We start from the raw sequence: 70,733 nt of genomic DNA on the forward strand, positions 1-70,733 counted from the left end.
GGACCTGAGTTTTAGCCCTGGCTTTACTTTTATCCTATGTTACCTTGAGTCTGAGGGAAAACCCCTGAATTTGACCTGAATTACAGTCCTGGGGCTCCTACTCATCACCACGTGTGTGAATTTGGGGAGAAATATTTTCAAAGCAAATACGGAATGGTTCATATGGAATGGTTAGGAAGGATCTCATGGGCTGACCCTCTGAACAGATTATTTGGCAAAGAGGACCAGAAATGGAATTATAAAGGGGATGGACAAACAAGTCCACTGAGAAGGAAAAGAGGGAATGATGTGGATGCCCAGAGAACTTAACTCTCAACTTAGATTAAGGAAAAAAATGTATAGAAGTAAATGCATATTACCATGATCCTGCGATAATGATATCAGAAACTCTAAAACTTAGAATGAGCTAAGATTAGTAATGAATAAACAAAAAAGAGAACAGAAGGGTGTTGTTTTTTTTTTTTTAAAGCTGTGTTAGGGACAAGAGAAAAATCAAAGAAGGGGTAAGATCATAGTTCTGAAAGGATGGGACAGTCACAAGGGAGGACTGAGACAACTAAGAACGACTCGGCATGGTCAGCCCTTATTGGGTTTCTGGTTTCTCTACTGATGACCAATGATCTTCAGACTTGGAAGGATAGAACAAAAATACCTGACAGGGGGATGAAACTCCGGATAGGTGGGGAGATGAATTCACGTTACCAAGCTAAGAAGGACAACATCCTGGAGCATAGAAAGAATTGACAGGTATGATTGCCAACCTGCTGGCTGTGGTCTTTGAAAGATCCCTGAGGAGTAGAGAAGAACAGAGTCCCAATTTTTAAAGAGAAAAGAAGGCAGAGTTTGTTCATTTTATATCTATGAGTTTGACTTGGAGTACTGGCAAAATTCTAGACAACATGAAAAGCATCGATTCTGCACATTAGAAAAAGGAAGCAGTAATCAATAAGAGCTAGTATGGGCTAGTTAAGAACAGATCATGCCAAGCTAACTTCATTTCCTTTTTTGACAGGACTCCTGGACTGATAGATCATGTGAATGCTGTAGACATATAATGTGCTATCTGGATGTCAACAAGGCATTTGACAAAGTCTCTCATGTAATGCTTTTGGACACTATGGAGAGATTATGTGATGGTAAAGTGAGGTGGAATAGAAAAGTGAGGTGGAATTGAAAGATCCAACCCCAAAGGGCATTCATCAGTGGACTGACGTCAACTTGGAGAAAGTCATCTATTAGGGTGCCCCAGGGATAGATCCTTAATTCTATTCTATCAAGCATGTCTTCATTCAAATCATTAATGAAGGGGTTGGTCAGATTTACAGATGACAAAAAGCTGAATGGGATAGTTAACCCCCTGGAGGATAGTCATGAACTGAAAAGATCTTGGCATGAGAGGATGGACTAAATCTAATGAGATGAAATGTAATAGGGGTAAATGTAAATTCCTCAGTTGGGTTCAGATAATCTGCCTCACATGTATAGAATGGGGAAGGTGGGGAGAGCAGGGCTAGACAACAATTCTTATGAAAACCATTTGGGTGTTTTTGGAAATCTATAGGCTCAACGTAAATGTGCCAGTCAGAAAAGCCAATGCAATAATCCTAGGTTGTTTTAATAGTATTTACGATGAGGGAGGTCACAGTCCTGCTATTCTCTGTCTTGGTCAGACCCCATCTGGAACATTGTGTTCTGGGATCCAATTTAGGAGGGAAATTGACCATAGGAAGGGCAGCTCAGATGTGAAAATAGCTGAACTTGGCCAGACACAATGATTAGTCTAAGGACTTAGGGCAATTTACAGAGGTAGACTCCAGGTCAATGTAAAGAATAACCTTCTAACACATAGAGATATAAGAGGTAAAATTGGATGGCTTGGGCAATAGTGGGTTCTCTTTCATCGGAGGTTTTTGAGTGCTATAAGTCAGATTTGATGGTTTTTGAAATCTTTTCCAAAACAGATTCTGAGAGTCCCTCGATTGCTATGTAATTTCCACTCTTTGAGACTCAATTTTCCCATATTTAAAATGAGCGGAGTTGGAATAGATGATCTCTGAGGTCCCTTCTTCTTCTCACACTCTGTATCTTCCGTTCAAATGCTTTTCCTAGCTCTAACATTGTTTGTTCATTAATTAAACACCGCCTGCACGCAAAGTCCTTTGGGATACCAAGACAGATCTGACGGAGACACTGCTTCCAAGGTCATTGTAACCTAATGGAGTGAAGGACAGATATCTAAATGACTGTGATACAGGGGAGGATGAGATAGCGGAAAAGCAAGGTCCAGGTAAAGAGCTATCTGAGAGGATTTGAAGAACGAGAGAATGATGGCAAGTAGTGTAGACCAGGGATAGCAAACACACCCTGGCGGGCATCCCACAACGCTCTTGAAGCAGATAAAAATGTCATTGGGAGATACTGAACAAAATAAAACAAAAATATAGCCAAACATCGATAATATTACATTTAGAAGCTAAGTCAATATGTAGGGATCCTTATGTACAAATGTGGCCTTGGTTTCTATTTGAGTTCGACACATTGGTCTAGACAGTCATTGCTAGGAGTTTGGCAGTGAAGGGGAGGAGAGAGGATGATAGTTTAAAAGAGATGGGTAATGATAGCTGATATCAGTCTACGTAGCACCAGGGCTGTCCCCTGTCTACTGCATGTGAGGTTTTTCCTCCCTACCCTCCTCCCTTATCACCACTTCCTCCAAGCTATCCCAGGCTTAAGTTACCCTGAAGGCTCACATCTTCTCAAAAGAATGACTCAGGAGCCCTCTTGGATATGTTTACTTTTGCCAGCCAGCCAGTGTACCTAGTTAAAAACCAAAGGCTCTTCGCCAAAGAGCTTAAGAAAAGTAGCGATAAAACATTTCCCCTATAAATCCGGGGCATACTCTGTCAAAGTCGTGGGAAGGGGGAAGGAGGGACACACCTAAGGAATGCGTGTCGGATCATCCGCAGGGAGCGGGTGTAGCCGGGCAAATGCGCAGAGGGGCCGTTGATCCCTCCAGTGCACCAGGGCTGCTGATGGCATCAGGCTGCTCTCGGTGAGCTGGCTTCCTGCGGATCTCCTGCGCTCAGGTCCCATGGTCCTTGATATTCACTGCCGTGGGGGATTCCGTTGGCCTTGAGGCTGCAGGGCCGCTCCGCTTCCATCTTCTGGCTTCAACTGACGCGTTCCATCAGAGAAGGAAGAGAGCTGGGTTCCCAATCCCACCCTACACGGGAGCGGTTCCACCCTGCTTTTGTTTCTCTTCAAGCCTCTAGAGCAACTTCTCCCTCCACTCTCTCAGCTTAGGACTTTGCCTCATATTAGACACACACACACACACACACACACACACACACACACACACACACAGAGCCATTCGTGGAGAGCTCTCGCTCCTCTTCTCTTTCTCACCTGATCTCACTCAGATATCTTTTCCCTCTGTCTCCTTCAAGGCAAACACTTCGATAGGCATACATGATTGCATTCCATCTCATCTTTTCTCTGTCATCCCCTCTTTCTTTAATCTTTAATCTTCCCTCTCCACCAGCAACTAGGTGGTGCTATGGTGCATAGAGCGTTAGGCCTGGCATCAGTAAGACTAATCATCTTCCTGAGTTCAGATCTGACCTCAGACACTTACTAGCTGTGAGACCCAGGGTAAGTCACTTAACCCTGTTGGCCTTAGTTTCCTCATCTGTAAAATGAGCTGGAGAAGAAAATGGCGAACCAGTCCAGTGTCTTTTCCAAGAAAACCCCAAATGGATCACGAAGAGTCGGACAACACCGAAAACAACTCAACAACAGTATCCACTGGTTTATGCCACGCTGCCTACAAACAAATCTATGTCTTCTCCTGCGCTTAAAAAATCCTCACTTAATCCTACCACCTTTGGTAGATGTGTTCCTGCAGCTCTCCTTCTCTCCGTGTCTATGCTGAGAGTCCCTCGATTGCCATGTAATTTCCACTCTTTGAGACTCAATTTGAGAAAGCCAACTATGTACAATGCCTCTCCTTCTTTATCCTCTTCTCAAACCTCTGCAGTCTGGCTTTTAAACTCCTCATTCAATGGAAACTACCTCCTTTATTTTTTTCTCGAATTTCAGCCTTGATTTTGGTTCCAGATTCAATTTTGGGCCGATCGTATTAAAAGCAATGATGTCAGCGTCAACATCTGCACATAATCTTTGCCCTTGGTAGTCTCCAGGATGGCCAAACCCACCTCCTGAGCCTCTGGCTCTGCAGCTTCCAGATGCCAGACCCCACAGGCACCAGCTTGAAGCTTCCCCAGCCCAATCCATCCAGCTGGATGGGGCAGACATACACCTCCAATTCTGACATGTCTGTTTCATCATTCCAAGGCTTGACATTTAGAAGGATGGAAGATTTAGCAATAAGCCCTGGCTTCTTGGTCTCCTCTGCATATTTGCTGAAGCTGCTCTTACGGAGGCTGTGCCGGCCTCTTCCTTGTCTTCTTCCTCATCATCACTGCCAAACGGGTTGATATCAACATGATGTTCTGCTAGTGTGGCAGCTTTCTAGGCAACTGGTATGGTGGGCGCCTCCACCTTCTGCATAGGGGGCACATGCTGCGTCTGAGGAACCAGAGAGAGGTGGCAGGCCCAGTGAGCTGCAGGTCCTGAATTATACTCGAAGGTCCTGGGTTTCTACTTCCAGGCTGGCAATTCTGATGACCAGCTCTCTGTGGTCCCCACTGGGGCTGCTTGAGAAGCTAATGTATGCACTCTGGCAGGAGAAGCCAGACATAGGACCATTCATTCATCTGCTTGCAGAGTTTCCTCTTTGCACCACCATACTTGAATTTGTCAAACCAGATTTTCTCACGCACTGGGAAGCTGGTTGCCGTCTTTATTTGATGAGAAGGGGGCACTGTTCCTGCTGGCCAGTCCAGGATCCAATTAGACAAACAGGGGTTTGGAAAAGGCTGAAACTTTTCTTTCTAAACTTGCTGATGATCTTTTCATTGCCAAATCTAATGGCCTTTTCTTATTCCTCATCTTTTTGGACCTCTCTGTAGCTTTCATCACTGTTAATCACTTTCTCCTTGTGACAGTGCTCCCTCCTGGTGTCTTCTACTACCTGCTGCTTCTCAGGGGCCTTTGCTGGATCTTCATGGATGTCAAGCCTACTAAATGTGGCTTGTGTCCTTGAACCTCTTCTCTTTTTTACTCTATACTGTCTTGCTTGGTGATCTCATCAGCTCTCAAGGCTTCAGTTATCATCTTTATGTAGACAATTCTCAGGTCTATATATTTAGCCCTAGTCTCCTGAGTTCCAGTCCTGTTATCACCGGTTGACTTTTGGATCTCTCCAAATGGATGCCCTGTAGATATCTCAAACTCAACATGTCTAAAACAGAACTCTCCCTCCCAGTTACGTGGGCTCGCAAGCTAGATAGCATTCTCAGCACCTCACTTTCATTCTCCCCACATATCCAGCCTATTGACAAATCTTGTCATTTCCATGCTCATAACACCTCTGCGATATGTTTCCTTCTATGCTCTCACCGAGCTAGGACCCTGGTTCAGAAACTCATCGTCTTTCACTTGCTGTAATAGTTGGACGATTATAACAGCTTCCTATTTGTTTCCCTTCTTCTGGTCTCTCCCCACTCCAATCTGTCCTTCACGTGGCAATGTGAGTGATTTTCCTAAAGGTGGATCTGACCTTGTCTCTCCCTTTACTCAGTAAATCCCAGGAATTCCCTTCTCCCCTTTAGGGTCGATTATAAGGCCCTTTGTTTGACATTTAAAGCTCTTTATAACTGGTCCCTTCCTCCCCTTCCAGTCTTATACTTGACTCTCTTCCTTACACTTTCTATATAATTCCGTCTATTTGCTGTTGCTAGAACACAGCATCCCACCTCCCATTTCTCTGCCTTTGAACAGTCTGTCCCAGGAGTGGAGAATGCTCTCGATCCTCACCTTCACCTCCCTGATTTCTCTCAAGACAGCTCAAATTCTCCCTTTTGTAGGAAGCCTTTCCCGGTGTGTCCCCTTCCCCTCTCCAGCTGCTAATGCCTCCCCCTCTGAGATTACCTTTCACCTAGTCTGTATATCTTGAATATACCTAGTTAGTTATAATCTGTTAACAACAGGACTTAATGCCCCCTTCATTAGAAGGTAAGCTCTTTGAGGGCAGGGCCTGGTTTTTCCTTTCTTTGTGTGACCTGCACCTAGTCCAGTTCCTGGCACATGGTAGGCATTTAACAAAGACTCGTTGATTGACAACAACAAAAAAAAACACGGACTCTCTGAGTCTGAAATCCCGGTGCCCCAACTTTTCTTGCCCTAAGATTTTTTTTTTTAATGAATTTTCCATGCAAATGAAGGAGAAAAGGCAAAGAAGGAAACATCTTAGGTGAAGCAACTTCAAAGACGAAGTCTACCTCCATCTCTTTTCCTTCTAATGCCTGCCTTTATTGTGTCTATAATGCCAGGATTATACCCTTTGAGCCCTACCCTCCACATGGCACTTTACTGTGGTATGCTGGTAAATGTTTTAACAACTATTTGTCTGGGGGAAAAAAATGTACCCATGATGCACATTTAGGTTTAATTTACATTTTTTTTTTTTTTTTGAGTTGGAGAGGGGGAGGCGAGGCAATCAGGGTTAGGTGACTTGCCCAGGGTCACACAGCTATAAGTGTCAAGTATCTGAGGCTGAATTTGAACTCAGGTCCTCCTGATTTCGGGACTGGTGCTCTATCCAGTGCTCCACCTAACTGCCCCTTTAATTTGCATTAACATTTTCTCTATCACTTTCTTAAGTCTAGATAATCATCAAAACATTAAACCAAGCCCTAATTTATAGTCTGCCAATTTCCAAGATGGAAATGCTCACTCTGAAAATTTAACAATCCACTTGGTTCAAGCTGGCTGCAACACACCCTGACTTTTAAGACTTGAAATGTACTTTATATATGTCATTTAATTTAAGCCTTTACATTAATCCTGTGAGTTAGATACTACAGATGTTATTCCTATTTTACAGATGAGGAAACAGAGGGGCGAAGTGTCTTGCCTGTGATTACCCAGCTTCTAAATACAAATGGCAGAATTGGAACCCAGGTCTTTCTGCCTCCAGGTCTAGCACCATTTTCTATGACAGGGGTTCTTTATCTTGTTTGTATCACAAACCCCTTTGAGTGGGGAACCTTTCTGAGTCTATGGAACCTAGATGAACTTTTCTCAGAAAAATATTTTGAAATGCATAAAATAAAATATGTAGGATTACAAAGGAAGCTAACTATGTGGAAATATAGTTATAGAAATATTTTAAAAAGAAGCAGACCAAGGTCAAGCACTCCAGGTCCCGCCTATGGCATAGTGCCTCTTGAGGGTGACCTCATTCAGGAAAGTCAGGGAGAGTTCATTCAGCACAATTAAAGCTTCAGCATGGTTGTAGGCTGAGGGGAAGGAAGCAGTATTGAGGAAGATATTGAATGGGTACAGGACAGGAGATGATTGAGGGAACAAGGCCACAGAAGAAACTGGGGGAATGGGGTAAAGGTGCAAAAGTTAGAGCTAGGGAGGGTGAATAGGGAAAGGAAGGGAAAAGACTGAATCCCAGAATGGTTCAATGACATCTTCTAAATTTTCTGGCCTGGGACAAAGTTCTAGTGTCACCACCCTAGTGATGTCCTTTCCTGCCAGTGATCACCCAGCTTTTATTTGGACAACCTTCTCTGAAGGGAAACCTATTGCTTCCTGAGACTGCCCATCCCACTTTGGGCAACCCTAGTGGTTAGAAAGTTTTTCCTAACATCAGGTCAAGTCAGCAAGCATTTATTAAGGGCTTACTATGTGCCAGGCACTTTATTGAGCACTGGGGATACAAAGAAAGGCAAAGGACAGTCTCTGCTCTCAAGGAGCTCTCAATCTAATGAGGGGAGACCACGTGCAAATAACTATGCACAAACAAGCTGCGTGCATGAGAATCTGGAGTTAATCAACAGTGGGAAGGCATGAGCATGAAGGGACAACAGGAAAGGCTTCTTGTAAAAGGTGGGATTTTAGCTAGAATTTAAAGGAAGCCAGGAAAGCCAAAAGGTGAAGAATTCTAGGTATGGGAAACTGTTGAGGTTCAGGGGACCATATATGTTGAGGTTTAGAGATTTAGGGGTACTGGGATCCTGAAATAGCGACACATGGGTTCTGCCCAAATGAATTTGACCCAAGCCTTCTTTCAGCCAAAGATAAAGTTTATTAAAGACCCGCCATATTGGCCAGACTCTTAAGGAATCTGAATATTTGTGAGCTATTGGCTAGATTTTAAGAATCTGAACCCTTGGCTAGACTCTTTACAGAATCTGAGCACCTTAATGGAGACCAGATGGACCTTATATACAGGAAGACTGTGGGAGGGATCTAGGAGTGGCCGAGTAATTTGGGGTGACTGGAAGAAAGGTCTGGGAAGAGGGTCTAGGGAGGATTTTGATGGGAGTGGTTAGTAGGCTGGGGTGACTGGAGGAGGGGTCTAGGGAAAATCTTGATGGGAGTGACTGGGAGGTGGAGAATGGGGTCTAGATATGATCAAGGGTGGAAGTGGGGGGGCCCTGTCAGGACGTAATAGACAGTGAAGGGCTGGGCTCGGTTAAGGGTAACAGAGAATTGGGAGATTGGTCATAGGTGATAAGGAAAAGCTAGTTGATAGGATTATAGCCTCAGGTGACCACCAGAGACTTCCTTGATCAAGTAGGAATTATAGGAGAGTCCAAGGTGGGGTTTTTCTAGGGCCATGGACAAATGGCACCCCAAACCTTTTTGGGGTGAGGGGCAAAGGTCTCAAGCCTGTACCCTGTCAGAACTGCCAGTGAGAATACCTAAGTTGCGAACAACAAGGAATCTATTAGCCCTGGATCACAGAGTATTTGGGGGGTGCAGTAAGGTGAATGCCAAATAGGATTAGATGTTTGATCCTGGAGGTGATGGGGAACGTCTGGAGTTTATTGGATGAGAGGAGGGGTGACATGATCAAACCTGCACTTTGGGAAGATTGCTTTGGTGACTGAGCTTAGCAGTGTACTGGAGTGGAAAGTCTTTTGGCAGCTGGACCAACCAAAGGCTTTTGTAGCAGTCCAGGTGTGAGGTGATGAGGGAATGCGCCAGGGTAGTGGCTGTGTCAGAGGAGGGAAGGGTTAAATTGACAGGGTTTGACAACAAATTAGAAATAGAGGGCGAGAGATCCTTTGAGGATGACATTTAAATTATGAACCTGGACGCCTGAGGGGATGGTATGCTCTAGAGTAAAAAGAAAGTAAGGAAGAGGGTTTGGGGCTGGTGGTGTAGATAATGAGCTCAGTTTTGGACATGTTGAGTCCAAGATGTTGTTGGGACATGTCCAGATCAAGAGATCCAAGCACTGGAGATGCCAGCCTGGAAGTTAGGAGAGAGGTCAGGACTGGATAAACTAATCTGAGAATCATCAGCATAGAGATGATACTTGAACCAAGGAAACTGATGAGATCACCCATTGAAATAGTATAGAGGGAGAAGAGAAGAGGGCCCAGGACAGAGCCCTGTGGGACACCTACCATTAGCAGTGACTTGATGAAGATCTAGCAAAGGAAACTGAGAAGGACTGGTCAGATAGGTAGAAGAACCAGGATAGAGATAACATCACAAAAACCTAGAAGGGGGAATCAAGGAGAAGGTGATCTTGCGAGTGTCAGAGGTTGCAGAGAGGCCAAGAAAGATGAGGACTGAGAAAAGGCTATTAGATTTGGCAATTAATACGATCAGTGGTAACTTTGGTTTACAGCCATTTTTTTTTATAGGTATTTGGAGGGGATTGGGGGAGAGCTCAAGCAAGTCACTGCTTTTACTCCTCCATCTTGGCTCCACCCCAGTGGTAACTTTGGAAAGAGCAATTTTGGTTGAATGTTGAGGTCAGAAGCCATACTGTAGAGCTTTGAGAAGTGAGAGAAAACGAAATGGCGGCACCTACTACAGACAGGCTTCTCAAGGAGTTTAGCCATGAAAAGGAGAGATATGGGATGATCGCTAGTGGGAATGCCCTATTTGGTAACTACCTTTTCTTCTGAGGCTTGGCATAGCTCTTTGCATTGTTTTGATGCATTTGTCCTATAATATTGTTTGTTTTAGTTATTTCTGTGACATGTTGTGCTATTTCTGTTGTAGCCTTGGCTGTCCGTACTGCCTTAGCAAAGAGCAGGATGTGTTTCAGGGCACTTGATGTCTTAGCCTCTATATGATCATGAAGTTGATAAAGGGCAGAGACTGGGTTTTATCTGAATTTTATGTCTTTCCTGATGCTTTTCTCAGTGCCCTGCATACATTAGGTGCTTATCAATCAATCCATAAGCCATTTATTTAGCACCTACTATATGCCAGGTACTTTGACAGATTCTGGGGATACTAAGAGAAAAGTGAAACTGCCCTTGCTTTCTAAGAGTTGACACTTTAGGGGCAGCTAAGTGGTGCAATGGATAGAGCACCGGCCCTGGAGTCAGGAGGACCTGAGTTCAAATCTGGTCTCAGACTTGACACTTACTAGCTGTGTGACCCTGGGCAAGTCACTTAACCTCAATTGCCTTGCAAAAAAAAAAAAGACACTTTATCAGAGGACACAATATGGACATATGTAAGAATACACACATGTCAATATATACACGATGTATATAAGTATACACATTGACACTTAAGTATACACACTAACCATTTGCTGAATTGAGTTGTTTCCCTGGTTGACTCCATCTGTCTGTGTCTCCTCCCTGGCTGCCAGCAAGGTGGAGGCTGTTGCCATGGAGAAGGAGCTCATCGAAGACTATCGGTTTGGGCGGCAGCAGCTGGCAGAGATGTGTGGCTACGCTTGTGCTGTGGCTGTGACCAAGGTAAAGTCCTTGCCTGTGCCTTCCTCCTCCTTCCCCCTGGGAACCTGGAAAGGCTCATACTCCTGGGTCATGGGGTAGCTTCTCCCTTTCTATCAGTTCTTGGCCAGGTTCTGCCTCTGATCAGGGGGTGATAGCCATGGGAATCCAGGTCTTGGAGAGACCTGGAATAATAGCATGGGCGTACACAGCAAGTGTGGTTAGGAGTAGGCTACCCCTCACCATGCCCTGGGCTTCCTGGGTATAAGCAGAGCATCAGTTGCCATGAGAGATGGGCTAGGGGTGGATAGGTGCTTAGGTCCTTCATCTCTGGGCTGTCCCCCCATGTCAGGGAGGAAGCTGCTATATGCTGATGATTCTCAGATTAGTTTATCCAGTCCTGACCTCTCTCCTAACTTTCAGGGTTTCCCCTCCCTAATGGGGCCCCGTGTGGCCCCCTGTCCTCTTTAACCACCTCCTCTTCTTCCCAGGATAGGTCCTTAAAATAACCTCCTTTCCCTTCCCTGCTCCAAAAGCTTTAGGTTGAGAAGGCTAAGCCCTTCTGCTGCGGGGCATCCATTCCCTTCTCTCCACCCAGCAGGAGTTTCTGGGGTCAGAAGAGCCAAGGACAGGCCTTGCTCAGAGGGAGTGGGGCAATGAGGAGAGATTGAAAAACTGCTTCCTCTTCAGGCTGGAGAGATCCTGGCTAGGTGGGGACATGACGAAGACTGAGGACTATGCTAGCAGGAAGGAGGTTCACAAGGAACCAGGAGCTTTCCCTCTAAACCTTGGGCATATGAAAGCTGTGCCCAGAAGGGGCTGAAGGAGGAGAACTCAGTCATAACTAGGGGAGTCCCACATCTTTTGTCAGGGAGCACAGAGTTGAGAGGGGCCTGACCCTGACCTGGGAATCAGAAGATGTGGGTTCTAATCCTGGCTCTGCCACAGGCTTGCTATATGACCATGAGGAAGTAATTTCTCCCCTCTGTACCTTGATTTTCTCCACAAAACTCTCTGATCTATAAGGTCTCTTTAAGCCCTGACATTCTGTGTTCTAAGGGCCCTTCCAGTTCTGACACTCTGTGTTCTAAGGGCCCTTCCGGCTCTGACATTCTGTGTTCTAAGGGCCACCCAGCTCTGGCATCCTATGTTCTAAGGGCCCTCCCAGCTCTGACATTCTGTGTTCTAAGGGCCACCCAGCTCTGACATTCTGTATTCTAAGGACCCTCCCAGCTCTGACATTCTGTGTTCTAGGGTTCCTCCCAGCTCTGACATTCTGTTCTAAGGGCCCCTCAGCTCTGACATTCTGTGTTCTATTCTGTTCTAGTATATTCTAATGACTTTTGCACCTTGCCCATGTTCTAAGGGAGAAGCGTGTCCAAGAGCCTGTTCTGGTTGCCTCTGCCAGCTACACGGGCTTTTGGGAGCCAGACTCCTTGATTGATGGCCCTTGGGTATGGAAAAAAGACCAGATTCCACAAGGCCCGGCAAACAAGTTTAAGATAAATAAACGTTCACTGAGGCTTGAATTGAAAAGGCAAGGCCTGTTCCTTTTGTAGCTTGGCAGGAGGCCCTTACCCACAGCTAGGAGAGAATAATAGCATGGGCGTACACAGCAAGTGTGGTTAGGAGTAGGCTACCCCTCACCATGCCCTGGGCTTCCTGGGTATAAGCAGAGCATCAGTTGCCATGAGAGATGGGCTAGGGGTGGATAGGTGCTTAGGTCCTTCATCTCTGGGCTGTCCCCCCATGTCAGGGAGGAAGCTGCCTTTGGGTGGTGTTGAGAGGGGTGTTAGGAAAGCCTCTACCCAAGAGTGTCTCCTCCTTTGGGCTACAGGGATTAGCATCTGTCTCTGAAAGGTCCCTATGAGGAGGCACTGCCATTCCTTGGAGGGAACCTGAGCAACTCCCTTTCCCCTTCTCTGTTCCCCTCCCCTGCCCCCATCTCCAACCTGGATTACAAACTCATAGAATGTCAGAGTTGGAAGGGACTGGCTTGTGATCATCGAATGCCAGAGTTGGAAAGGCCCTTCGAATAATTAATAATAGTCTATATAGCATTTTAAGGTTAGCGAAACACTATACACACATATATAAATAAAACCACTAGGGACTATTATCCCCATTTTACATATGATAAACTGAGGTTTTGAGTGCTCCTATGACTTATCCAAGGTTTCTCTGCCAGGAGGTATTAGAGACTAGAGTTGAACCCAGGTCTTAGGGTCAGAGAACCTGGATTTGAGTCCCAGCTCTGATACTTAACTGGTTATTAGACCTTGGGTGAGTCACTTCCCTGTTCTGGGCCTCAGTTTCCCTATCTATAAAATCCTAGGTGACCTCTAAGGCTCTTCCCAGCTCTACCATTTTATAATCCTATGGACCCTATGGAAGTTCAAGGATGATGATGGTGATAGCAATAATAATAATCATAATATTAGTTCAAATAGGATTTGAAACTGAGGAGAGCCAATCCCACCTCTCCCTAAGCAGATGGGGAAACTGAGAGCCAGAGTGGGAAATGATTTGTCCAAGGTCACATGGCCAGTTAATGTCAGAGCCAGAAAATGGAACCCAACTCTCCTAGCTCTTGGTCATGAGTTACAACTCCTCCATGTTGATCTGAGGAGGGGTCCTGGAGAGACTGTTTTCCCCACCTGACTGCTGTAAGGTTTCCTGTTTCCCTTCTTTCTGTCCCTGGCCCTCCATGCCTGCCGTGCTTGCTTCTCCTCTTTGTACAGATGGAGAGAGTGAGACCCAGAGATCATAGAATCATAGATTTAGAACCAGAAGGACCTGAGAGGTGAATGGGTCTAGCTCCTTCACTTTCTAGGTGAGGAGACAGAGGCCCAGAGAGGTTATGACCTGCCAAACATCACACAGCTAGACAGTGTCTAAAGCAGAATTTGGACCACTGCCATATTCACGCCGCCATGCTTCCTCAGGTGACTCTTTCAGGGTCACACAGCAGGGTAGCAGCAAGAGCAAAGCTAGAACATGGGTCTCCAGGCATCCCCTCAGTTGCCCCTGTCCTAGGACTGTGATTCATAAACGTGGTCCTGGGGACTGGTGAGGCGTACAGCAAACTCAGGATGGACTGATGTTGGACACAAAAACATCTTTGAAGGGGTGGGATGTTTGGCCATGGATCTACTTCCTAAGGATCTCTTGAGAAATAGGATAGATGTCACCAGGGGGACAAAGGGAAGTACAGATGTTACCTCACTATGTGACCTTGAGAGAGTTTCCTACTTTCTATGGACCTCAGTTTCCCCCATCTGTACAATAGGGAAGGTTAAGGGAGTCAGGCAGGTATGAAAGGTTGGGGTAGAGAGGAGGACTGTGGGTCCCTGAAGGTTCATCAGGACTCTATCACCCCTTCTCCAGGTGTTTCCTGTGGCTGCCCTTTCCCGGAAGCAACGTACTGTACTGGTAGTGTGCGGACCTGAGCAGAATGGGGCCATCGGATTGGTGTGTGCTCGACATCTTCGGGTGTTCGTAGGTATCAGTGCTGCTGGGAAACCTCCTTAGGGCCCCCAGTGTTATTTCCCTGGGAATTCCTATGACCACCTGGTGTCATCTTGTGGGAGCCCTTTTGGAACCTTCCAATCACCCCCAGGATCCCCTTTAAAACTCCCCCTTCCCTTATTCCTTGTGACTCTCCCAGGAATGGCACAAGTCTGGGAGGGCTAGGCACAGGTTAGATGATAGGATCCAAAGAGGTCTTCATGTGGGAGAACAATGGGCTGAATGTAAGATAAATGTAAAATTCTACACTCAGGTTCAAAGAATCAATTTCACAAGTATAGGATGCAGGAGGCCTGACTACAACACAGATTCTTTGGGAAAAGTCTTAGGAATGACAGTGCTGTGACCTCGATATGAGTCGACAATATGGTGGCCCCCAAACCTAAAGCTAATACAGAGAGCAGCATGGAATCCAGAATTAGGGAGGCAAGAGTCCTGTTGTGCTCTGCCGTGACCAGATATTTGGAATATTATGTTCAATTTTGGCTGTTGACTTTTAGAGAGAATATTGATGAGTTGGAACACATCCAGAAGATGGAGTGATGAGGGGTCGACATGCCACACTATAAAAGGTTCAGATGAAGGAACTGGGATTGCTGAGTAAGGAGAAGAGAAGGCAGGGAGAACTTGAGAGATGACTTCAAGGGTGTGAAGGGTGGTCTTATGGAGGAAGGATTAGCTTTGTTCAGTTTGGCCCTAGGGGATAGAACTAAGGGCAAAGGGAGGAAGTTACAAAGAGGCAGAGACATAAAGCAAAACTTTTTTTTTTTTTGTGAGGCAATTGAGGTTAAGTGACTCTCCCAGAGTCACACAGCTAGTGAGTGTTATGGGTCTGAGGCTGGATTTGAACTCGGGTCCTCCTGACTCCAGGGCTAGTGCTCTATCCACTGCCCCACCTAGCTGCCCCCATAAAGCAAAACTTTTAACAGAGCTGTCCAAAAGTCTGCTGTGAAAGGTGGTGAGTTCTCTGCCCCTGGATCTCTTTGGGCAGTGGCTTGATGACCAGTTTTGGGGGGATGCCTTTTAAGGTGCTGCTTGAGCTAGAGGATGTCTGACGGTCCTTCTGACACTTAACCGGCCATGCTGTAATTCCCCAGTATCACCTCCAGGGGACCCACCCTCCCCATTTACACCCCAGCCTCTCCTGCCCTTCCCAGAGTCCCTGCCAAGTGCAGGAATGCCACAGAGGGCCCTGTCTGTGGTCAGCTCCCTAGCCCCCAGGTTCTCCCAGGGCCTTGACTCCCTTTCATCTTCTCCTCCCAGGAATATGAGCCAACCATCTTCTACCCCAAACGCTCTTCAGACTCACTGTCCAAGGACTTCACCACACAGTGTGAGAAGATGGACATCCCCTTTCTTTCCTACCTCCCTACTGAGGTTAGTCCTCAGGTGGCCCCTGCTGAGGGGCAGGGCACGGTCTTCCTTGGTAGGCCTCTAGAGAAGCTGCCTGGTCCTCAGGGGGGCTGTGCTTTTGGTACAACTGCTCTGGGGGTGGGCTGGGGTGGGAGGGACTGGTTCAAGCTGGGCAACGATCTCACCTGATTTGGGTAGAGGAGTATGGGGGGGGGCATCCCCCTGCCTGTTGCCAGCCTACGGGGGAGGTGTGAGGATGGCTCAGCAGGCCAGGGTCAGCTTTCCAGTCCCCCTCCATCCTAGGCCAGAATCCAGGACAGAGGGAGGGGAAGATGTACACTTCATCCATCATCTATGACATGCCACACGGGCCCCAGGGTTGGGGGAGGACAGTGCTCTCCGGGGCCCTGGGCTGCAGTCTCGGTGGTGACGACTGGGAAAGGCATTACTGAATCACATTTCCTCTCTGCGTTCCTCTGGCGGCCTCTGGCATGTGACCTCAGAGCACCGGCCACCTCAGGGGCACAGACACCCACAGCCACGCCTGGTGCCCACCACAGGACAGGGCATGACAGAGGGAGGGCCAGACACCATGGGATGGCTGGAGAAGCCTTGAGGACATGCTGAGCAGGCCTATTCCTGAGGGTCTCCTCCCATCCCTGTCCCCTGGGAACCTCCTCAGCTACCTTTCAGTGAAGGACTGACTTCCTAGGGTAGCAGGCCAGAGGAGAGATGGCTCCTTGTGGTACTTCTTCATCTCTGGGGGTGTAGGAAACCACCCTGTGAGTGTCAGCTGGGTGGGAATTCTTCAGTGGGCAGGGGCCACTTTAACTTGCCTGGATCTTGTTAGGATCACCCATCCCTAAGGGGGAAAAGCTGAGCCCCCCATCTCTGGGATGGGGGGGGCCCCCATATGGCTGGGGCCTGGTTACTCTTGGTTCTCACCCCAGCCTTCTGTGAATCCCTGACTGTTTCCTTCCCCTGTCTGAGTTTATGAGTTTGCCTGTCTTTGACTGTGGAATCACTGAACCTTGCTAAAGAGGTGGGGTCTAGGAGGAACTGTTAGGTTCTCAGTCCTCTCCTCCCAACTTTCCTTTCTGCTAGGCTCTGGAATTGAGAGAGTGGATTGGGTGTGCACAGGGTTTGCTAGGTTTTTTTTTTTGGTGGGGGTGGAAGGAGTGGAGGCATAATTTTATTTATGAGGGTGTCTCTATTTACAGATGCAGAGATTTGCACACATGGAGGGGTGGGGTGGGTATGGGGGGATATACATTCTGGGGGGGGGGCTGGCGTGCAGATGATGGAGGTACACATGCATGTTTGGGATATGTAAGCATGTGTGCACAACCGTGTGGGAGCTGGCAATCTCATCAGTGCACATATAGGGGCAGGCAGACATCTGGGTAGCAGGGCATACATTGATCATTCTCTCTGGGGAGTGGAGAGAGAGAGAGAGGAACCCAGATGTGGCCCTTATCTGGCTCCTTCCTTCTCTTTGCTCCCCAAGGGGCCAGAGCCCTTGGGGGTAGTCTAGGGAGAGATGGACCAAGGAAAAAGACCTGTAGCTATTAGGACATGTACTCCCCATAGTAGTACAGGGATTATGAGTTTCCCCTTTGCATGGATGCTAGATACTATGGAAAGAAGACTTTCCTGGTCATCATCCCTATTCTCCTTCTTTCCCTGGGCTGGGGAAAATCTACCTTGGTTTGACCACCCCATCCTGCAGGTACAGCTGATCAATGATGCCTACAGCCTGGTGATTGATGCCATCCTGGGGCCTGGTGCAGAGCCTGGGGAGGCCAAGGAGCCATGCACCAGCATCCTGGCTACCCTGAAACTGGTCAAGATCCCCATTGTCAGCCTGGACATCCCCTCAGGCAAGGACTTGCAGGGGACAGACCCCAAAACTATGGTGTCATGGGCACTAGTGAGCAATGGCTAGGAGTGTGTATGTGTGTGTGTTTGTGTGTGGTGAGAGATGGAAATTGGGTAGGTAGACCATAGAGGAGCTTAATACACTGGGCCTGGCCCTCGGTTGAAGCCCTGTCCTGGGCTAAGCCCTGATCCCAGCCTTTTGTCGAGCTGTGGCTCTGGTGAGGGATGGCTATGTGAGGATGTGTGTGAAAGCTCTCTGAGGGGCCCAGCTGTAGACACTCCTGTGCTTCAGGCTGGTTCTAACCCTCTCAGCATCCCTCAGGCAGAGGTAGAGGGAGGGGAAGATTACATCTGCCCCCTGCAGGTGCCCAGGCCCAAAAGGGTAAACACGTGCCCGCCTGCTAGTGGGCCTCGGCTAGCCCGGCTCAACCAGGAGACATGATGTAACTGAGCAAACACCCTGCTGGCCTGGCTGCCGCCTCGGCCCCGTCTGCTAGAGCCATTAGGCAGGAATCTAGTAAGGGGGAGAACAAACAGCCCCTGTCCCAGATGGAAAGGGGAAAATTCCCACCAGAATAAATGTACCAAGAGGCCAGGGCTGGAGCAGGCCGTGCAGTGCCCGTGGCATATGTGTGGGAGGGGCCCCATCTTGTCTCCCTTCCCCAGTGCATGGTCCTTCCTTTGGCACTGAGTTATCACTCAGGAGTAGAGAAGATGGACCACAGAGATGTCATGAACGTGAGCTGGAGGTTAGACCTCATGAGGCACTTCCTAATGAAGGAAGGGACTATTTTGTGTTGCCCAGAGAGACTGCAAGGTTTCCTTCCCTAGGGATTCCTAAAGGTGAAATGGGAGTGAAAAGAGCTGGGTTCTAGTCCTGAAGGCATCATGGTAGAATGTAAAGAGTGCTTACTGTCTATGGACTCAGAGGATTCAGGTTCAAACCCTGACTCTACCAATGATCACCTGCATGACCTTGGGCGAGCCATCGACTTTTCTTTCTCAGTTTTCTCAACTGTAAAATGAGGAAATTGGGCCCAAGGATTTCTGAGGTTCCTTCCATCTCTAAATCCATGACCCTGTGATTCTCTGTCATTGATTTTGGTGACTTTGAGCAGATCACTTCTCTTTTCTGGGCCTCAGTTTCTCTATGGTATATAGGATCTCCAAGTGTCTTCCAGCTCTGACAGTCTATAAGGTGTCTACTCCCCAGCCCCTCAGAGAACATGGTGAAATATGTCCTGGGTGCTGACCCCCTACTAGAGTCCAATGAGCCCTTTTTCAGCCTGTGACTCCCTGCACCTTTCAGGTGAATAGCTCTCTTAGTCTTGTACTAATCTGTGCATGTGTCAATGGCGGGAGGCCAGAACACAGCCTAGGGCTCCTTCTTCATCTAGAGAGAGACCAAGTCATTTAATCTCTTTGAGCCTCAGTCTCTTAATTTGTAAAATGGAGATAGTAATGTTGATGGTACCTACTTCATAGAGATTTGTGAGGTTCAAATGACAGTATGTGGGCGAAGTGTTTTGCAAACTTTAAGTGATATATGTATATATGTAGGTGTGTATCTATCTATCTATCTATCTATCTATCTATCTATCTATCTATCTATCTATCTATTTATCTAGTCTCCATGTCAGTGATTATTAGGAGGTGCAGCCTCCCTGGGACTTTTCTGAGGCTGCCTCCCCGGCTTAGGGGCCAGGCCTTTTAATGCTTCTAATGTGAGGCAGGCTAAGGCCAGGTCAGGAGGGGAGGGCTGCAGGGAGCAAGCCCAGAAAGGAAGGCATTTGGGGTCAGGTAGAACCATTAAGGACCCCTCACATTCCACCATCTCCATGCAATTCAAGACATACTTCCTCTGCTGCCTCCATCAGAGGGAACAGCACCAAGATTTGTGTTGGAATCTGGAACCCAACCAGTGAGGGTTTTGTTTTCATACAGTATTTTATTTTATTTTAAAATTTTTGTTTATTATACCACTATCCTTTCCAAATACTACCCCCACTACCAGCTGCTTTGCAACAAAGAAAAACTATTAAGCAAGAAAAACTGACCCAGAGACTGCAACAGTTTGAACCTATAGCTCCAGACTTCTTGATGAGAGGAAGGCCATATCTAACCAGTTGCTTTTCTTAAATTTTACAGTGCTTTATTCATAATATTTTCTTTGTAAAAAATCACTCTCGCTGCCCAGTGACTCTGCTCCCCTCAAAACCCCTCTCATTTAACATATACATATATGCATATATATATGTTTTCAAAGTGCTTTATATACATGATCTCATTTGATTCAGCTCAGGGACATAGTGAGATATGGGCTCTTATTATCACCCTTTTACAGATGAGGAAACTGAGGCTTCAAGCTATTAAGTCGTTTGTCCAGGGTCAAATAGCTAATAAGTGTCTGACTCCAACTTCAATTCTCTGTCCACTAGCAAAATAAACCAATACCTTGACCATATCTAGAAACGTATGTTTCTTTCTGTCCCAGTAGTTTCTCACCTCTTTGCCAAGAGGCAGAAAATATACTTCTTTATCAGTCCTTTCAAGCCACAGTTGGTCATTCTATTGATCAGAGTACTTTCTGAGTTGTTTTCCTTTACATTATTGGGGGTCATTGTGTAAATTGTTCTCCTGGTTCTGATTACTTCACTCTGCATCAGTTCATACAAGTCTTCTCAAGTTTCTCTGAATTCTTTTTTTTCTTACGGTGCAGTAATTATCCATTGTATTCATATACCACAGTTTGTTCAGCCAATTCCCCATTGATGGGTACCCATTTTTCTTTTAGTTCTTTGCTGTTACAAAATGTACTGTTATGAAAATTGTATATATGGGACTTTCTTTTCTGCTTTTGACTTCCTTGAAGTCTATGCCTCCTAGCAGTAATCTTGTGTCAGGGGGTATGTAGAGCTTAGTGGTTTAAAAAAAAGTATAATTCCAAATTATTTTCCAGAATCTGCCATTTGTTTCTAGTTGGGGCTTATCTGGAAAAAGCTGGACCTTGAAGGTATCCTATGGAGATCCTTCTCAGCATGTGATGGTCTTGAAGCCTTGGTTGACCCAGGAAGTCTTTTTTTTTTTTTTATAAAGAATTTTAGAACATCAGAGCCAAAATGCACCTTAGTTGGGGACCTCTTCTCCAATTCCCTTATCTGACAGATGGGGAGACTGAGGCCCCAGAGAAGGGAAATGATTTGCTTAAGGTCATAGAGCTGACCAGTGGCCAACTGAGATTAAAAATCTAGGTCACTTGATTATCAAGCTCGGCTTCCCCCTTTATACCCTACTGACCTCTCTGGTGGAGGTGGGAGCCTCTGGGGAGCTGGGGTGGGGTTCATCAAGCCTTGGCACAACTCATCTCTCTTCTGCTTTGCTCTTTCCTCCTGAAACAGGATGGGATGTGGAGATGGGCAGTGAAGATGGCATCAGCCCTGAAGTGCTGGTGTCCCTGGCTGCCCCCAAGAAATGTGCTGGTCGATTTTCAGGGAAGTACCACTTTGTGGCTGGACGCTTTGTCCCTGATGACGTGCAGAAGAAATTCCACCTGAATCTGCCTGGCTACCCAGGCACAGAGTGTGTGGTGGCTCTTTAATGGGACTGGGGAGCAAAGGGAACCCTTGGGCCTCTCCCCCTCCCTAAAAAAATAAACATTAATCATTTCAGACCCATCATGCTTCAAGGGAATCTTTCTTGCCCTAGAGGACACCTGAGGGATAGAACAAGATGGATTAAGACACAAAGAAGGACTTTCTGAATGCGAAGTCTCTTTGGAATTGGCTTGGGGTTGCCCTGAGATGGATGGGATCATAAAGAACCTGGGTTGCTTTGGTAGCTCGGAAGCAGGTGGTTAGTGAACATACAGACTATTTTCTCATTCCCAGGAGGAGGCTGGATTGAAGGAGAAATAGATCCTTGCCCCATCCCCAGCTAGGATAGAGCTGAAAGAGAGTGGGTCAGATATACTTTATAAGCCCAGGTTGGTAATTAGCTGGAAACTATGGCTAAGTCGTTCAAAGGAGATGATCCTCCAATCTCCACACACACACACACACACACACACACACACACACACACACAGGAAAAAAAAGAAAAAAGAAAAAAAGCTACATTTGCTGGAGTCAGAAGGCTTTTCCAGCTGCCCAGACCCTCCCCACCAGCCCCCCATCTACATGTGGACCTGTGGCTCAGAGCTCCTGGACAGTTCTGGAAGCTTCACAGCTGAGCAGAAGAGCAGAGGTGTCTGTGTACAGGGCCCTGCCCTCCTGTATAAGAGCCCTCCATCCTCTAGTGTTTTCAGGTTCTCAAAGCAATTTGCTCACACTTCTGGAATTTAGTGCAATAATTATGATCTCCATTTTACACATGAGTGAGAGAAGGTAATGACTTGCCCTGGGTCAGTGGAAGAATCTGGAGGTTGCCCTGGAGAACTCCCCAGGGCACATATTTTAGGGCAGCTACCCTTATTTCCAAGGAAGAACCCTTTCCCTCTCCTTTATCCCCTGCTAAAAGTGTTAATTTGCACATATTTGACACAGTGTAAAAGGGCTCTCCCCTTACAACAAACAATCCTGCAATGACTTTGGCCCAGTCCCAAGACTTCTCTGTAGGAAACTCCCAGTGTGGAACTTCCCTCCACAGGTACAGATTGGCAATTCGTCTGTGATTTACTGTCTTTGATGGCTTGTCCACGCTCATACAGCTTACTAGCATATTATCAGAGGCAGGAGTTTAATCCAGGTCTTTCTGAGCTAAGGCCTGCTCAGTAGCCAATACACCTCTGGCCTTTCACAAAGGTTTCACAGCTCAGAGAAGCCCCTTAAGATAAAGTGCCGCTGTATCCTGGAAAGAGGAGCCTAGAAACCTGCTCCCCAGGGTTGTTTTTCCCCCCAGACCACCAAACATAGGTAGTGCAAGGATTATTATCCCTATTTTACAGATGAACAAAGAGGGATGGAGGTGAGGGATGGAGCTAACTCTTGAGTTGGGGGTCTGAAGGACTGAGTTCAAAACCTAGTTCAGCTTTTTATGACTTGTGTAACACTGGGAACTAATTTGGCCTCTATATGAGCTCTTTTTCACCCATATGAAAAATGGGGGTGGGTGGTGGGTGGGTCGTTGGTCTTTGAGGCCCTTCCGGCCAGAATCAATGATTCTTTTTGAAATAACCAAGCACCAAGTTACAAAGTGTTGGAGCAGGCCTCCAACCCAAGTCTGGTGCTTTCCCCCTACGCTCCTCGTCTCACCAAGCCACCTGACGGGTGAGACACTCTCTGGGAGGGCCTCGCGAAGATGCGTCCAGGGAGAAGGCGGCTCTGCGCCCCCAAATTTCTTTCTTGTCCTCGGAGGGAAGAGCCCAACAGGAGAGGGCCACCAAGCCAGGGCAGATGTGGGACGTGGAAGAACAGCTGCAATTTTCCTCGGCCTACAGTACCACCTCTTTCCCAACCCAACCTACCAACGGATGCTGAGAGCCCCCGCCTCGCTAGGGAGAGGCTGCGGCAGAGGTGGGGCGCGCTCATCTCGCACCCGCCCAGAGAGGCTCGGCCAGGGGCTTGGGGCCACACAGCCAGCTGGAGTGGGGAGTGGGCGGTAGCCCCCTGGACTGGGGCAGGGCCAGGCAGAGAGCCGAGGTCATAAGCACTTTAGCCTCTCCAGAATCTCACTCTGCCAGCACCCGTGGTGAGGACTAGAAGGTGTCCCGAGCCGTGAAACTTCTGAAACGAACAACTTTGTTTGAAAAAAGAAAAAAAAAAACCACCCACATCCCAGAGCCACCCTAACGTGGGGGGGGGGGGCAAAATGGGGGCGGGGCTAGCGGGCGGGGGAGCAGGGAAAAGCGCGCAACTGCCCGGGCGCAGTCAGAGGTTCCCAGGTCTCAGCCAGAGGTTCCCAGGGAACCGCGGCGCGCGGCGGAGCACAGCAGGGGAGAGGAGAGAAAAGGCGAGGAGCTGTCGCGGGTCGGGTACCGCCTGGAAGCGCTCCCAGCTACCCCCAACGAAAAGCCCGGTCCGGGCCATGGCGGCTTTCCTGCCGCTGCTGTGTCTGTGCCTCGCCGCCGCCCAGCTGGCGGGAGCCCCAGGTGAGAGAGCCGCTTCAGCCCCAGCCCGTGCCCCTACCCGTGCCCCCTGGCCCTGGTCCTGCCCAGGAGGACGCTTGCTGCGCATAACCTACGCGCCAAGCGGCTGGGCCCCGGGACGGGGCTGGGACTGGGGTAAACGGGTAAGCGGGCCCGAATCCTGCTGGCTCGGACCTTCTGCCTCGGGCCTCCTTTGGCGCTCCCCTCACCTCCCCCCCTAAGTTTTTCCATGGACCTCTCCCGCTGCTTCTCCCGAGCTGCTTCTGAAATCCCTGCTCCTGCTTCTAGCTCCCAGGTGCCCAGCTCTCTGTGTTCCCTAGGGTCATGACATCCAGAGCTACTCCCTGACCCTTTCATCTGACAAGATGAAGAAACCTAAGCCCAGAATAGATAATCACTACTCCCGCCCCCGCCCTCCTCCTTTTACCTCTTACCTTCTGAAGTATGACGAAGTGTGATGTGTGTGTGTGTGTGGGGTGGTGGCGGGGAGGATGGAAAGTGGGGGAAGGGGCTGAGTCTGGTGTCTAGTGGTTGTCAAAGGGCTCTATCCTGAGCCTCCTTCCATTCCACGTTTCTGTCAGTCGCTAGGGGGAAGGCATAGATGACACCTTTGTCAAATTTGAAGGCATAGCTGCCATGCTTATCAACGGCAATTCATATGGGGGAAAAAAGCCTTAGGCACCCTTAGCTGACCACAAGCTCAATACCAGACAAGACTGACACGTCAGGCAAGAAAAGTGATTACAAATTTAGGCTGTACAAATGTCCAGTGGCCAGAGCAAGGAAGGAGCTAGTCTCTGTTGCCCTTTGTTTGGGTCACACCCTATCTGGAATATTGTATTCAGTTCTTAGTTCAACAGTTTAAGAAAGACATTGCCGAGCTCGTCCGGAGGAAATTTCCTAGTATGGTGAGAGAGCTTGCAGTACCTTCTCACACTGAGGATCTGCTGGAAGGACTAGGGGGATTTATCCTGGAGAACAGAAGACAGCAGTTCTTTTTCGACCGTCAGGTGGGCTGTCATATGGAAGAGAGGTTTGGATTCTTTGGGGGCATCAGAAGAGCAAAACTAGGCGCTATGGATTTCATTCCCATCTGCTTTCTTATTCTCTTTCTACACGGGGATCCCTTTTTGAGTTTATTTCTCCATCACTGGAGGGGTTAAACAGAGGCTGGATGATTCCCTGGCAGGGAGGCCATAAAGAAGATTCCTGCCCTGGATGGGAGGTTTCTCCAGAGACATCTCAGGTTCCTTCTAGAGCTGAGATTCTAAGCAGAAGAGGGTTGACTGGGTGAAGAAGAATCTTTGGTCAGAATTACTGACACCTCCGAGGTACTGGGTGCTATGGAAGATACTGAAATGAGCAAGAGCCAGTCCCCTGCCCTCAGGAAGCTTCTAGTCTAGTAGGTGTTTAAGATACACACACACACACACACATACATACATACATACAGTTAACTACATGAGGCAGGATGGAATAAAAGACCTGAGAAGACAGGACGAGAGGAGGATAGATTAGAAGGAGAGGAACCTAGATGAGGGAACTCTCACCGTAGGATACCTCTAGGACACACCTGGGACACCAAGATCAGTCTCACTGTGTATCAGCACAGGGTGTGAGAGGCAATAGGGGTTAAAGATATTTCACACCTAGATTCCTTGCTAACAATGCCAGTCGAAGCTTAAACCATTGGAGTTCTCTGTATTCTCCGAGATGAAGTCCATTACTATCACTGGCCAAGTCTGATACCCTGGACTCTGTCCCAACAGCACCTCTTTCAGCTCCAACGTGCCCCTGGTCCAAGGTAAGCCCATGTACTCTTGGGTCCCTGAGAACCTCCTCTTGACTGTGTTCCACTCGATCCATCAGGGTCAGTGTTAAAGACTCATTTTCAAGTCCCTCTCATTTTACATATGGGGAAACTAAGGGCTAGAGAGGGGAAAGGATATTTCAAAAGTCACAAAGGGAATTAATGGCAGAACTGGGACCCCTCCAATTTCTCACAACATTCTTATGAAGTAAGTTTTGTCCCCATTTAACAGGTAGGGAAGCTTCAGCCCAGATAGGGGCCAGCTAGGTGGTGTAGTGGATAGAATGCTGGAGAGTCAAGAAGATCTGAATTCAAATGATGCTTTGCACACTTACTAGCTGTGGCCCTGGGCAAGTTACTTAACCTCTTTCTGATTCAGTTTCCTCAGCTGTAAAATGCCACTCAGTGGCAGAGTCTGTCTGAAACTCAGTTTTCCTGACTATAAAATCCTGTACTTTCCACTGACCTGTGCCTCTTCACTCTCCCTGCATCTCTTCTTGTCCCTTTTTCTCTGTCTGATTCTTCCTGCTGTTCTTGGGGCTGAGGTGAGAATAGGCTGGAGGAGATGGGGTTGGGGACCATGCTATAGGGCAGAACCAGGCACTAGACATGGATTAGGGCTGAAATAACACCACAATTCACCCTTTTGTGTTTAGAATAAAAGAAGTGGCCCTAGAACAGTCTTGGTCATGGGGTCAGAATGAGGGCTAGTAGGATGCATTGAGGGGACTAGAGGATCTAATCCCAAGTTCACATTTTTTCCTATGCATCTGGAAGGTTTCTTTGTTTAGTGGTTAGCATGTTGGACTCCTAGTCAGTAAGATCTGAGTTCATATCCATCCCCAGATCCTTAATAGCTACGTGACTCCGGCCAAGTCATTCATCGCTGTCTATCTCAGTTTTCCCATCTGCAAAATGCAGATAATAATAGCACCTACCTCCCAGGGCTGTTGTGAGGATCATGCTGGCTATCATCATCATTACCATCACCATCACCACCATCATCATCATCATTGCTGTTGTTATTGTTGCTCTCCCTCTGTTTCCATCTTCCCCACCTCTCAAAATACCCTGAGCCCAAATCTTACCCTTGGATGGTGGTGGTGTGGTCTGTGTCCAGGAAGCACCGGGTCACAGGGAGTTAATGGACTAGTCTGGCAGTCCTTCCCCAGGAGTGGGACCCTCCCAGTTCTCATCCCCTGCCCTTTCAGAAGCCCCGGAAAATCCCAAGCCCCAGACCCAAGCCTTCAAGGTTTCCAGGAATGGAGACAGAGTGTTTATTGACGAGGGATGACTCACTTGTCCTGTTGGGCTCAACTCTGCCAGCCAGGCCAAAGTAACCCCACTGCCCTCTCCCTCCAGCCCCCGCCTGGTGTCCTCCCTGGAAGAGGGTTGTCTCTAGGCAGCGTGCCTGAGGAGGTGGAAGCAAAGTCAGGAGCTTTCAAGAGGAACTCAGTTCAACCCCTGGTTGCTAAGCAGCCGACTGGGTGTTTTTTTTTCTGGGCTTTGATTGATTGGGAGGGGGCCAGTCATGGAGAAGACCCCCATGCCTGCCCTCTGGGGGCTTACAGTCTAGTAGCTGATGGCATGGGCACTCACCCCTGGGAAACATGGAGTTCAAAGGGATCCAGGCATCCTCAGAATTTCGGACTCATGGGATCTCAGAAGTGAAAGGGAATCCAATGATCGTCTCATCTAACTGATACATGAACTTGGAAGCCCCTCTGTGAGATCCCTGCTGAGAGGTCAGCCAGCTTCCACCACAACTTAAGGCAGCCAGTTCCATTTGGGGATCACTGCCATGATTAGGGGGTTGTTCCTTGGATTCAAGAATTATATCTGATTTTCTGCCATTTTTACGTTGCTCCTAGTTCTGTCCTCTGGGGACAAACAGAATGAAGTGCCAGGTCTCATCTGTCATCCACAGACCTGCCCTGCAGATATCTGAACACAGCTAGCAGGTTCCCCCCTCACCTCCTTAAGGTGTTTTTTTTCCTTCTTCTTCAGGCTAAACATTTTCAGTTTCTTCAGCGGATATTCAAGTGGCTTGGGAGTTATAAAGAGGGGATGGATATCCATTCAATCAACTGACCAATTAGCAAAGATTTATTAATTATCCATTAGTGCCAGGCATTGTGCTAATTAGGTGTTGGAGATACAAAGAGAAATGAGATAGCTATCAATGAGCTTACTGTATTCCATCAGGGGGGACAACATATTCACATTTAAGTATAAACAAAGTATATTGAATAGGGGCATATTATTATTGCTAATGTTTATAAAGTGCTGAGAGATTTGCAAGGTGCTTTATAGTTATTTCATTTGCTCTTTACAATAATCCTAGGAAGTAGGTACCATTTATTTATTATCTCCACTTAACAGACGAGGAAACTGAGGCAGACAACAATTAAATGACCTACCCAGGGTCTGAGGCTGGATTTGAACTCAGTTCTTCCTGATTCCAGGGCCAGCACTCTATTCACTTAGCCTGTGTTTTAGGAAGATCACTTCAACAGCTAAGTAATGGATGGCCCTAAGTAGTGGAGTAAAGAGAGATCCGAGGCTGGGAGATCAACCAGAAGACTTCAGGTGCAAAGTGATGAGGGTAGTCACCCTGCAGTGTCATTGGTAGGGGGAGGTAGAACTTATGAGAGTTGTTATGGGGGGGGTAGAGTGAAGAGTTGAGGATTTCACCTAGTTTTCAAGCCTGGGTGCCTGGGAGGATCATGGTAACCTGGACACTAGTAGGAAAGTTTTAGAAAAGATGATGAGTTCTGTTTTGCAGCTAGGGGGCGCCATAGTGCACAGAGCTCTGGGCCTGGAGGCAGGAAGACCTGAGCTCAAATCTAACCTCAGATACTTTACTAGCTGTGTGACCTTGGGAAAGTCACATAACCTGTGTGACTCAGTTTTCCCATCTGAAAATGGGCATCATTGTAGCACCTACCTTCCAGGGTTCAACTGAAGCAATAATGGTAAAGTGCTTAGCACCGTGCTTGGCACGTGATAAGCACTATATAAATGTTAGCTATTGAGTTTAAGATGTCTAATAGGCAGTTGGAGATGTGAGACTGAAGGATAGGTTGGGGCTGAATCAGTAGATTGGAAAATCATTAGCATAGAGAGATGACAATTGAACCCCCAGGAGCTGGTGAGGTCACCAAGTGAATTTGTGTGGAAGGAGAAGAGAACAGGGCCCAGGACAGAGCCTTGGGGTACACTCACTTTTAGCAAGACTAGTTAGGAGGCTTATGGGAACTTTCTGAGAGATAGAGGGGCTCAGGGTCCCCCATCTTATTCTTTCTTGCCTGATAATTGTGCCACCCACTGCTCCCTGCTTCCTTTTGCCTCACCCATACCCTTGTGACCCAGGCTCATTCTCCACTCTCTTCTTAGGTTATCAGGCCTTGGGCTTGGTACTGTCCAGGGTAGGTTATTCATGCAACAGAAGTTCCCTTCCTCCCTCTGGCCGAGGCCTACTCTGTTCCCTCTCCTCTCCCCCTCCTGAGGGAGCCCAGGAACCAGGGGCACCTTTCCCTCAACCTCCTATCATGTTCCACTTCTCCCCATCATCCACTTAGGCTCTTGGGGACCCTTTGCGGCACAATCAACCAATCGATAGATAAACATTTATTAAACACCTAAGTGTCAGGCACTGGACTAAACACGGGTCAGTTCCTGCCCTGGAGGAGCTTACAGTCTGATGGAAGAGACGACACGCAAACAAAAATAGACAAAGCACCAGAAATAGGAGGGGCTGGGGACAGATTCCAGTAAAAGATGGCCTTTTATCATTTCCCCTTCTATTCTCTTTCCTCTCTGGACTCCTGACTTTCCCTCTGTTTACCTGCAATGCTGAGTGCTGCACCTTGGCCGCTGGGTGGAGGCAGTGACCCAGGAGCCTACGCATAAGCCGTATTCCCTCCTCACAGAGGCTCTGACCAGGGACGCTGTCCAAGGAACCGATCTTGCCCCGAGTCTGTCTCAGAGGAAGGTGGGCAGGCATGCCCCTTCCCCAGAGGACAACTTGGAAGGTGAGCCCTCACTCCACCCCCACCCTCTTTACAGTTAGAGCTTCCCCGGACCTGGGGGCGGGGAGAGGGAGTGATGCTGGGAGGAAGCAGCAAAGGTGAGAAGCCCCGTCCCCTGCTTCCCTGCTGAGATCTCCAGGCCAAGGATACCTTCCTCTGGGTGAGCTCAGGCTGGCAGTGCCCCTAGAACCTTCTCAAGAACAAGACTATCTCTCTCCCCAGTTCACATCCCAGCCCTGTGAGGCATGAAGCCTCCGTGAGCTGGGATTCTAATCTCTGGCTCTCCAGTTTGGGACACCACGAAATATCCAGGTGGATGAACTCAACCGAGCTAGGCATTTAGGTGATTTGGCAGATAGAGCACTGGACCGGGAGTCTGGAACGCCTGAGTTCAAAGTCAGCCCCAGACAGTTCTTAGCTAGGTGCCCTTGGGCAAGTCACTTAACCCCTGCCAGCCTCAGTTTCCTCATCTGTAAAATGGGATCATAAGAGTAACTGCCTTATGTATAAAGTGCTTGGAAAACCTTAAAGCGCTTTATAAATGCTAGCTCTAATTATTAAGTAGTTGCAGGTAGTAGGCCTAGGCTTCTGGTGTCCAGGGACCCCAGCTTCTCAGACTGACTGATGGAGTCATCATCTCTGATGTCCATTCCTGCCCAGAGATGGAGAGCACACGCCTTGAAATTGTGATTTTTTCCTGAACAACAATAATAAGAAACACCACACGTTTCTGTGTGATTCAAACATTATGCTCACATTTACAGATGAGACTTGCTTTGCTGAGGGTCATACAGTTAGTAAAGAGGCAAAGTTGGGACCCAAACTCCAGCTCTGTCTCATATCAGGAGGCCTCTAATGATAGGGCAGGCTAGGGTAATAGACTAGAGCTGGGGGTGGGGATTGACACCCTGGACTGGCTGATTCTTGGCTAGCCCACCAGGCAGCATGAGCTAGGGTCCTCGGTGCCCTCTCAGTCCCCCTGGGTCCCAGCCTTTGCCACTCCCTGCCCCGCAGATGGCCTTGCCGAGTGGACATCCTGGTTCAACGTGGACCACCCTGGGGGCGATGGGGACTTTGAAAGCCTGGAGGCCATTCGATTCTATTATGGTGAGCGATTGTGTGCCCATCCTCTGGACCTGGAGGCCCGGACCACCGAGTGGGAATTGCCTTCGGATGTGGGTGAACGGGTGCACTACAGTCTTGAGAGGGGCTTCTGGTGCCTCAACCGGGAGCAGCTGGAAGGAAAGAGTTGTTCCAACTACCACGTCCGATTCAAGTGCCCGCTGGGTGAGTGTGCAGACATCCCTGCGGGGATGGGGAGAAAAATGGGGGGGGGGCAAGAAGCCTTCTGAGGGTCCCATCACATAATGGCAGGCCTGGAACAAGCAATATTAATACATGGGACAAAGAGCATGAGGTGGAGGGAAGAACCCAAGGGACACTGGGAAGCCTCTTCTAGGGGTATGAGATGAACACTGGGCTGGGCTGGGTTGAGGAAGAGCTCCCTCTGGTTATAAGCCCTAGGAAAGGGAACGTACCATCTGGCAGCTCCAGGTTTCATCTAATTATTCTAGCTAACTAGGTGCTAAGTCCAGTTGTTTCCACAGAGGGAGCATAAATACTACCAGTGCCCTGGGACAAAGCACTGATCTCCCTACCCTAGTTATGGCTCTGTACAATAGGAGACCTGTTTACCCCATGCCTCTGGGTCAGGCAGCCCGGACCCAGACCAAGAATTTCTCTATCCTTCTTTAGGACTGTGTTTTTCTTTCCTGGTTTCTCTTTTTCTTCTTTCAGTCGGATCTGTCATTTTTTTTTTTTTTTTGACTCTTTCTGTGTGTCTCTGTCTTTCTCTGTCCTATGTGTCTGTCTCACCTTGCTTGTCTTTCCGCCGCTCTGTCTCTGTCTCTATTTGTCTTTGTTTCTGCCTCTCTGTTTCCTTCTGTCTCTTTCTCTCTCATTGACACCTCTCCTCCATCTCTTTCTCTTCTCTCCAGTCCTCCAGTACTGGGAGGGGTGGGGTTTGTGGGACATCTGAGTAAGAAGGTTTCCCCAGGATTCAGTCCCAGACCCTGAAGGCAGGGCACTTATGAGACCTTAAGCTCCAGGAAGAGGGGAATTGCAGCCCTCCTTGGCTTTTCTCACATGCTGGGTTCCACCAGAACCTGTGGTCTGGTCTGCCTGGTCTGCTTGGAGTCCCTGCAGTCAGTCGACCTGTGGAGTGCGGAGTCGCGGGATCCAGACCCGCCAGCGCCGATGTCTGGGCCCTCAGCCCCTCTGGCTCCTTCACCAACCTCCCTGTGCGGGGCCATCTGAAGAGCAGAAGCTTTGCCCTTCCTCGCTTTGCTCAGGTAAGTGCCTCCCCAGCGATGGGGGCCCATGAGGGAAATGGGGACCTAACAGACTCAAAACCATCCACCACTCCCTCCTGGCCACCAGCTTCCTCCTCAAGACTCTTTCCTGTGAGAGAACTCAAACTTGTGATGTCCACCTTAGCTATACGTTGTAAATTCTTCTTCAACTTAAATTCTATTTTCTCATCTGTAGATTACTTGAACTACCTGCCTCACGGGCTGTATGTGAGAAAAGCAGCTGGAAAACCTAAAAGTCCTATGCAAGCACTTATTTATTTATTTATTTTTCAGCAAACAATGTTGGTGTTGTCCTCTGCTGGTGCAGATAGCGGCCCCTCTGCACCTTAGCAGAGGGTTTATCGAGTGGCTGTGGCCAAAGCAATCCAAGACCCAGTGGCCGACCCTCTGCACTTGGGCTGGCCATCTTGGTAGAGAGTGTAGTAGGGTCTTTGAGAGCCCACTGCCACCCCCTCCCATGTGGGATTATAATAGTCATGGAGCTTTTATATAATAATCGAATGCCAATGTGTCTATGGTGCTTTCAACCCTAGAGGAGCAGGCCATGCGCATGTAATGTGCTTATTTTTCAGATGAGGAAAGTAGTCTCAGAGAAGTCCAGTGACTTGCCCAGGGTCACACAGCTAGTGGGAAGTGTCTGAACTGGAACCTGAAGGCAGGTCTTCAGGGCTCTCAGTCCGGTATTCTTAGCCCTAATGCGTGCTGCCTGTCTATATTATAAAGAAGGCGATGCAGCTTCAAGAACACCATTTGATGGTGTGCATGTTCCAAAAACTAGAGAGCAATTGTTTTGATTACCCGTGGCTCATTCCAGGGCCCAGACCCTCTCTGCTACTGCTAAGAGGCAAGGTTGAAAGTATGGGTATTTCTTCTCCTGCATGGCTTAGGGAGGGACTGCCACGCCCTGGCCACCGATGACCTTGTGTCCTCTCCTTCCTCTCCCAGTTGCTTCATGGAGTGAGTGGGGAGCATGGGGGCCGTGCTCTGGGAGCTGTGGGCCAGGCCGTCGCCTCCGCCGTCGGCGCTGCCCGGGAGCCAGGAAGGATGCTTGTATAGGACGTTCTGTGGAAGCTCAGAAATGTGTACGGCCACCGTGCCCAGGTACTGGGATGGCAGTGGAATGGCATATGGAGGTTGCTCTGTGTCTAAATATTGGGGGGGGGGGGCAACGGAAGTATTGTACCCAGGTACTGTGAATAAGGGCAGGGGGAAGGAAGGTAGAAAGGTCCTAGAATGGTGGGATATAGGGAAGCCCTCACTTTGGCAGCTCATTGGTAGAAGATGACACCTGGGTCAACCAACTGGTCTTTCTTCATGCCTCCTCCCCCTTCTCTTTCGCTCAGAGAGGAGCTGGTCAGGGAAATTCAAGGTATCCAAATTCTCCCTGACTTTCCAATCCAGATTCACACTAAACTGTGGAGGTGGGGTGGATGTGGGGGCACTTCCTTCTGCCTGGGCTTGGAGGTGCCTCCGGCTCTGGGCCCCTGGATTTAGAGTTTCTGGTTGGGGCTGCGCTGGTGCAGAAATAGTTTCCAGTGGAAATTTCCCTTTTATATGAAAAGTGCCAGGATTTGGAAGAGGAGGGGTGGTGGTGGAGAGGAGGTAGAGAAGGAAGAGGGAAGCTTTTGAGTCAACGAAGCTGGGTGGGCCACCTCTTCGCTCTGGCTCCGAAGCAGCTGGGCCCATTTGGATATGCAGTCCAGCGGAGCCGGCCCTGAGGAATTCCTCCTCCTTGCTGAGCCTCCTGCTTCTTCCTTAAACACCAGGTCTCTTCACTGAGTTCCCTATTTCCCCTTCTCTGAGCCTCTTTCTTGTGCCATCCACCAGGCCTAGGTCCGTGGAAGACACTTTGTGGGCATCCACGTTCTGCAAGCCCCCTCCCCAAAGGATAATGCCTATGGCACTAAACCTGTGAGGCTGTTTATGCCCCTTGAACCCTTCTCAGGGCCCACTTTCAGACCCATGACTCTGGTGTCCTTTCCAGCCCGGAGGGCGTTGGCTTAAAGACACTGTAAGACTCCCACATTCTTTTCTGCCCCCAGTGGAGGCCCAGCCATAGGGGCTTTCCTTAGCTAGGGCAGCCCTTCCCTGAAGTTTGAGGCTAGGGTGCACCTTGCCTTGCCCCTCTCCCTGCTTGCTTCCCTGGGATCCCAGTAGAGGGGGGATTCCCTCCTCGGAGGCTGGACCCCCGTTGCTCCCTGTCCTGCTATTCTTCCCACCCCCATCTGTTCTAAGGCACAGACCCTGGTGCTGGGAGATGATTCCGTCCTCAGCCTTGGGCTTTCTCTCCAGGTTGCCGTTCGAACTGTGGCCGAGGTGTAGTCAGCAAGGACTGTAGCGGCTGTGTCTGCCAGGATCACGTTCTTGTGGGTACTGTGGTCACCCCTGTTGGTCGGCCTCTGCCTGGGGCCCGGGTGACCCTTAAGGGCCGTCCTAAGCCAATCCTGGCCACCACAGATGCCCGAGGCAGCTTCCGAGTGGCAGGCATCTGTTCTGATGGCCACATCAACGTCAGCGTCCAGCTGGAGGGCTTCACACAAGGCGTCGGCCGGGCTGTGGCCAGTAATTCCACTACGGCCTCTGTCACGGTCATTCTGCGGACCCTGGGTAAGGCGGGGCAAGTGAAGGGTCCCTCAGGGAGCCCGGGGTGAGCCAAAAGGGTGAAAACTGATCTAGGGCACTGGGAAAAGAATGCGATGACTGGGTTGATGCAGGCCCAGTCTCAGGGGCTGCCTCAGCCTGGAACTTTGGACTCGTTCCCTCATAGATGAAATCAGACTTGCTACCTGGAGAGGTCCATTTAAAATTAGGACTAGTTAAAAATGAATCACATTACAAACACGCTCCAGCATTAAGCCGAGTGCTGGAGTGGGAGGGTTGGGCCTGGGGCCCTGTCTGGGCTCTGCCTATGCCTGCTATCAGTTAACCCTTTCTTTCCTCCCCAGAGAAGCCCTATCTGGTGAAGCAGCCAGAGTCCCGGGTCCGAGAGGCTGGACAACATGTGATGTTCTGCTGTAAAGCCCTTGGCACCCCTGTGCCTAAGAAATACTACTGGTGAGCTAACTCCTCTCCTTACTTTTTATTTTTTTTTGGAGGCAATTGGGATTAAGTTACTTGCCCAGGGTCACACAGCTAGTAAATGTCTGAGGTTGGATTTGAACTCAGGTCCTCCTGACTCCAGGGCCAGTGCTTTATCTACTGTACCACCTAGCTTCCCCTGTCTCCTTACTTTTTGCTGGGAGCTGTCCCCACAAAAGAGAATAGCTTCTCTGTTGCCCAACCTCTCAAATATCTCTCAGATCTCTGTTCACAGCCTACCTGTTGGAGGAGTTGTGCTCCAGAGACAAGAGCACTGGGTTTAGAGCTGGTAGATGGGTCCAGACCCAGACTTGCCGTTTATAAGCTGCATGACCTTGGGCAAGTCACTTTTCCCCTATGGGCTTCAGTTTCCTCACTTGTAGGATGAGAAAGGTTGGCCCACATGATTCTACAATTACTTCAAGCATGACATTTTGTGATTCTTTGATTCTAACTCTGACTTAGAACCGTAGAGAATGAGTGATTTTTTTTTTTTTTTTTGGCTAGGCAATGGGGTTAAGTGACTTGCCCAGGGTCACAAAGCTAGTAAGTGTTATGTGTCTGAGGCCAGATTTGAACTCAGGTCCTCCTGATTCCAGGGCCGGTGCTGTATCCACTGCACCACCTATCTGCCCCAAGAATGAGTGATTCTCAGAGCCAGAAGGGACCTTAGCAGCTGTCTCATCCCATCCATACCTGGAAAAGAATCTTGACAATAATATCCCCAAGGAGTAGTTATATATCCTCTGCTCAAAGACCCTCCAGTGTCTAGCTTCAGACGCTTCCTAGCTTTGTGACCTCGGGCACGTCACTTAACCTTTGCCTCAGTTTCTTCATCTATAAAATTGGGATAATAATCTCACTTACCTCCCAAGATGGTTGTGAGAATCAAATGGGATAGTTATAAAGTGCTCAGCACAGTATCTGCCACATAGTAGGTGCTTAATGAACGCTTAATGAATATGGTTCCCCAAACTGACCACAGTACTCCAGATGTGGTCTTATCAGAGCAGAGCACAATAGGACTTTCACCTCCTTTTTTTTTTTTTTTTTTTGGAACTATGCCTCTCTTAACAGAGCTCAAGATCATATGAGCTTTTGGCAGTGAGGATGGTGAGGGGTGGGAGGCTGCCGGGTCATGCTGTTGACTTTAGGCATCTGGTAGCTTATAAGAAGGGGAATTAGACCACGTGTCTCCCTCCTCCAATCGGTCTCTCCCCTGACTTACCAAAGTCACCAGTAGCTCAGTCAATAAGCATTTATTTATTTATTTGTTTGTTTGGCAATGGGGTTAAGTGATGGTCCAGGGTCACACAGCTAGTAAGTGTTATATGTCTGAGGCTGGATTTGAACTCAGGTCCTCCTGACTCCAGGACTGGTGCTCTATCCACTGCGCCACCTAGCTGCCCCACAATAAGCATTTATTAAGCACCAACTACGTGCCAGGCACTGTGCTAAGCAGATAAGGAATAGTGACATGAGGGTCACCCATGTTTCCATGGAAAACCTGCCTTGGGTATAGGGGCTGGAAGAGCTGTGGGGACTCTGGGCTAATGAATAGGCAGTACTTCTTGTGAGGTGGGGGTCATCTTTGTGAATGTCTGTGTTACACTGAGACTTTGGATTGTTAATTATTTGATATGATCAATGTGATGTAGCAGAAATGGGTCCAGAGCCCAAAAAATTGGTTCTAGCCCTTGGTTTGTCATTCATTCATTCATTCAACAAACATTTATTAAAGACCTACTATGTGCAAGGCTCTGACCCAGGTGCTGGGTATGTAAAAATGAAAAAAAAAAAACCAAAACCAAACATACATAATCCTTGATCTCAGGGTCCTTACATTCTAATGGGACTGGGGTAGGGACACAATGTAGACAGAAATAAATATAAGGGGAAATGCTGGGAGCAAAGGAGATATATTGACAGAGTACTCTAGGAAAATGAGGTTGAAGGGAACACTTTTAGCTGAGGATCTGGGAAGGTTTCATGGAGGAGGTAGTCCCTGAGCTGAGGCTTGAAGCAAGGGTGTAGATATAAAAGGTCAAGATGAGGAAGGAGGGTAATCTTAGGCTGGAACATGCACAGAACAGAAAGGAAGGGGGTAAGGAAGGAAAGATAGAGGGGTGGAAGGAGAGAAAGAAGGAAGACAGAAAGAGGAAGGAAGAGGGAGAAAGGAAAGAAGGAGGCAGGGAAGAAAGGAAGAGGAAGGAAGGAAAGAGGCAGGGAAGGAAGGAGAGAAAAAAGGAAGGAAGAAAGAGGAAGGAAGGAGGCAGGGAAGGAGGGAAGGAGGCAGGGAAGGAAGGAAGAAGGAGGAAGGAAGGAAGGAGGGAGTGAGTGGAGGAAGGAAGAAAAGAGGCAGGGAAGGAAGGCAGAGGAAGGAAGGAAGAGGAATGAAGAGAAGGAGAGAAAGGAAGAGAAAGGAAGCAAGTATGCATTAAGCCATGATATGTGCTAGAAATTGTGCCTTTGAGCACTTCACGAATATCACGCATTATATTCAGGGAACAGTTAGGAGTCTGTTCTGGTTCGATTGCAGAGGACATCAAGGGGAGTGACGTGAAATAAAGCCAAAAAGTAAATTGGAGCCAAACTGTAGATGGGCCTTAAATGCGGGCTAAGGATTTTGCTTTTTTCCCCTAGAGGTAATAGGGAGCCTCTGAAGAGTTTTGAGCAGGGGGAGTGCTGTGCTTAGGACTGTGCCTTACAAAGATGTTTCTGGCAGTTGTGGGAAGGATAGACTGGAGAAGAGAGGTGAATCCAGGTGACCAGCAGCCGGTAGAGTTCTCCAGGCCTGAGTGATGAGGGCCTAAATGAAAGTGATGGTGATATGAGTGGAGAGAAAGGATCTCAGAAATGTTGCAGAAGAGAAATGATGGGTCTGGACAGCAGATTGTATATAGGAAGTGGGGAAGAGGGACAAGTCAGAGAGAGCTCATGTATGCCCACAGCTGTTCTTAAGCCCGCTGAGTGTTAGGCACTGCAGTAGAGCTGGGGATTTAAAGACAAAAGTGAAATCCTCCCTGTCCCCAAGGAGGTGGTGTAATGCCAGCCATCTAATCAGACAGTGCAGAGGTCAGGAGGTAGGGCAAGGGCTGGGGGGCCCCAAAGTGGGTTTAGGTGCCCCTCCTTCCTTCTTTTGTCCCTTGCTGTTGCCAGGCCAGCCCCAGGCCTATGTCCTTTCCCTTCCCCCCACCCCAGCTGATCCTCTCCCTGCTTCCTTCCTTCCCTCCCTCCCCCACCTTCCCCCAGGTACCACAATGGGAGCCTGCTGGACAGAAAAGTCTATAAGTATGACAGCAACCTGGTGCTCAGGAACTTGGGCCTGGATCAGGCAGGCACCTACCACTGCAAAGCCAACAGCGACGCGGGTACCATCAAGTCCAACACTGCTGTCCTGACCGTGTTGGGTGAGCATCTCTCGTTCTGACTGTAACCCATTCCCTCCCCTCGATGTCTGCCCTGGAGCCTAGGGTGGCTGGGCAGGAGAGGGCAAAACTAGAACTCACCTAGGAGAGAGGATTGGGATATAGAAGAGGGAGAGAACGTTGGCATCTGCTGGTATTTTTAGGGCAGTTAATGGGAGCTTCCCCTGATGTGTTGGGTATTGTGGGCCCACGTGAGATCCAGGGGCATGGGTTCGATCTTTTGAGAATAGGCACAGAAAATGAGGTTATTCTTTCCTGGACACGGGATGAACTTCTGAGTCCAGCCCTGGATTCTGTCCAGTTCTGGCCTTGGACTGAACCTCCATCCCTGGCCTTGGACTAAGGTCCTAGTCCTAAATTGAGCCCCTGATCGTGGTTCTAGATTCAGCCCTGACTCATTTTCTAGGCTGAGCCCCCTTTCACAAGTCATCCTGAGTCTGGGCCTGAACAGAGCTTTCAACCTTAGCCCTGGACTGAGCCCCTGGATACTGAATGAATCTTCCTCCTAGACTGAGTTCTAGCGCCACCCTCAGCCCCAGATTGGCCTCCTGGCCCCAGACCAAGCCCTTGATGCTGTTACTGATTTCTCCTCCAGCTCCAGGACAGCAAGTCTGTGACCCTCAGCCTCTTGAGCACCTCATCAAGCTGCCAGATGATTGCCACCAGGCTGCTTCAGGATCTGCCTACTACAATGTGGGTCTCTGTCCAGATACCAGATGCCCCGGCCGACCTGGCTCCAGCCTTCGGTGTGGGGAATCTGCTAACCGCTGTTGTTCTGTGAGCCGGTTAGAGATGCGGGAAATCCAGTGTGCGGGCTATGTCTTGCCTGTGAAGGTGGTGGCCAAGTGTGGGTGTGAGAAGTGCAAGCCCCCCAAAGTGCTGGTGAGGGGCCGAGTTGTGGCTGCTGACACGCAGGAGCCGTTGCGCTTTGCCCAGATCCTCCTGGGGAAGGAGAAAACTGGCTTCACTGGCTACCAAGGTGATTTCACAATTGAGGTACCCCCAGCCACTGAGCGCCTTGTTGTGACCTTCATTGATGGACACCAAGAGTTTGTAGATGCAATCAAAGTCTTGCCCTTTGACCCTAGGGGAGGTGGTGTTTACCAGGAGGTAAAGGTCATGAGGAAGAAGGAGCCCATCAGTTTGGACGCTGGTAAAAGCAATATCATTCCACTGGGTACAGTAGAGGGTATGGACCCCATAGGAGAGATTGTTATGCCAGCCAATGTCTTCTTCTATCCTAATGGAGAGCCCTATAATGGGACCGTGCAGGCCAGTATTACTTTCCTGGACCCACGTGACCTTGCCACAGCAGCTGCTGCTTCAAGTGACCTCAACTACGTGGATGACAATGGGGAGCTGGCTCCACTGCGAACTTATGGTATGTTCTTGGTGGACCTCCGAGCTGCAGGCTCTGGGGAGGAGCTACAGACAGGACTGGTAGAGGTGCGCGTGGACGCTGGGCAAATCCACATGGCAGGGCACTCTGAGCAAATGAAGCTGTGGTCCCTAAATCCAACTACTGGATTATGGGAGGAAGAGAGTGACTTTCACACAGAGACAGTTGGGCGCCGGGTCCGGAGGGAGGAGCGGACATTCCTCATAGGAAACATGGAAATCCGGGAGCGCCGCCTCTTCAATTTAGATGTGCCAGAGCGTCGACGTTGCTTCGTCAAGGTGCGTGCCTACATCAATGACAAGTTTATACCCAGTGAGCAAGTGGAGGGGGTGGTGGTGACCCTGGTCAATTTGGAACCTGCCCCAGGTTACTCTGCCAATCCCCGTGCCTGGGGCCGCTTTGACAGTGCCGTCACGGGCCCCAATGGAGCCTGCCTCCCTGCTTTCTGTGATGCTGATAGGGCAGATGCCTATACTGCCTACATCACAGCTGCCCTTGGGGGTGAGGAGCTGGAGCCTGCACCTTCCAGTCCCCAGCCTCATCCAGGGACTGTGGGTGTGACCCAGCCCTACCTGGACAAGTTGGACTACCGTAGGACAGACCACGATGATCCAGCTTTGAAGAAGAATGGTTTCCGGATTAATCTTGCCAAACCGAACCCCAATAATCTGGATGAGATTCAAGGCCCCATCTACCCTTGGCGGAGCCTGCGTGAGTGCGAGGATGCTCCAGTGACAGCCAATCACTTCCGCTTCTCCCGGGTGGAGGCTGACAAGTATGAGTACAACGTGGTCCCTTTCCGGGAGAGTGAGCTGTCTTCCTGGACTGGGGATTACCTCTCCTGGTGGCCCAACCCCCAGGAGTTCCGTGCCTGCTTCATCAAGGTCAAGATACAGGGGCCCCAGGACTACATGGTGAGGTCTCACAATGCTGGGGGCAGTCATCCTCGCACTCAGGGCCAACTCTATGGGCTGCGGGATGCACGTAGTGTGAGGGACATGGAGCATCCTGGCACCTCAGCAGCCTGTGTGGAGTTCAAGTGTAGTGGGATGCTGTTTGACCAGCACCTGTCAGACCGGACTCTGGTAACCCTGATACCCCAGGGTAGTTGCCGACGTGTAGCTGTCAACAGTCTCTTGAGGGAGTACCTGGCCCGCCACCCACCAGTGGCCCCAACCGATGACCCTACAGGCTTCTCCATGATTGCGCCTGTAGACCCCTTGGGCCACAACTATGGCATCTACACTGTGACAGACCAGAATCCCCGGCTGGCCAAAGAGATCGCCATTGGCCGCTGTTTTGATGGTACCTCGGATGGCTTCTCAAGGGAGATGAAGGCAGATGTGGGCATAGCCGTGACCTTCCAGTGTCAGGAACGCCCAGCTGGCCAACGGAGTCTTTTCCAGCGTCTGCTAGACAGTCCTAGGACTGCATTGGATGATATACGCCGTGAGATGGGGGGACCTGGCCGTAGAAGCCTGTCTCCCTCCCCTACTCGCAGAGTCTCTGGCCGGCGAAGGAGGATGGAAATACTCCAGGCTGGGACAGAAACTGAAACCTTGACCCGTAACCCTGAGGATGCCCCCGGAACCCAAGGAAATTCTTCCTAGCTCCCAACCCAATGATAACACCTGATCCAAAGGAATCCCCTTCGATCTCTGGCTCTAGGGATGACCCTTCACCCCCACTTCCATCTCTAGGAAGCCCCCAACCCCAGAGATACTTCCTGACTTCAAAGGAAGACCTCTGATCTTAGGGATATCAGCAGTTCCCACCTTTCTTTTACCCAATTCAATCTCCTCCATGCTCCCCTTCCCTATTTGTTGTTTAGAAAAAGCCTAGATTCCCGTAGAGGGGGCTAGGAGAAAGTGATGATCTGTACCTCCCACCTGTACCCCAGCCCAGGAGCAAAGAAGGTTCTTCCATCTTCCACATCTCAGTTTAGTCCTTTAGCTACTGGGTCAGCCTTTAACTCTTTCTTGCCTGGGTTCTAGAGGCTACCCCTCAGCTGTCAGTAACAGTTATCCCATTTCCACTTACTGTACTACAGGCTTCTTAGGGTTAGACCTCAGGGTTAGTTTGGGACAGATCAGGGGAAGGAAGGGACCAATTGCTGAGAAAAGGAATAGAACCAAGAGGTGTGGGGTTGGAGAAAGAGGCCTGGATGGGGCGACAGGGACCCAGCTTTTATTCCCAGCCTTGCTGACTCATTTGTGTACCCTCGGGGAAGTAACTTTTGCACTAGACAATGCAGGATAGTGTGTTGGAAAGAAATTCATGGTGTGACCCTAGGCAAATCACTTAAATTTTTTAGGGCTCGGTTTTCCTATCTGTAAAATGAGATGGTCTTTAAGATCCCCTTCTAACTCTGAAATTCCCTGGATTATGGAATCAGATGCCCTAGCCCTTTCCTCTAGTAGTGATGTCAAAATCATTTCCCTGGGAGCAAACTGGCCAGTGTTTGATAAGGATTTAGGTCCATATATAGAGAATGGTTCTCATGGGGAACTCTAGTACCAGGGCTTTTGGGTTCCAGAGCAGTTTTGGCCTCATCATCCTGGTGGTGCCAAACAGTATCTGGGCAAGTCACAATCTTGGTCCCTGGGCCCCTGATTCCAGTCAGTTCAATAAACATTGAATACACCTACTTGTTTGCAGAACATTGTACTAGATAGAGCAGGGGAGACAAAGTTTAATATGACACAGTCCCTGCCTGCCCTCATGGAGCATGTAGTCTGTTAAAGGGGGCAAGAAACAAACAAATTAAACATAATGCACAGCATTACTTGATAAGTGTATTATTGAGGGGTAAACCAAGTGCTATATCAGGTCTGTGAGGGTAGATCAGTACCAACCAGGGAGCTCAAAGAAATCTTCTTGGAGGAGGTGGCAATTTGGCTGGGCTTTAAAGGATGGATAGGAATTCAGTAGGCAAAGAGACAGAGGGAAGGTATTCCATGAGTAGCAAATAGCACAGAACACAGAGTGTGGGTTTTTTTTTCAGTGGGAGGGAAAGGAGGGGCTTAGCAGAGAGTTCTCTAGTTTGGCTAGAGTGTAGAGTATGTGGAAGGGAAGAATACAAGAAAGTTGGTATGATTGGGTGGTACCAGATGGCAGAGGTTTTCAAATGCCAACAAAAGGAATTTGAACTTAACACTGTAGGCTAAACAGAACCCCTAAAAATTGGTAAACAGTGGACTGGTGTCATTGAGTAAGAGGGGATAAGTTCCAGCTCTTGCCCTCCATCCACCCTAGCTTCTTGGAACCCATGTTGCTCAGGGTTTCCATTTATCCAGCCTGGACGTGGGACCCAAGGCAAACATTTCCCTTCGTAGTCTCCTCGGGTGCCTGATAGTGGCAGGCAACTTGGGACCCCCCCAGGTCAGCATCAGAGGGAGAAGGGATGAGACCTGGCTACCCCTTCCAGCTGAGGACCACCTCCTCCATTCCCCAAGAACCATTTTTTTGGTTATTAAGGAATCATACCTTCTGTTTCCTTAGCCTGTTAAGATTTATAAAGCATTTTCCCTCTCAACAGCCCAGTGAGGTAGATAGTATAAGCATTATTATTCCCATTTTACAGTTGAGGAAATTGAGGATCAGGGAGATTGTGATTTGTCTAATGTCATACTGTTGGAGAGTGACGGTGCTGGGCCCCAAACCAAGGTCTTCTGATTCTAAGAACCAATACTCTTTTCATTTCATTCAGTCAGTATCTCCCTGTCGTGGGAGGTCCTGGGAATCTTGCCCAGGTGAAGGGATGGGGGCAAGGAGCTGGGGGTTATTGCCTCCACCCATGAGGCTGGTGCCTTAAGGTGCCTATTCCCTTCCATTCCCCCCACCCTTCCTTTGCCTGATTCTCCAATCATCTCTTCCTTTGGGCTGACCAGCCCCTGCTTCCACCATTCTATCCTGTGGGGTCACTCCTGGCTACATCAGCCATTACCTCCTGTCCTGTTACATTCCTTGAGAAGCCAATGGCCTTTTTAGGTCTGAACTCTATCCCTTTAAGGAGCCCTTCCCTGAAGACTGGGGTAGAGGTGCAGGTAACGGTTTGACCAGTTTTGGGGGGGGGGGGAGGGTGGGAGAGGGCTAGGTTCAGTCTTGACTGAACTGATTTTTGAGGCCTTTGGATTCCCCAGTGTGGGACCATAGTGCTCATTCATTTGGTGCTTGGTGATCCAGAGGGTGGAAATAACTAGGTGCTCATGATTAAAGATGCTTCATTAATAAACCTGTGGCTTAGGGGTTTTGTTGGGATATTTGGGGGTGGGTGGTGTGGGTGCAAGTATCATCTCCATTTTATAGGTGAGAAAACTAAGGCCCAGAAGGGGGAAGTGAAATTCATGGTCACACAGTGGGTTTATGAAAAATCTGGGGCTCTAAACTAGGTTTCCTGACTACCACAACCTTCTGTCCTGGTCTCCTTTGATCCTTGGATGTTTGACCCAACTGCTAAACCAGAGATAGGGGGATAAGGAGTCCCATTCCCCCCTACCCCTTTCTGTCCCTACAAAGCACTTTCTTCCCTGGCTTCCAGTGGGGGGTGGTCCAGGCTAAGGGTTCATCTGGAACCATCACGGATGGATACAGCCATGTACCTTGGGACCTACACACACCTGTATACCCAATTATTCATTAATGTAGTAGAGTACACACAGACCTACAGGTATGTACCCCCATACAGTTCTGTACACACGTCTGTCTAATAGAGCCCCTTTTGCTGGAAACAGAGTTTTAACTAAGAATTCTTTCACCCGGAGCAAATATAACTGGAGGTGGGTGGGTGGGAATTGGAGAGGGCCTCAATGGAGTGTAAGGGGCAGTTCAAAAGGAGTGAGGGTGGTGTCACAGAGAGTCTGATTAAATTGGGTAACAGGGTATCTCATCCCTCAGAGGGCTTAGCCTGAGCCCCATCCCTATAGAGTTGGGGAAAAGGTGGGTTCTAGGAGAGGCTGGCATAGAAATGGGACTATAAGGGTGATGTTCCAGGACCAGATAAGAGAGTTGTGTGGTACGTGTTTATGGAGGACTGGTGGATGCCAACAGGCACAGGTAAAGTGGTCACCACACTGCTTTAAAATCAACTCGAGGAAGAAATACTCTGCCTCCCCAACCGCACACCACCCCAAGCTCAAACTGCATCAGTGTCCTAGGCCGAAACCCCAGCTGTCTCATCCTAGTTATAGCTCTGACAGGGGGTCAGGACACAGGGCTTCTAGTCCCCATCTGACCCTAAATCATGTGACTTTCTTTGTGTCTCAGTTTCCCCAACTATAGAATGAGGGGGACTGAAATAAATAGTCTCTTAGATCCCTTTCAGCTCTGAGGTTCTATGTTCTCTGTTTTGTGTCCTAAGGCCCCTCTTTGCCATCAGTTTTCTATGTTTCAGCTCTGATAGTCTAACTTCCCTCCTAGCTCTGACATTCATTCTGTGTTCCAAGCTCCTTTCCAGGTCTGACATTCCCAAGTCTCCTCTAACTCTGCCATTCTCTGCTCCAAGACCCTTTCAGTCTCAGACATCCCAGTATTGTGTGCACACACGTGCAAGTCTGTGGGCAAACACTCGTGCACACACGAGGACAAACACGTGCAGAGCTCCCCCAGTGGCCCAATTCTGCAAATACTTGTTGAATAGAAATGCTCCCTATGAATACAGTAGCAGCCACTGGCCTGTCTGGGCCTCTGCTTACTCTGGGCTGCGTCCTGGGCAGTGAGTAGGGTCTAGAGCAGGTCCCAGGTGACCTGAAGGGGAAGGGAGGGGAAGGGAGGGGAGGGCAGGGAGAGAAAGGCCTACTGCTTCAGGCCCGGGGAGCCTGTCCTGAGCTGAGAGTTTAGGCCCCGTAGTCCTGCATCCAGTGAGGGGTAGTGAGCCTGGGAATGGCTGCCGTAGTGGGTGAAAGATGAAAGGTTTGATCTGCTGAGCATATCGATTTATTAAGCAATGCATGGCAATTGCCTAACAAACTGGAACCAGACTTCCTCAGCTTAGGCCTGGACCCCAAATACGGGGGGGGGGGGGGAACAGAGTTTTATACATTAAAAACAATCAAATAAGACCAATTAATTAAGGGAAACATTATGACATTAGGGAATCTGATTTCAAATTGGATGAAAGATTAGGAACTGTCCCAGTTGGGAGGGGGGAGAGTGAACAGGTACAATTCCCTAAATTCAGAAAAACGGTAGTCCCACTCCCCATGAGTGTCTGTAAATAATCAAAGGAATGTAGAAACCATAACTGATTGATCAATACAGGCTAGTTTTCTTTTTTCTTTTTTTTTTTCCAGATTCTATTGGAGGCTTTATTTTTTAAAAATCAGAACAAAACCTCATTGAATAGACACCCTGAACAAACGGGCTAATTTTCAAGTAAGACATGTGGGTTGCTTGAGATGTACAATTGTGAGAAAACTCCTTGCATCAGTCTTTGGATCTGCCTGGGTTTTCGGTCAGCATAACCTAGGTTCTTGGGTAAGGGTCTCTAAGTAGCAGAGAGGGGTGGTCTGGCTTCCCAGCCACTTGGGGCTAGGTTCAAACAACACAATAAGGTTTTTTTTTTCCGCAATTCCCACAATTGAATCAAATTTTCTCATAAGACAGAAGTTGGTCTAGACCAGTAATTGAATAGAAAGGACACTGAGCTAGCTCCAGAATTGAGTCACAAGATGGAGTCAGTGTAGCTCACTCTGTTCCCACGACGAACCACGTGCTGTCCTAATTCCCTCAATTCCCTCACCATCTCTTAAGAGAGAGTGGATCAGAACTTTCCAAGCTTTAGGAGGCCAAAGATAGATGGCCAAAGCTGGCAAAGACCTTAGAGTCCTTCCAACGCCTTTGTTTTACATGTGAAGAAAGTGAGGACCAGAGAAGGCACGGGATTTGCCCAAGATAAGCCCGTGGCAGCATTGGCAGTTGAACCCAACATCCTGGTTGGCAGCTAGGCTCCCCTTCTCTGCTTCAGCCCAGTTCCCTTTTTATTCCAGGATTCCCCCTGCTGCCCAGGCCCGGGCCTTTCACTAGAGCCAAGGAAGGGTCAGAGGAGCCCAGGGCTCTTTTTAGAAAAAGTCGACAGGCTCAGGGATTGTGGGTAGGACCAGACCTACCAGTCAGCCTACCAGGAGAGACTTGGTTAGTCAATCTACAAATATTTCTTAAGCACTTGCTATACAATAGGCACAAGGCTAGGCACTGGGACATAAATACGGAGAACGACAAATGCTTATACTCAAGGATCTTGTAGTCTAAATATGAATCACACAGTCTTGGATTGCAGATATCTTGAGTCGTAATGGGAAGGTGCTTGCCTTTGACCTAGCTTTCAAGGGATTGGCTTAGATGTTCTTCAAGGGCCCTCCCACCTCTGCCATTCTGTGCTCTGAGGCCCTCCCAGTTTTGATATTCTGTGTTCTAAGGACCCTCCCAGTTTTGATATTCTGTGTTCTAAGGACCCTCCCAGCTCTGACATCCTGTGTTTTAAGGGCCCTCCCCGCTCTGACATTCTTGTATATGGAACATACAGTTTCTTACAGTTCCAACATTCTCTGTCTCATGGTTGTACTCTAATCCCTGGGAAAGCCTATGCTTTGGGTGTACTGACTTTTGGTTTGGTAATCCTCCTTGCATGGCTTTGAGTGGTAGGCACTCATCCCTCTGGCTCTGGGCATCATTATTTGTGCCCCTGCCATCAAGTGTCTGAAACTGCAGGGCTGAGGACCAGCACTCCTTACAGATGATCCTTGTCTAGTGGTCTCCATGTTTTCTGCTGCTGAGGCTTACCCCCTGGACTGGTCTGGTTCCTTTCCCACTCTACCCTGAAGACCACTCGGGATAAAAGGGATCGCTGGTGCTTTGATCACCCTAGACTTCTCATCTAGCCAAGTGCCTGCTCCTTCATTCCTCACTTGTAGCTCTAAGTCCCTAGGCCAAGACCAGAGCATGGAAGATGGAGCTTCAAGTCCCTCACCCCACACCTAGTCTGTCATCCAGTGAGTTAGTATTTCTTTGTGTCATTTGCAAATTTGGCAAGCATGCCATTGACTTAAATCATTGATGAACATTTAAAAGAACATAGGTCTAGGTACAAATTCCTGAAGCACCCCATTAAAAATCTCCTGTCAAATCGACATTGAACCTTTAATGTCTACTCTTTGAGTCTGACCATGAAATGTGTTTCAAATTGACTTAGCTGTACTATTGTCTAGCTCACTCCTTTGATCTCATTTAAAAGAATAAATAGCATGAAACATTTTGTCGTATGCTTTGCTAAAATCTATTTATCACATTCTCTAGATATGATTAAAAAAAAGCCTTAACCCTGTCAAAAAGAAATTAAGGTTTATTATATATGACCTGTACTTGATGAAATCTCAATGGTTCTTGGTGATCACTGCTTCCTTCCTCTCTTCCCCTTTTTTATTTCACTTTATTCCCATTTTACAAATGAGGAAACTGAGGCAGAAAGCGGTTAAGTGACTTGCCTATGGTCACACAGCAAATAAGTGTCTGAAGCTGGAGTGATTTCAGATTTTCTTGATTCTAGGCCTAGGGATCTACCCTTAGCTGCCTTGCTTTCTTTCCTAAATTCAATTCAAGAAGCACCTTTCCTAAGCACATACTGTGTTAAGCATACACTGTGTTACTGTGTTACACTGTTCTAGGCACTAAATAGACGTTCCACACTTTGGTTCCCCTGCTTTTTGAATGATGAAATTATCATTGAGGAGGACTGAGAAATGATTTGCTGTCTGCTTTAGGCAGAGAGAGAGAGCTTGGGCTAATATTTGGATTATCAAATCCCTCATGACTGCAATACTCACATCTGGGCCGGGTTTGTGATCTGTTTTCCAAGCTACTCATCTATTTCCTCTTTCTGTCCAGGTGGTCTCTTTCTAGGAGCATCTATCAAGGACGTTCCTACTCAGAACTGAAGACACCAGACCCCTGTAAAATCTCCTTTAAGATTCCACTGTCTTGGTCATTCATTGTACTATCTATGGAGTCTGGCCAGATGGCTCTATGTCTTGGCTCCTTCAATTATTCTTCTATACTGTTGTGTTCTGAGAGTCAGCTGTACCTCTAGCATCTCTGTTCCTCTTTTATTCCTGGGTATGGTGCCCTTGCACATAGTTTAACAAATGTTTAATGAAGTGAATGGGATCCTACATGTTTCTTTCTCTCCTGCATACACTCTCTTTGGGGAATGAAGATCCACCGAGGGACTGATACCAGGTCTTTGGTTCATCAGAAGAGAGAGTCACAGTTTCCTAGAGAAAATTCCGGATACTTCTGTTCTATCTCAATGTCTTCCTGCTAGTATTAACTCTCTTTTAGTCATTTTCATTCTGAATTTTCCAGTCCGTGGATTATACTCTTTGGAAGTGGAAAGCAGACATGAAACAAGGCCATTTAAATGCTTTCCCTGAAACCTGTAAAGATTAAGATAGGACATAAAAATATAACACTTCTTCAAGTCTATACTCTCCAATTTACTACTTGGAATGACTGGTTGGGTCTCCCACAGGATGACTAATACCTCAGGTTCACAGATACTATGTGGGTCTGCACTCCTGAAACTATAGCTCACCAATCTCTCACTGATCCTTACTTTTTTTTGGGGGGGGGGAGGCAATTGAGGTTGAGTGACTTGCCCAAGGTCACACAGCTAACAAGTGTCTAAGGCAGGATTTGAACTCAGGTCCTCCTGACTCCAGGACCAGTACTCTAACTATTAGGTCACATAGCTGCCCCAATACTTACTTTCTTAATAGTCAGTAGAAACAATTAAGTTAAAGCAAAGATATTTACTAAGAAGCTATTTATTGTAAGGATAGCTATGAAACATTCTCCCCATAGACTTAGGGTGTACAGAGATATACACAGCATCAGAGGGAAGAGTAGATGTATACATAAAGGTCACACGTATCCTAACTAGCTCACACCCTGGCATGTTGTCCTTTTAACGGTGTCTTTTCACTTCTCCCTTCTGGGCAAGGTGTCTCTTCTGGAAAGCTCACTCAGCTGGGCTCCTTGGGTCTGCTTTTCTTGGGAGCTTGACTTCATACTTCCTGGGATAACTCTCTTCTTCCATAGCTGGACTCTTCTGAAATTGCTCTGATGACTCTTTCTCCCTTTGACTCCCTTGCTTCTGGGTGTAGTATCTGTCCCTGGGTGAGTATATTAGATGTGGTACACCATAGGTAACAGAAAGGAAAGAGAAATCCCCTCTACCCTGTTCTGCCTCTTGGTAGAGGCACATGGCAAAAACCAGAAAGTAATGCTGTCTCAAGAACTGGGTACTTCCTCCACAGTTGGCTTTCCCTAAGGCTGCTGGGGGTCACATCCCTTGAAACCATCTTCTGCCCTGACTGTGTGTCTCTGGAGCATGCGTCCTGCTTCTTAAAGGCCCCTAAAGGCATCGTGGATCTTTCAGCAGTCAATGGCAAATTGCCCTTTTAATTCCACCAGGGAGAACTCTCTCACACTTTGCAAGGGTGTATAGTTGCATAGACAAATCCTTGCATTTCATTTTACTCATTAATATCTTGTTGCTTCTGTTACTTGCCCGTTCTATCTCCCGCATCCTCCCCATACAAAAATATTTGTAGAGAAGAGGATTTGGCTTAGATGGGGTTTAGGGGATACGAGCAATCAAGGTAGGCCTGGGAGGAAGCGGGATAGTGGAAAATGGAAGGCAGGACATAGAGGATTAGAAAAAATTGGGTCCAGGAGAATGGGAAGGATGGGAGTAGGGGGCAAAAGGCTAGACATCAGGGAGCTTTCTCTTTTTGGAGCTGTGGTGGGAGAATCCAGTTTATTAGGGATGGACAGAAGCACTGAATCTCAAAACTGAAGAGGGCCTTAGACCATCTGGTCTAATCGCCAGCCTATTCCAAAAAAGAAAAGAATTACAAGGCATATGATAACTGTCTACAAATATATGAAGGACCATCATAGAGCAGAGTACAGAATTGTTCTACTTGTCTCCAGAGGGAAAAAATTAGGAGTGATAGAGAAAAATTACCGTGAGTCAATGTGATGAGTAGCTTTGTCTGGGTCAGTCACCTTTGAGTGTACTATCAGAGTGGGGGTGTATTTTTATGTTTAAGAGGATGAAATGAGAATGGAATTTAAGAAAGATTAAAAAAACCTATTCTGTATAATAAGGTCCTAAGCTTGGTATCTGGGATAAAAAGATGAAAAAATGGCACAGTCTGTGCCCTCAAGAGGCTTATAATCTCTTTATTTGTTAGTAGCTCCTTGTTTTCCCTTGATCTAGAGAATAGAACTTAAGTGGGGGGAGAGAAAGAAAGAGAGAGAGAGAGAGAGAGAGAGAGAGAGAGAGAGAGAGAGAGAGAGAGAGAGAGAGATTTATTGCTTTCTATGTGCCAGGCACTGTGCTAAGTGCCATAGATACAAATATGACGGAAACAATCCCTAGTCTCAGGCAACTTGCATTCCAATGGAGAAAGATAACACATAAAAGGGACCTGGAAAGTGGAAGATGGGATGGGGATAGAGGAGGGAAGGGTACCTGAATAAGGGCAAGGTGATTGGTGAGGAAGAAATCTAGTTAGTGAGTTCGAGTTTTGCATGAAGAAAAGCTTAGCTTGCTTTGTATATATTTGTTTGTATGTCATCTCCCCCATTAGATTGCAAACTCCTTGAGGGCAAGGTCTGTCTTTTGCCTCTTTTTTGTATCCCCAGTGCTTAGCACAGTGCCTGGCACATAGTAGCTGTTCAATATTGGTTGCTTGTTTGATTGGAGAGCTTCCTGAAATAGTGGTTGGGTCAAGGTTTCCCCAATCATGACAGTAGGGACTCTGGCAGCTGGTGAGTTAGAGGAAAAGCAGGAACACTCTCAGAGGCTTCTGTGACTTTAGAAGACTTTATGATTGGCTGGAGAGTGACAGAGATTGTGAAAATAATAACTATTATTTATATAACATTTTATAAAACACTTTATAAGTGTTTTCCAATACCTTTTTGAGCCTCACACCAACCCTGTGAAGTAGGTACTACAGGTATTATTAGTCCCGGTTTTACAGATGATATGACTGAGGTTCAGAGAGTTGAAATGACTTGTGTATATTCCCACATTGTCCCATGTGGAATATGAACTGTGATCTTTCTGATTCCAGGTTCAACACTTGCTCCACTATATCTCCAATTCAATCCAATCTAGCAAGTACTTAAGTTTTTTCTTTTTAATTATAACAAACAATAAAAATCAACAAATATGATAATATTCTTATACAATAAAAAGAGAGGATTGTATATGAAACCACAAATATCTATTACATACATCTTGTTTTTATTGAAAGTCTGTAACAAATCTAGCATGTTATTTCCAAAACTTTGCTTGTCTGCATCTCCCTCCCTCCTTCTTTCTCCTCTCTTCCTTGCTTTTAAAAATATTTCATTGAGCTTTCCTCCTCCTTCTCCTCTTCTTCCTCCTCCTCCTTCTTCCATTAGCACTATTCTTCTTTCTGTCCCTAATACCACCCTCCTCAAAAACCCCCCACCACTGAGCACTCCTTTGGAACAAATAACACACATTGTATTATTTAACATTCAACATTAGTATTATCACACAAAACAAATCCACACCCTGGCCATGTCTGAAAATGAATATTGCATTCAGCACCTCCAGTTCTTCATTTCTCTATCAAGTGAAGGCAATTCTTCATTGATATTTTGGAGTCGTGGTTGGTCACTATATGAATGAGCATTCTAAATTCTTTCAAAGCTGAGTTCCTTTGCAATGTTGTAATTATTATATAAATTGTTATCTTGCTTTTGCTTATTTCCCATTTCTCTTCAATCCATCCCTTTCATAATTTCTTACTGTCAATGAACTTGGATTTAGTAAGTACCTACTATGTGTCAGGCACTGTGCTAATTTCTAGTTAATGAAAAATAATATTCCATTGCCTCCATATACTATAAGAGTTGTTCAGCCATCCCTTAATTGATGAGGTTCTATTTAATTTCCAGTACCTTTTTGCAATAGAAAGTGCTGCTACATGTATTTTTGGTTTCTTTTCCTTTGATCTCTTTGGGCTGTCTGCCTAGTTGTGATATCACTGGGTTAAAGAGTATGCTTGGTTTAGTGACTTTTTGGGTAGAGTTTCAAATTTCTTTCCTGAATGGCTGGACCAATTCATCTACCAACAGTGTGTTAGTGTGTCTGTCTTCCTATATCCTCTTCAAATAACTGCAATTTTTAAAAATTAGCTTTACCATTCTGATGGGTATAAAGTAGAACCTCGGAATTATTTTAATTTGTATTCCTCTTATTATTAGTGAGTCTGAGTATTTTTAATATGGTTGTTGACAGTTTGCATTTCTTCTTTTGAGAGCTGCCTATTCATATCCTTTGATCATTTATCTGATGGGTAATGGCTCTTATTCTTATATATTTGAATCAATTCCTTATATATCTTGGATATCAGTCCTTTATCAGAGAAGTTTGGTTCAAAGCACTCCCCTCCCCATTAACTATTTCCCTTCTGATTTCATTTGTATTGGTTTTGTTTGTGCAAAAACTTTTCAATTTTACATAAAACTTTCCATTTTAATCTCCTCTGAATATTTCTAGCTCTTGTTTGGTTCCCCCCATCAATAACTGATGAGAGCCTAAACTAAAGTGGTAACTATGTGAATGGAGAGAAGAGGATATACAAGAGATGTTGTGAAGGAATAAACGACAAGGTTTGTTGACAGATTAGATATAGGGTGAATGAGAGTGGGGCAGCTAGGTGGTGTAGTGGATAGAGCTCTGGGCCTGGAATTAGGAAGACCTGAGTTCAAATCTGGCCTCAGACGCTTACTAGCTATGTGACTCAAGGTAAATCACTTGACCCTATTGAAACCTGACAATTTCCCCATCTGTAAAATGAGCTGGAGAAGGAAATGGCAAACTGCTCCAGTATTTTTTTGCCATGAAAACCCCAAATGGGGTCATGAAGAGTTGTACATAACTGAAACAACTGAACACAAATGGGAGTGAGGATTCAAGATTGCATTACAGCAAGGTTTTGAGCCTGGGGGATCGAATGGTGATATTTCCCTGAACAGAGTTGAGAAAGTATAAAAGAGGGAAGGGTTTAGGGGGAAGATAGTGAGTTCAGTTTTGGACATGTTGAGTTTGAGATGCCTCCAGGAAGCGCAGTTTGAAATGTCCACATGGCTAGTGATTATACAAAAGCAACTTACGAGACGGCATATTAAGAACAATAGCAACAAAACCTTTCAACCTAAACCTTCAGGCATACTCTCTCACAAATATACATTGTGCCAATGGGTGAAGTTCAGGAGTAGGGCAGCATACATGTAGGGAACTTATATGGCCAAAGCATGTGTAAGGAGGGACAATTCATGTCCCTCATCCTCCATATCCAATCTGTTGCCAATGCCTGCAGAATTTGCTTTTGTAATATCTCTCAGATATGCCCCTTTCTCTCCTCTGACATTCTCACAACCCAGGTATAGGCCTATACTATGGCAATAGCCTGCTGGTTGGTCTGCCTGCCACTAGGTAGGCACTCACTCCACTCCATCCTCCTCTCACCCATCAGGTCCAATTATATCACCTCCCCTCTGCAACTCCATAAACTCCAGTGGCTCCCCATCAACAAAAACCTCTGTTTAGTGTTCAAAGCTCATTATAAGCCCCCCCTCACCTTTCCAGTCATCTCGCCTTACCCCCTGAAACTTCCCCCACGTATTCTGTGATGCAATGACACATACCTCCTAGCTGTTCTTTAAACAAGACATCTTTCTACTCCAGGCATTTTCTCTGACTGGCCCCCGTGCCTGGAACTCTCTTCCTCTTTATCTCTATCTTCAAGTCCCAGCTAAAATCCCACCTTCTAGAGAAAACTTTCCCCAATCCCTCTTAATTCCAGGGCCTTTTCTAGGTTGATTATTTTAAATTTGTCCTTGTTTGTACATAGTTGTCTGCATGTTGTCTCCCCATTAGATTATAAGCTTCTCAAGGGCAGGGACTGTCTTTTACCTTTCTTAATATCCTCAACACTTAATGCAGTGCCTGGCACACATTAGAACTTGCTAAATGTTTATTGACATTCTGAATCATTCTGATGCTATAGGACTGCTAATGCTCTTCCATACGGTTCCTTCTGACCTTAGTCTCAATTTCTCATAAATGCTGCTTGATCATAGGCATCGTTGCCTCCAGCTTCTGACTCTGCTGAAATCCTGGCTTAGGCTACTATGATCCCAATCCTGGTCCACCTGCCTTTCTCCATAATGCTTGGCTTGACGTCAAGAAGACCTGAGTTAAAACCTTGCCTCAGATACTTACTGGTGGTGTGACCCTGAGTAGTTCACTTCTGTAGGAGTCAGTTTCCTCACCTATAAAAAAGAGGGGGTTGAACTCAATGACCTCTGGGACTCTTTTCAGCTCCAAATCTCTAATCCTAGTACCCCAAGGGTACTGTGTTCAGTTTTAAGAAGGATTTTGATAAGCTAGAGAGTGTCTAGGGAATGGCAAAAATGCTTGAATTCATGTTCTATGAGGAATGATTGAGGAAGCTGGGGATGTCTAGTTGAGAGAAGAGAAGGCTCGACAATAACCCTCATTAGGGGGGCTGAGAGCCGTGTTCAAGGATGGGAAGGGCCACCACGGGAAAGAGGATTTGGGCTCCTTAAAGCCCAATAGGGCAGGGGGCAGTGGTGGAATGGGGTGGGAGGGAGTTACAAAGAAACAAATGTAGTTTTGATGTTGGGTAAAACTTCTTAACATTAGGAATGTGGTTATCTAAAAAGTCTATGTGCTGCCTGAGTATGGGTAGGGGTGGGGAGGGAAGGGAAAGAAACCAGTATTAATTAAGCACCTACTATGTGTCAGGCACAATGCAATTATCATCTCATTTGGCTGTCTCAACAACCCTGGGAGGTAGGTGCTATTATTATCACCCCCATTGTACAGGTGAGGAAACTGAGGCAGGCAGTGGTTAAGTGATTTACCCAGTGGAGTCATATAGCTATTAAGTATCTAAGGCCATATATATATATATATATATGTTTTTGGCTAGGCAGTGGGGTTGAGTGACTTGCCCAGGGTCACACAGCTAGTATGTGTCAAGTGTTCGAGGCCAGATTTGAACCTGGGTCCTCCTGACTTCAGGGCTGGTGCTCTATCCACTGGGCCACCTAACTACCCCGAGGGCATATTTGAACTCAAGTTATCTTGACTCCAGGCTCAGAAGCTGCGTCCAGGAGTCATAGGATCACAGAATCTTAGGTTTAGAATTGGAAGGGACCTTAGAAGTTATTTAGTCCAACCTACCCATTTTACAGATGAGGAAATTGAAGCCCAGAGAGTCCAGTGACCTGCCTGAGATCACAGAAGTAGTAAGCACCAGAGTCAAGACTTGAACCCAGATCCTCAGACTCCATATCCAGCATTCTTTCTACCATTTCTTCCTCAGTTTACATATATTTCATGCTTGTGAATTTGTGGTTCTGTGGTACATCATATTCCCTTTTCCACCTCTATCTATGCCTTTGTCCAAACTGTCATTCATGTCTAGAATTAACTCCTTCCTCACCCCACTCTTTTAGGATTCTTATCAAGGGCTTAGTTTCAATGCCACCTCTCACTGCTAGTTTTCCCCACCCCACCCTCATTACTTACCAGCTTGTGATCTAAGCACCCACTCATGCTTTATGTATTTTTCTACAGATGTCTGAGGCCATGGACTTTATTGCTAGATCGTTGGAAGGTGGATGATGGTAGTGGCCAGGGTCGGAGGAAAGGATAAAGCCCCTATTGGCTGAGGGATAGTTGAAGGGCATTTTTCACATTCCAGGGGTTTTTTAGGTCAGTTCTGGGGTTTGGAGGCTATTAATGGGCAGTGCTCAGGGTTGGGGGTAGAGGAGAAATAGCTGGGGTTAGGGGTCTTTGAGGATCAATGCTTGTATTTAGGAATGAGAAGAAAGTGCCTGGACTGGAGGGTGGATGAGGGCAAGTGCTTGGATTTATCAAGGGTCTGGGGTAGAAGCCAGGGTCTGGTAGTTCGTTTGTTCAGTTGCCTTAGGTTGAGGGCTACTCAGTGCCTGGGGTTTTAGGATGGTGGCGGTCAGTTTCTGGGGATGAGAAGTGGCTGGTCGAAGAACTCACAGTTGAGAAATATTTAGGACTTGTGCCCGGCACTTTGGACAGGATCTGTGTCTAGGACTGGTGCCCTTGTGGGAAGTGGTCATAGGCAGTGTCTGTGGTTGGGGAATATGTCTGCTGTCTGTGATAGTGGATAATAATAATAATAATCCCTTATTTATCTGTCCCTTCTATGTGTTGTCTTTCTCCATTAGAATGTAAGCTCCTTGAGGCCAGTATCTTTTCGCTGGTATTTATAACTCCAGCTCTTGGCATAGTGCTTGACACATAGTAACCCTTACTAAATATTTGTTGACTCACTTTCATCTTCAGACAGCTAAGTGTCACAGTGTTGAGCTTGGAGTTAGGAAGATTTGAATTCAAATCTAACCCTCCTTTATTTGCCTCAGTTTCCTCAACTGTAAAACGGGAATTATAATAGCACCTACCTACCTCACAGAGTTGTTATGAGGATCAAATGAGGTAATATTTGTAAAGTGCATGGCACAGTCCATGGCATGTAGTAGGTGCTATGTAAGTGCTTATTTTCTTCCCCCCCCCCCTTAAGGTTTTAAGAGTGCCCTACATGCATTATCTCATTTAAATGTCATGGCATCGGAGCTGGTGAGCTAAGTGCTCTTCCATAGATGAGGAAATTTTAGTTCAGAGAGGTAAGTGATTTATCCAGGGTCACACAGTAAGTGTCTGAGGTGGGATCCAAACCTAGGTCATCTGGACTTCAGGTCTTATACTTGATCTACTATGCCAGGTGGGGTCAGTGCCAATGGTTGGAGAGTGAGGCAGTGCCTGGGATTGGGGTGTGGTTAGGAGAAGTGTCTGGGGTTAGGGAGTGACTGGGGATAGTGCCCAGTACTGGGGAGTGGTCAGGGACAGTCCCCAGTATTAGGGGGAGAGCACAGAGACAGGGGTTGGGGGTAACTGGGGACACTGTCTGGTGTTGAGGTTAGGGGCAGTCCTCTGAATTGGGATACAGTTTTGGGCAGTGCCCATGATTAAGGAGTGGCTGGTGATAGTCCCTGGGCTTTGGGCATGGATGGGGGCAATACTTAGGGTTAGGGGCTAATAGGAGGCAATGCAGGGGTCTGGGAAGGTTAGGAGGAGTCCCCAGAAATGGGAAACAGTCAAGGAAATGCCTGGATTTCAATGAAGGTAGGAAGTCCTTGGGATTCAGTGCTAGGGGGATGGACTTGATGTGGAGGTTGCCTGGAGACAGTGCCCAGATTTGGGGGATGGTCAGGGAAATTCCAAGGTTGGAGATGGCCAGGGGAAGTGTTTGTCATGGAAGTGTCTGGGGGACAGTGACGAGGATTTGGGAAGAGGAGAGATAATTGGTAATATTGCCTGGTTTTAGGGAATGGTTGGGTTCAGTTCTGAGTTTGGGAGGTGACCAACATTAGTGCCTAGTACTGTTTAGTGATACCAGGCAGTCGCAGGAATTTCCTGATAATGGAAGGTGGTACCTAAAGTCCGAAGGTCGATGGGCAGGGCCAGCATCCTGGGGTTAAAGAAAAGTGACTGTGGTTGGAGGTTGACTGGGGACAGTGGGGAGCGGTCTGGGTAGTGTCTGAGTCGGGAGGGAGGAAACAAGTATTTGAAGGGTTGTTACATGGAAGAAGGATTAGATGCGTTCTTCTTGAACCCAGAGGGCAGTGCCAGGAGCAAGGGATGGATGTTTCAGAGAGGCAAATTTAGTCTTGAGGTAAGGAAAAACTTCCTGCTTACTACGAGAACTAGCCAAAGGAGGAACAGAAAGCTTCTGAAGGTAGCAGGTACTCCCCTCTACGGCTAGCTCTAAGCAAGGGTTGGAGGACTACTTGCGGAGTCAGGAAGACTGGCTTCAACCTCTGCCTTAGACACTTACCGGCTGTGTGACCAACTCTCAGCATCAGTTGCCTCATCTGTAAAATGGGAATAGTAACACCCTTTACCTCAAAGGGTAATTGTAAGAATCAAAGGAAATGATGTTGGTCAAATGCTTTGCAAACCTAAAATGCTTTTAAATGTCAGAGGGTGATAATGTTGTAAATGAATAATAATTATTATTTTTATAAAGAGAGCTAGTATTTCTATAGCACTTTAAGGTTTGTTGTTTTTCATGTATTATCTCATTTGCTCCCCACAAAAGCTCTAGGAAGTAGGTGCTATTATTGTACCCTTTATCCAGATAGAACTGAGGCAGAGGGGTTAAGGGACTTGCCCAGAGTCACACAACCAGTGTCTGAGGCAGGATTCCAACTCAAGTCTTCCTGACTCCAAGTCAGCCTTGCCACTCTATTTACATAAGGGTTGGTTTCCATCTGCTCTGAGGTCTCTGAGACTCTCTGATCCTGTGAGGGACTGGGGTTGAGGAGTAGTTGGCGGGGTGGCAGTATCTGTGCTGGGGGGCTGGTCTAGAACAATGCGTAGTTTTGGGAAGCAGGAGGGGGAAGTGTTGAGGGGTGGGGATCGCAGGGTGCAGGGCACAGAGGAGGGGATTCAGAAGCTGTGTCTGGAGGTGGCGGGTAGCCGATTCTCTGGGAGTCAACAGCCTGGATGTTGGTGTTTGAGGGAAGTGCCTTCGGGAGGGGGTGCTCCTGGGACCACAGCCTGGTTTGGATGGATTCTCCTCTCTCGGTGGCATAGGGCCGGGAGTAGCTTTATGAAGTGTCCTGGCACAGGGGCCCGTCATTTAGAAAGCACTTGCAGCTGACTCCTGGCCATAGTTCCACCTCCTCCTCGTCTCTGGGTTGCAAGAGGGAGGGGGCGGTCCAACTCTGCTGCTCCAGGGAATTGTGTTTGCTTATGCTCCCTCACACCTCCTTATTGTTCTGCCCCCATTCCTTAGGTTGGCTGGCTCAGGATTGGGATCCTCCCAGAAGTAACATGCCTTTTTCTCCATCCTCTAGCCCCTACACCATCCACTCCCCAGCCTCCATCCCTCCAGCTTTCTTCTCTCCCAAAACCTCAGCACCCCCATCTTCCATTTCCTTCATCTCCCATCCTCCAACTTCCAGTCCCCACAATCCCTCGTCTCAGTCCCCTAGCTCCCAAATTTCAGGCTAGAGCAATAGAACCAGCTTTCTGAAGGTTTCCTCAGTTCCCCAGAGGATACCCCCCCATCTCTCTAAGGCCAGGAATCTCAGCCCCCGAGTTGGGCCTCAGGCACCTGGCCCCCTCCCCAGTCCCTCCCTCTCTCCCTGGCCTGGCTGCCTCCCTCCCCGGAATGTGCTCCTTGGCCCCCGACGGCGTCTGCACCTCCTGGCCTGGAAAAGAGATCACGGCGCCACCAGGGAGGCCTGTTAAACCCATCCCTCTCCCAAGCCCAGTAGTTCTGGGGAGACTGACAGACTCCTCCACCCCTTTATCAGCCCTTCGCCAAGGCCCCTTGGGAGAGCCAGGGAGACCAGGTTCGAGGCAAGGAGATACCCTGTCAGGATTTGACCTTCAGGGGCTTCTGAAATCATTAACTACATTTTAAAGTCAACAGAAGTGGATGTTTTATTGTGCTTTCAAAATACTGTAGCTCTTACATATACACTATAGTATAGACCCCTCAACTGGGGTGTCACTGCTAAATTCACTCTTTTTTTTTTTAAGGCAATTGAGGTTAAGTGACTTGCCCAGGGTCACACAGCTAGTAAGTATCAAGTGTTTGGTCTGAGGTCAGATTTGAACTCAGGTCCTCTGCTGTGCCACCTAGCTGCCCTTGATTCACTCTTTTTTTTAGAGGATAAGGTATTCTCTCACCTCTTTGGAAAGAAAGGAATAAGAATTTAGGTGCCTACTGGGTGTCAGGCAGTGGACTAAGTCCTTTATAAATATGATTTCATTTGATCCTCACAACAACTTTCAGAGGTAGATGCTTTTATTCTTCCAATTTTGCAGTCAGGGAAACTGAGGCAGACAGTGACATATTAAGCGACTCATTCAGGGTCACACAGCTAGTGTCAAAAGCAGGATTTGAACTCAAATCTTCCTGACTCCATGTCCCCTGATCTATCCACTGCACCCCTAGCTGCCTTTGGTCACACCGCTCCCTTGCTCAGACACCTTTGTTGCCTCACTATTGCCTACAGCTCCTCAGTATGGCATTCAAAGCCCTGCACAACATGGCTTCATCTTGGCTTTGAAGGCTTTTCTCAAATACTTTCCCTGGGATAACTTGGTGTAATAGATAGAGTTGGACCTGGAGGCAGGAATAGCCAGGTTCAAACCCAGCTTCAGGCAGACCCAGACAGAGCAAATTCTCTGATCACTGGATCATAGATTTAGAACCCTTCTAGGACCTGAGAGGTCATGGAGTCCAATCCTTTCATTTACACATGAGGGAACTGAGACCTAGAGATAGACTAAGTGACAGGTAATAAGTGTCAGAACCAGGATTTGAACCTAGAATATCTGACTCCAAATCCATTTCTCTTTCTAGTGTACCATAATGCCTCAGTTTCCTCATCTATAAAATGGAGATAATACCTGTAATGACTGCCTCAAAGGGTTGAGGCAAATGAAATCACATTTGTAAAGTACTTTGCAAGCTTTGAAGTGCTATATACATGTCAGATATTGTTATGATTATTATAATTATTATCTACTTATTATAACTATTATAACTATTGCTCTTGATTCTCTTCAAATCCAGTCAATCCTAGCAGTTTAACATAGTAGAAAGTCCCCTGGATTTGAAGTCAGAACATGTGGCTTCCAATCTAGTGGGACCTTTGGCAAGTCATTTCCTTTCCTCAGTTTCCCACCTGTAAGATGGGGGAGGTCATTCTAGAAGATTTCTAAGATCTATTCTGAATATGAAGTCTGCAGTAGATGGTTCTATGACCTTGTCCCACCTTGCCTCTTGTCTAAAAGCGTTCCTGGTCACTATCCCCCAGTCTTGGGTCTTGAGTTGAGAAAGCAACCATGCTTAAGAAATGTTTGCTAAATGGAATTAAGTACTCTGAGATATCCAGATTTCCCAGTTTCTGGTTGGTCATAGACTCCTCTCCTGGCCAAAGCCCAGCCCTCCCACCCACAGGATCCTCCTCCTACCTGGCTGTCCCTATTGGCTCATAAGACTGAGGCCAGATACCAGCCAACTCTGAGGGAGGATGAGAAAGACAAGGAGAGAGAGGCACCACTGGGAAACAGTGGGTTGATAGATGTCCCTTGATGGGAGAGCAAATATGACAGGATGTATGGAGTCCATAAGTTCTCATTCTGGAGGGCCTTGAACACCAGGACAGAGAAGCAACATGGTGTAGTGGGAAGAGTAATGGACCCGTCATTAGAAGGGCTGGCTTTGAGTCCTAGTTTCTTCACTAATAGCCATGGGACTATGGTCCAGTCAGCTTTTTTTAGCCTCAGTTTGCTCATCTGTAAAATGGATGTTATGATGTCAGCCCTGAATACCTCATGTTGTAATAAGGATGACATAAGATAATGTATGCAAACCACAAAATGATATAAAAATGTGAATTGCCATCATCAAAATTATGAAGAGCAATAATAGCTGATACTTATTTAGCACTTGCAGATTTGTGAAACACTACATACATTATCTCATTTGAGACTCACAAAGGATTCTGCAAAGTGGGTATTATAGATATTATCATCTTCCTTTTACAGATAAGGAAGCTGAAACTCAGAAAGTTTTTATGTATTTAGTATTATGGAGCCTAGACTTTCCCCTAGAGACAATGGGGAGCCATGGAATGTGTCTGATCAGGGAAAGGCTTGTGAGCAGAATTGGATTTTGGGAAGATGACTCTGGTTGCCCTTATAGCAGGGGTTGGATTTGGAGAAACTAGAGAACATTTGGGGTCATTCTTTAGGCATTGTCCCAAAGGCTAATGGAGCTTTCAGGGTGATGGGGCTTGGGTGGGAGGCAGAATCATGGGGGTTACTGTTCATAGTACATTCTGGGCTGTGCTAGGCTTGTCTGGACTGCTTCTTTTGGGCTGTAGATGTCTCAGTCCCCAAGTGGGAGGGACCAGCTAAGTCCTGGGGTTGGGAAAACCAAGAGGCTAGCAGAAGGAAGAACTGGTGGAATCTTCAGGGGAGGGCCTCCTGAGCTCAGCTCTTGCGGGTGGCCTGGGAAGTCTATCTGTTTCTCTTCCTAGAGCTGAAGTCCACACTCCTCCTGCCACCACAGACCTCCAGTCTCTCTCTTTTCCATCATTTTTGCACAAAAATGACCATAGTTATTTTCCCAGAGCCTCTCTGAGCATGCTCCTCCCTGCCTTAAGAACATTTGAATCTCTGTTCCCGTAGCATGAAATACAGAGCTTTGCTCCTTGTAGGTCCTTTATAAATGTTTTCTGAATTGATTGTTGAATTCTTGACTCTCCATTTTTCCTTGCTCGGGTCCCCTGTTCATCTGTCATCCCCTCCCCATACTCTGCTAGAGCCCCAACCAGATTGGGTCTCCCTGAGAAACCCCCAGGGTCTGGGCCTTCTCCTCCCCTCCTTTGGGGCTCCAGGCCCCCACTCCAGGTCCCCTTCTCCTCCAGCTTTGACTTTCAGGTGTATATGTCAGGGAAGGAGGGGAATGAAAGTGGGAGAAGAGGGAAAACGGGGGTGGGAGGGAACTGCAGGATTGCAGACAAGCATACAGCAGGAATGGGGAAGAGGGGGCCTCAACTTTCTCTTTCAGGGAAAAATCCTGGAAACTAGGTCGCTGAGTCAGGGCTCTGAGCCGGGGGAGGGTCTTGGATGCTGATGTGGCTGAACAAGCAGACTGGAGGGAGGGCAGGAGGCTGTTCGGGGGACAGGGAAGGAGGGAGCGCCCACTCTCAAACCTCAGGTATGTCCTAATGGCTTGGCCAGGGTGGGGGTGGAGGCTATGAGTCTTCTTAGGCTCCAGAAACAACCCCCTCTGCCAACTTCCCCCGCCTAGTTTCCCCCTCTGGGACCCCAGTAACCTATGGGCCTTTAGCCCTCCCAGCTTCTCTTGCCCTCAGGCCCAACCCAAGGGCTTCTGGTACCACGTGGTCCCAGACTGTCCACCAGGGTCTCAGTCCCGGCCTCCCTCCCTTCTTTCCTCCCAGCCCCTCTAGTTGTTCCAGGCCTTAGGCCCCAGCACTCCCAGGATACATCTTGTGCTGTCTCATTCCCCAGGTCATAACTGCCCTTGGGTCCAGCCCCTTCTTGGCCCTGGGACCTCCAGCTCTCTAGGTCCCCTTCCTGTCCTAGTCCCTACAATCCCTCAAGTCTCATGGCCCCTACTCCAATCCCTCCTCTCTCTAGGCTCCTACCCTCCCACAAATCTCAGCCTCTCAGGCTCTAGCCTTCTCTCCTCTCCCTGCTTCCCCCCCAACTCCCCATCCTCTCCAAATTCTAGACTCTTTGCCAGGGTGCCTTCTAGCCCCAGGTTCTCTAGCCCCATGAGACCCCAACATGTTTAGGTGACCAGGGACAGGACCTACCTGCACCTAAATTTGGGGGCTGGTCAGTAAACAAGCATTTTAGTGTCTACTATGTGCTGGGTATTGTACTAAGTGTTGGGTATACAAAAAAAAAGGCATAAAACGACGCATGCTAAACTAAAGGGAGAGATAACATGCAAACAACTATTTACAACCATGATATATATTGGATAAGTAATTAGATAATTAACTGAGGCAAGGCATAGGCAATGGGAGGATCAAGAAAGGCTTCCTGTGGAAGGCTGGATTTTAAGTGCGAGTTGAAGGAAACCAGGAAGGACAGGAGCAGGAGAAGGGAAAAGAGAGCATTCCAGGCATGGGGGACAGTTTCTTGGGGAAGCTACCCTGGGGCAGGCCCTCATCATCTCCTGCCTAGACTACTGTAATAGCTGTTGGTGGCTCTGCCTGCCACAAGTATCTCTCCTCTCCAGCCCATCGTCCTCTCAGCTGTCAAAGAGATCTCGCTGAAGTGCAGGTCTGGCCATCTCCACCCTCCACCCCCAAACACACTCAGTAAACTCCACTGACTCTATGTCACCTCCAGGACCAAAGAGAAAATCCTGGATTAGGTGTTCAAAGCCCTTTATAACTTGATCCCTCCTTCCCTTTCCAATTTTCTTATACCTTCTATCTCCCCCAACTCTTAGGTACTTTTTCATCTAGTGACACGGGCATCCCTGCTGTTCTAACAAGAAACCTCATCTCCTGACTCTATTTCCCCTGGCTCTTTCCCGTGTCTGAAACTCTCTTCTTCCTCATCTGCCCCTCCAGACTTCTCTGGCTTCCTTCAAGTTCCAGCTAAAATCCCACCCTCTATAGGAAGCCTTTCTTGGTCCCCTTAAATGTCTTGCCTTCACCCTGTTGACCATTTCTAATTTATCCTGTCTATAGTTTGTTTGTACGTAATTATTTGTATATTGTCCTCCATTCGACTATAAGCTCCTTGAAGCCAGGGACTAGCTTTACCTTTCTATCTCCAGTACTTAGCATAGTCCCTGGCACATAGAAGGAGCTTAATAAACGTTAGTTGACTGACTGCTGCCTCTCTGCTCTCCCTTCAGTGACCGGCGTTCCCTTCCCAGGTGGCTTCTGTTCTGGAGAGAAGAATCTCTAGTCCTGAAACATCCTTGACCATTCAGTTCGTCGGCTGGCCAGGGCCAGGTGATAGGTATCACAACCAAAGCCAAGGTTGTATTCATGTGTTAACATGGAGTTTATGGATCCGTGGGCTGGAGGTCCCTGTTACAGGGATCTCAGGGACTCCTGTGTTCTAAGGGCAGCTTGGAGGTCCCAAGGGGAAGCTCCCTTCTCCCAGGGTAATACTGATCCCAGCAGAAGTGCTAATGGGAGAGAGTGAGGAGATGAGCTCCAGATAACAAGGGCTTGGGCACAGTGGCCTTCCAGAGGCCATATCTCAAGCACTGGGCCTTTGGGACTCAGAAGATCCTGAAGCAGGTAGGGTTTCCTTCTGAGCAGGGCTTTGCCTACCTATTTCCTTGGAAGCTCCTGAGGGTAGAGTTTAGTGTACTGCGTGAGCTGAGACCCAGCCTTTGCCTTCTTATTGGCCCTCAGCCTATGATTTGATCCTAGACAAAAATATAAGGTTTTGGTAGGAGAAAGAAATTGAGTCTTAGGGGCAGATCTCTGGATTTGCATTTGAATTCTGATTTGTTATAGGACCATAGGGCCATGATTTTCCCACTTTGGAAACCTTGGAATCCCATTATTCCCCTCCATTGCCTGGGAGAGGAAGCTGGGAATTCTGGGATATCCCAAGCCCTGCCCAGTGACTTTACCTTCTCTGAGACCCCCAGGGCCTGACTGTCCACTGACAATCCAGAATCACCAACTCAGCACTTTCCCCCCAGTCTTCATTGTAAAAATTGGGAAGACTGTGAAAGTAGAATGGTTAATGACCTTAGCAACCACCTTGATCTGCTTGATCTTCCTTACTATCCAGAAGAGGCCAAACTGATCTGGGAACCAGAATCATCTAGTCAGGAGGCAAACTGAGAACTCCTCAAGCTGGACATACCTGCCATCCTTGCAGTGTTTGCTGAATCACAAATCTCCTTCAAAAGAACTAATAATGTGATTACAGGACTCTCCTTATTCTGATAAGCCCTCCACCCAATCTGAAAGGAATTTAATCTAATGTAGAGGAAGCCCATTGTTCTACTCAAACTTGGGTAGGCAGATTTTTTTTTTTTTGTCCAGACAGCCCAGATCCAGGTGGTGGTCTGATAGAAGGGGTATTTCCTTTGTCTGGAGATGAGGTGATGATGGAGTGACCTCAGCCCCTATTGGAAAGGTTTAAAAACTGTGTACCCCAACTCCAACGGGAGCTCAGCCTTTGGCCGCAGCTCCTCATGCACACTTTGCCAGCTTGACAGAAATAAATGCGCAGACAACCTAATTTGTTTGTCTTTTGTAGATTAAACTCTGAGGTTGACACCATAAAGTTGGGGGCTGGCCCTGTTCCCCTGTACTTAGAGCCTCAGTGGAGGACTCATAAAGATGACAGAAGACGCTATGTCAGCCTTGATGAGGCCTCTGAGGGTAGCTCTGTCGCCAGGCTAGCCACCCTAGTGGAACATGACTGGGTGGGGCGCCTGCAGTGGGTTTCTCAGCACACCCACATACTTATGCAAGGATAGACATATATAGCATACACGGACCTGCAAATGTGTACATGTCCACGCATGCATGAGCATGGGCACATGCACAAGGATGGGTAAATCCAAGATTGCTGACCTTGGGCCCATAGACCCAGTGTGTCCTCATTCCCCCAAAGCTCCAGCTCTTGTGAAGCTCTGTCCCATTGAAGAGAGTTCTTCTCTTCCCTTACCAAGGGAAGTTTGTGTACAACCTGCTTCTGGTTTTGAAAAGACATGAATAGAAGATGGAATCAAAGGCAGAAAATGGAAGATGACTTTTAAAAATGGCGTCATAGTCTTCCTGGAAGAATAATGACGGAAGGGCTAACGTTCAGAATGAACCATGAGTAGTGGAGCATGTGGAGGGTAACAAGAAAGCCCCACTGACTATGTTGGAGCAAGAGCAAGGTCAAAGAAGGGATAGGACTGCTATCTGCTCTCTCTCTGCTACAACGATGGCAACGGATGACTTTGCTTCTGTCTTCTCTATCAGACATCAATAAACATATATTAAGTGCTGGGGCAGCTAGGTGGTGCAGTAGTTAGAGTACAGGGTCTGAGTCAGGAAGACTCATCTTACTGAGTTCAAATCAGGCTTTGGACATGTACTAGCTGTGTGACCTTGGGCAAGTCACTTAACCCTATTTGCCTCAGTTTCTTCATCTGTAAAATGAAATGGCAAATCATGTTAGTATCTTTGCCAAGAAAACCCCAAATGGGGTCATGAACAGTTGGACACAACTGAAAAGCAACTAAACTGAACTGGGTATATAAAAAGAGGCAAAAGACAATGCCTGCCCTCAAGGAGTTTACAATCTAATGGGGGGAGACAATATGCAAGATTACGTACAAAGCAAGTTATATACAGGATAAATAGGAAATGATTAACAGAGGGAAGACACTGGGATGAAGAGGGATTGGGGAAGGCTTCCTGCAGAAGGTGGGATTTTAGTTGAGACTTAAAGGAAACCAGGGAGGTCAGTAGCCTGAGAGAAGGAGGAGGGATAGTATTGCAGGCAGAGGACATAGCCAGAGAGAATGCTGGCAGCAGAAAAATGGAGTGCCACTCATGAACAACAACCAGGAGACCAGTGTCGCTGGATGGAAGAGTACCTAGGAGTAAGAACTAAGAAGACTGGAAAGGTAGGAGGGGGCTAGATTATAAAGGGTTTTGAATGTCAGACAAAGCATTTTGTATTTGTTCCTAGAAATGACAGGAAGCCACTGGAGTTTACTGAGTAGGAGGGTGACATAGTTGGACCTGCACTTTATGAAAATCACTTTAGTGGGTGAAGAGAGATTGGAATTGAGCTCTTAATTGGAAAAGTAGATAAAAAATAGCTCAGGGTTTGATGAAATCCAAAGTAAATGAGGAGATGATAACACTGTTATTGGGTCCAACTCTTTGTGACCCCACATGGGATTTTCTTGGCAAAGATCCTGGAGCGGTTTGTCATTTTCCTCTCCAGTGGATTAAGTGACTTACCAGGTTCACATAGCCAGTAAATGTCTCAGGCTGGATTTGAACACAGGTCTTCCTGACTCCAGGCCCAGCATTCTATCTGCTGATCTACCTAGCTGCTGCTTAAGATAACACTAGCTGCCTTCCACTTATTCAAATCACCAGTCCTAGAAGAACAGCAACTCATGGTACTGAAAGACCTGGGGCTTGTGATTGCTGAGCCGATGAAAAACTGTGGATAATGGGAGCATTGGCCATAGCACTAGAGATGGGTAAGTATTCTGATTTTCACAAGAGGGAGGAAGGTAGGATCTTCAAATTACAGATCAGAAAGTTTTATTTCCATTTCCGGCAAAATTTTAGAAACCTTATTAAAGTTGTAATTTTTTGATCATTGAGAAAGGGTAGCATTGATCACTAAGAGCCAGTATGGGTTCATCAATAAAAGGTCATGCTGGTCCAATTTCATTTCCTTTTTGGGCATGATTATGATTCAGTTTAATTCAGTTCCATGCAAAATTTGTTAAGTTTTTCCTGTGGGGAAATATTCCTTGGGATATAAAGATAGAAACAAAACAGTTGTTGCCTTCAAAGAACTTAACCTCCCATCCATAAAATGGAGAGATAACAGGAGCACCTTTCTTACAGGGTTGTTGTGAGAATTAAGAAATAATATATGTAAAACATGTTACAGACCTTAGAGAGAGATATAAACGTTAGCTCTATCGATAACTATTACAATCAGTGGGTAGATGCAACATGTACAAAGATACAGTATGAAAAGAAGAAATACAAAATATAGTTTTTTTTTTTTGGTTTGGATCTGTGGTTTCATTATGTAGAGAACTTCCTATGAGGAAACTTCTGGATCTTATTGTCTTAAGAGTTGCCTTAGAGCACTGAGAGGTTAAATTACTTGTCCAAGGTGACACAGTTTCTTCGTGTCATAGGCAAGATTTGATCACTGGGCTTCTTGACTTTGAAGTCAAGAATACAAAGTAACTTCAGGAGAAAGAGGGAGAGAGAGAGAGGGAGAGAGAGAGAGAGAGAGAGAGAGAGAGAGAGAGAGAGAGAGAGAGAGAGAGAGAGAGAGAAAACTAATGAGTGAGGGAGAAAGAAAGGCTTTTTGTGAAGGCTAGTGCCTGAGCTGTGCTTTGAAGGTTGCTGGGACTCTATAAGGCATCGGGACCTAACCTGGGCAAAGGCATGGGGAAAGAAGATGGGAAGTTCTATACTAGAAACAGCTTGACTGAAAGGGAGAGTGTGAGAAAAGGAAGAATGTAAAATTGATTGAAAAGGTAGGTGGGGAATCCTACTGAGGAGAGCTTTCAATGTCAGGTTAAGGATTTGGTGGGAAGTAGGGAGCCACTGAAGATGTTTGAGTAGGTGAGTGACATGGTCAAGTCTGTGTTGTAAGAATGCCAATTTTGGGACTGTGTGGAAGAAGAGACTGGAAGCAAAGAGACTGATGAGGATACTATTGAAATGGTTCAGACAAGAGATGAAGAGGGCCTGGACTAAGGTAGAGGCTGTGTGGAGAGAGAGAAGGAAATGGGTGGAAGAGATATTGAAGAGGTAGAACTATGAAGATGAGGCAGCTGATTGGATATAGTTGTGGAGGAGGAGAGGGAGTGTGAGAAAGGGAAGAGTCAAAGATGATTCCAATGTGGTGAACCTTGTTGATTGGAGGATGGTGGTGTCCTCAACAGAAATAGAGAAATTTAGAGGAGGTTGGTTATAATGGTCTCTTTTTTTGGACATACTGAGTTGGATATGCCTATGAGATGTCTGGGAGGAGGCATCTAGCAGGGAGGGGTGACATAGTATTAGATTTTTGAAGAAACAGTAGGACTAGTTTTGGGAGTCAAATGCATAGAGATAATAATTGAACCCTTGGGGACCAGGTATGTATAGAGAGGAGTAGAGGCTCAAGATAGAGTTTTGGGGGATGCCCACACTGAGTGAGTGGGAGAATGATGACTCACCTGCAAAGGATACAGAAAAGGAGTGGTCAGACAGGTTGGAGGAGAACCAAGAGAGAAGAGGGTCATAGCAGTCAAGGGAAGTGAGAGTTCCCAGGAAGAATGGGTGACCAACAGTGTCAAAAACTCCACAGAAGCAAAGTAAGATGGTGAGGCCATGGGATTTAGCAGTTAAGAGATCATTGATAATCTTGGAGAGCTGTTCTAGTTGGGTGGAGGGGCTGAGAAACCTGAATGGGAGGGAATTAGAAATAGTAGCTCAGAAAATGATGCCAGTGAATGTAGA

At 47.4% G+C, this 70,733-nt stretch overlaps 2 protein-coding genes across 2 annotated transcripts; both read left to right on the forward strand.

Annotated features, from left to right (window-relative positions):
- Positions 1-4,730: 4,730 nt before the first annotated feature.
- On the forward strand, positions 4,731-21,208 carry YJEFN3 (YjeF N-terminal domain containing 3). Its single transcript, XM_027851380.1, has 7 exons — positions 4,731-4,887; positions 8,061-8,067; positions 10,763-10,871; positions 14,235-14,345; positions 15,639-15,752; positions 17,458-17,608; positions 21,005-21,208. Exons 1-7 carry the CDS (start codon positions 4,731-4,733, stop codon positions 21,202-21,204), a joined length of 849 nt encoding a protein of 282 aa, XP_027707181.1. The 3' UTR covers positions 21,205-21,208.
- A 2,419-nt stretch (positions 21,209-23,627) lies between these two features.
- On the forward strand, positions 23,628-41,416 carry CILP2 (cartilage intermediate layer protein 2). Its single transcript, XM_027850955.1, has 9 exons — positions 23,628-23,691; positions 29,431-29,532; positions 30,544-30,816; positions 31,692-31,880; positions 32,847-33,002; positions 34,194-34,508; positions 34,847-34,955; positions 38,232-38,389; positions 39,003-41,416. Exons 1-9 carry the CDS (start codon positions 23,628-23,630, stop codon positions 41,414-41,416), a joined length of 3,780 nt encoding a protein of 1,259 aa, XP_027706756.1.
- Positions 41,417-70,733: the final 29,317 nt, after the last annotated feature.

Source organism: Vombatus ursinus, unplaced genomic scaffold (assembly GCF_900497805.2).
Source record: "Vombatus ursinus unplaced genomic scaffold, bare-nosed wombat genome assembly UNPS02009173.1, whole genome shotgun sequence".
Taxonomy (NCBI): domain Eukaryota; kingdom Metazoa; phylum Chordata; class Mammalia; order Diprotodontia; family Vombatidae; genus Vombatus; species Vombatus ursinus.

Bases quoted from the DNA above. Each gene is read 5' to 3' on its own strand.
- CILP2 (XM_027850955.1), top strand. From the start codon at position 23,628: ATGGCGGCTTTCCTGCCGCTGCTGTGTCTGTGCCTCGCCGCCGCCCAG. The intron at 31,881-32,846 runs GTAAGTGCCTCC...TTCCTCTCCCAG, and splicing joins CCCTTCCTCGCTTTGCTCAG to TTGCTTCATGGAGTGAGTGG. The intron at 34,509-34,846 runs GTAAGGCGGGGC...TTTCCTCCCCAG, and splicing joins GGTCATTCTGCGGACCCTGG to AGAAGCCCTATCTGGTGAAG.
- YJEFN3 (XM_027851380.1), top strand. From the start codon at position 4,731: ATGTATGCACTCTGGCAGGAGAAGCCAGACATAGGACCATTCATTCAT. The intron at 15,753-17,457 runs GTTAGTCCTCAG...CCCATCCTGCAG, and splicing joins TTTCCTACCTCCCTACTGAG to GTACAGCTGATCAATGATGC. The intron at 17,609-21,004 runs GCAAGGACTTGC...CTCCTGAAACAG, and splicing joins CAGCCTGGACATCCCCTCAG to GATGGGATGTGGAGATGGGC.